Source organism: Anastrepha ludens, chromosome 5, assembly GCF_028408465.1.
Source record: "Anastrepha ludens isolate Willacy chromosome 5, idAnaLude1.1, whole genome shotgun sequence".
In the NCBI taxonomy this organism is placed as follows: domain Eukaryota; kingdom Metazoa; phylum Arthropoda; class Insecta; order Diptera; family Tephritidae; genus Anastrepha; species Anastrepha ludens.
In genome coordinates, this window is record NC_071501.1 from 94,173,373 (window position 1) to 94,245,461 (window position 72,089).

The following is a 72,089-nucleotide window of genomic DNA, read 5'->3' on the forward strand; positions in this document are numbered from 1 at the left end:
AGCTCCTTCTTCGCAGAAATGAAGAGATGTAACGCTTTTGCAAGACTCTACCCCCCAAACCGTGCGGTGGATGAATGGTGGCCACGCTAAGCCATTGAACCTTTGGAACAACATTTTTTGCGTCTTTAGAAGTTTTAGCATAGATTTTGTCGTTTTGATTATTAAAAACTTCTATAACAGTCAAAATTTTCTCATCTGTGAAGAGAATATTTTTATGGCCGTTGACCGCGCGCCACCGAAGAACCTGCTTGTATCTGTCTAGTTTAGTTTTTTTCAAGCGTTTTGCCAAAAGATGGTCACTTGAGCGACGGAAGGCTTTCGTATGAAGATAATCTCTAATTAGTCTTGAGATGTATCAGGTCGATAAATTCATTTCCCTGGACATGATTTTCTGCTTTCTAAGGGGATTTCTGCGAATTTTTTGTCAGACCGCTTTTATGGCTGGTCTAGCTCGAATCACGCAAGAACGACCACTTATTTTTCTGTCTCACTCTCTCTTCAGACGTTTGGGAAAAACAAACATTCTCGAAATATAAACTTTTTTCAGGAATTCGTAAATCTCAATTGCACATTTACCACACTTTTGTAAAGCAATCAGTGCAATGCGAATTTCATTAGCTCCTCAATCCATTGTTAAGAGGCGAAATTTGCCTCGAAACTGAGTATAATTTATGAGTAGACACGGCATACGAACAAAAGCAAAAATAACGGAAAATTTTTGTGCAAATTTGTTTTCGCCATATGCATTGTCACGGAATTTATGGCAAGACTAAGTAAATAACAAATTCAATTTTCTTTAATTTTCTGCATTTTGTTATTCGTCACAAAATATCTTAAAAATCTATAATTTTCATCTCTCGCTGAGTAAACTTTAAGTATTATTTTATTGCATTGGTTTGTATGCTAAATAATCGTATTATTTTTACATAACGTGGCGCAAAAGTAATCATTCAATTTCTTTTTTTAATAACGTTTGAGTAAATAAAAAAAAATGGAGTGATGAAAATTTATATTTTGATCAACATTTTTACTTTGAATAACTTCTTATTAAAAAAAAAAAAAAAAATCGAGTGACTGAAATTTTTATTTTGATCTTTCCGTTTGTATACTCCTCTCTACTTCCCGCCTGTCGAATAAGATTGATGTTATTTGCAAAAATTATAAATATACCAATAGGATGATTAATTTCGTGCCACCTTGTACATGTATGTATAAGTATACTACGTTTCGTTCCCATCAGTCCTCTCGCGCTTATTCGTTGAAGAACACAAGCAGACTATTAATTATTCGGCTGTACGACTTTGTCACTTCCGCTGACTTCTTTACCAAATTCGTCAAACCATTTCTGAAATAGAAGAATTACATATACATACAAATAAAAATATTTTCACTAAAAAACAAAAAATATTCATATTTCATTCATATTTTGAAACTGTTATTTTGTAGTCAAATGAAAGACGATTAAACTAAATGCGATTATTGACCTGTCATAATCTTCCTCTACATATGTACATATTTTTTCCTTCAGTTCACCGCCTACCATCACCATAATTGAAACTCACTTTCAACGAGTCATCGGCCACAATGGCTTTGAGCTTTTCTGTAATATCGTCCAGCAAGCTCTGTAATCCCACTGCTAGGTCTGAGGTGGGCTTCTGAACGGCGTCATCATCCCGTGGAATACGCGCCATTTCGATGTACTAACAAAATAATGTATTGAGAAAATTTAAATAATATTTTTGTTTACTATAGAAAATTTCTATAGAATTTGGAAGCTGAATTTTACCAACCTGCATAAAACACAATACAACGCAGAGTCCAATGATGCATCTGAGCATAGCCGACATGTTGTTGGATGATTAATTCGTTTTGTTTTGCTTTCAATGTACTGTTATTACCCGCTCACTGTACGCTCCGAAAGCTAACTTAAGAGTGATAACCTTAAACAGCTTCTGGGAATATGCAATGCTCCGTCATTCGATGTAAGTTTCAGCGTTGTTGTACTTCTCTGTCTGATATCTCCGATAACCCTAGACCCTTTTGTGGGGACCCCTACTACCCCTTATTTCTGATGCTTACAACGAAGTTGTTTCCTTTTGTATTTTTGTAAATTTTTGTATGGAAATGCAACTGGTTATTGCTGGATGTGATGGTATTTGCAGATTAATAATTCTCAGTTATCTCAGAATATAAATTAGAAAGAAGGGGCATAATTTATTTCTGGCTAAATCTAGTGCAATTATGAGTAAAATTCTACAATATTATCTTGTAATTAACATATAATGTTTCATTTGGGCTATTTACTTCCAAGCTGCATAACGTTTCATTAGGAATGGAGCAAAAATAAAGACGTGAGGTGTAGAGGTCCGCACAAGGGAACGAGCGAGGGGTAGTCAATATGATAACCGACTTTTCGACATTTCGATCACACAGATCTGGCTTGAAATGCTAGGAAAAAAGCCTGCTTTTCATATGAAATATCGCCAAGTCGGAATTTTGCTATGTAATTCCCGTAGAACTTTCAAGAGGCGATATATGCAGTTATTGATTAGATCTCCATTACCATAGTAGTGTTGTAGTACCTACTACCTGGCAATTCTTAAATTCGCGTTTTGAAGTCCTCTTAAAACTGAAGGTCCCTCCATTTGTGGAGCATCCGTCGGCCTTCTGTATCCTCGACCTTCTTATGAGATTTTTCAAATAGCCTTTAGCAATGTAAGTATGAGTACCGTGCAATACACTGAAGACTCCTATCGAGACAATCACTTAAACTAGTTTACAAGTGATCTAAGCCTTTATCCGACGACTTTAGAGTACATCAACTGTTTAATACGCCAATGAAATTCTCGGATGATGTGTGTAAAATTTCGAATTATTTTGTACAAGTCGAGCGTTAACTCTTTTACTGGATACTAAAGGGTTTTCCAATAACAGGTGTTATTGGTGAATGGATTGCGCTATCGAGAGATGATTAACGATTTTTTAAGGCCGGAATTGGATCTTGGTATTGATCTGGACAACGTTTATTTTCAACAAGACGGCGCTACGTGCCACACAAGCAACGAAACCATTGATTTTTTACGGAAAAGTTTCCGGACCGTCTTATTTCTCGAAGAGGTGATCACAATTGGCCACTGAGGTCTGATTTAACACCTTGTGACTTTTTTATTTGGCGCCACGTAAAAGAGAAGGTCTACACCAACAGCCCAGGGTCGGTTCAAGACCTTAAAGATGGAATTCGTGAGGCTATCGAGGACATAGGGCAGCCACTTTGCAACTCGGTTATGGAAAATTTCATGAAAAGGATATTGTCCTGTAAGCGTGGTCGTGGTGGTCATTTGCCTGATGTGCCACTATTAACGGCATACCTCCCTCTTTATAATGAAATAAGCATCCGATCATTCATATTAAAAAACATCATTTTTCTTTGAACATCAAACACCTCTTATTGGAAAACCCTTTGCAAGAAGAATAGTACCTCTTTTACTGTCCACCATTGCAAAATGAGCGGATCAAACAAGTAAGCTCACAAACTTCTTCATTATTTGAGAAGATATCACTCGAATTGAACCTTCTTGGTTACAGAATTTCCCAAATTTCGGCAGTAAAATCGCAATTCCGATAATCCATAGTCCGGGAAAGATAGTACCTACTGTTCAGCAAAACTTCTTGCTGATATTAATTTTAAGCGTTGTCGCTCCTTAGTCGCATTTGCAATTTTCTTAAGAGTGTTGTATAGACTTTTTTCTCTTGCATCGACACATCGTAAGCTATTATAAACCAGAATCCAACCCTTGTGAGTTGAGAAATGAGAAGTTGAGCATACTTGTATCCAATGCAGTTATTAGGACTTGATTACAATTGGAGCTTTTGGGAGGATACTTTTAGTGAACGAACAGCTCAGAAGTAAAGGGTGTTTTTTTTTAGAGGTTAGGTTTTCAAGTTGGCACTACTTTTTTCGTAGATGGTCTTTTTGACAGCTGTCACTTGATTTGTGCTCAGTTTGGTTTGCCATTTCATAATGAATAGACTTACACCTGAACAACGTTTGCAAATCGTGCAAATTTATTACGAATGTCAGAACTCTATGTGATGAAACCAACCGAAAAGGAGCTTCTAATGATGTAGATGTACTACAGAGGACCATGATAGAAGAGATAAATTAAAAACATATTTGGTCAGTAAAAGAATCATGTTTTATGTAAATCTATGTTTTTCAATGGCACTTATTAAATTTGCTTCAAACATTTTTGAAAAGTAAATCCAACTAAAAACTCTCCATAATCAGCCTAAAATTCACAAATGCAGCTAAACCAAATCAAATTAAACGAAAAATACCCCAATTCTTAATGTTAAAAGCGCTGCCACATAGAACATTGAGCTATTTGAAACTTCGCCGTACTCCAAGCGCTTCAAGCAAAGCTACCATTTGTTCTCCTTTCAAATATTTTAGTATTGTTCTATACACTTTTGACAGTTATCGAGCCCAACCAAGCAAATCCAGCCTGCATTGGGCCGGCACCTTAAGGTTAATCTTCGTCGTCGAATCAGCGTAGTGCTTTTTATTTACGATTTTTTCAACATTTAATAATAATAAACCTTAACAAGGAAACAAAAAGAGTCCAATATGATAAGTGAAGGGCAATAAAAATGGAAAAAGAGCAACAGCGTTCCTCGAGTTGACGAAGATCATTCGCTAATGGTTAACGATGCATACTAAATATTTAGCCCACCCTAAGTGATTGAAATTTTCTTATTGTGAAGCAAAGCGAACTATTCATCCTATTCGAGTACTTGCTGATATTGATAGAAGTTAGGAAAACTGTAAAATTTTCTGTTGCCTGTCCGTTTTTAGATACCTTAGATGCGTATTTCGTTATTCTTATCAATGAGTCGAATACGTTAGTTCACACGTATAGTACATACACTTGCACATACATCCATCTATACGAGTACATACCCTGCTGTGAAACATCAATCTGGTCAGAAAAAATAATAATTTACAACTATGATTTCCGGACTGAAATCGAACTAGTTCGGTGATGACTAGATGGGGATCGATTATAAAACGATTTATTCGTGCCTATTTTATTTGACTTCAACTTTTTAAATAACGTTTATTTGGGCATATTATAAACTCTTAAAACGAATACTTATTCAATTATATATTAAATATGTTTTTGTTCGCTTTGCCAACAAAAAGGTATCAAATATTATTGGGAAAGATAAAAAGAAATATTATTTTATTATTTATTGCACTTGAAATCTTTTATTTCTGATAACATAAAGTGAAAAATGATTTTAGTTAATATTTGGAATGAATTGTTTATGTAAAGGGCTTTCCAATAACTGGTGTTACAGGTGAATGGATTGCGCTATCGAGAGATGATTAATAATTTTTTATGGCCGGAATTCGATGGTATTGATCTGGACAACGTTTATTTTCAACAACACGGCGCTACGTGCGATACAAGCAACGAACACCATTGATATTTTACGGGAAAAGTTTCCGGACCGAAGAGGTGATCACAATTGGCCACTCACGGTCGATTCAAGACCTCAAAGATGGAATTCGTGGGGCTATCGAGAACACTGGATAGCCACTTTGCAATTCGGTTATGGAAAATTTATGAAAAGGATATTGTCCTGTAAGCGTGATCGTGGCGGTCATTTGCCTGATGTTATTTTCCACTATTAACGGCATACCTTCCTCTTTATAGTGAAATAAACATCCGATCATTTAAAATGTATTAAAAGTAGCATTTGTCTGTGAATATCAAAGTAACACCTCTTATTTGAAAACCCTTTAATTAGTTATCTTCTCTATTAATACTTAGAAAAGGTAAGACTCCCATTATTAGCAAATTTAAGGTTGCTAATAAAACTGTGCTGTGTTAAAATTTAAGAAAAAATTTTGTACCGTGTATTCATGAATTTATTTAATTATTGTATTTAATTACACTTTTAATCTCAAACTAGTGATTTTGGTCCATAATTGGACTAGTAGTATTTTTGCCTATTTTGAACTAGTTTGAGGCTAGTCTATTTCTGATAGAATTTTTAATTACCATTTATCCGCGCACTAGTGCTTTTTGTCTGTAATTGGACTAGTAATTTTCTTGTATATTTTGAACTAGGCTGAGACTGGTTTATTTTTTGATAGAACTTTTAACTATTTTTTCAACCTCAAACTAGTGCTTTAGGTCAATAATTGGATTAGTATTTTTTCTGTTTATTTAGAACTAGTTCAAGACTGGCATATTTCTGAAAGAATTCTCGAACCAGTAGTTTTGGTACATAATTTGACTAGTCCTTTTTTTGTCTATTATGAACTAGTTTGGTATATAAATATATGAACATTTTTTATTATACTTTCAACCACAAACTAGAGCTTTTGGTCTATAATTGGACTAGTATTTTTTTTGTAAATTTTGAAGTAGTTTGAGACTGGTATATTTCGGATAGAATTTTTTAATTATCCTTTTAAGCTCAAACTAGTGGTTTTGGTCCAGAACTGGACTGATTTTTTTGTGTCTATTTTGAACTAGCTTGAGACTGGTGTATTTCTGAAAAACATTTTTAATTAGCCTTTTAACGTGAAACTAGCGCTTTTGGCCTGTAGTTAGACTATAATTTTTGTTTGTCTATTGAACTATAAACTAGTTTGAATCTATTAGATAGATTTTTTTAAATATCCTTTCAAGTTGAAACTACTGCTTTTGGTCCTTAATTCGACTAGAAGTTTTTTTGTCAATTTTGAACTAGTTTGAGACTGGTATACTTCTGAAAGAATTTTTTAAATATCTTATTAACCTCAAACTAGTGATTTTGGACAGTAAATGGACTAGTATCTTTTTTGTCTATTTTGAACTAGTTTCCGACTAGTACATTTCTGACAGAACTTTTTAAACTAGTATTTTCGGTTCGTAATTGAACTAGTATTTTAGTGTGTCCATTTTAAACTAGTTTGAGACTGGGATATTTCTGATCGAAATCTGACAACTAACATCTTGTAAGACACCGCCATGTAAAAAATACCAAGCAAATATAAGTTGCTTGTATGGAGGTAGGTAGGTAGGTGGGGTGGTTGTCATAAAGACACACTTAGACCTTTCGCAGGTCCATTGTGATACCACTGGAGCTTATCCTTACTATACGGGTTCCTTTTCAAACCATCCGGTAGCTTTAATAAACGAGCAGAGCTTCGTTGCTGCTTGTATGGAAAAACAGAAAAATTTTCTGACAAGTTCGGTTTACTACTCACACAAATTGTGATGTAATTTTCCATTAGTACATTTGACTACAGGGTATATACACCCCTATATGTACGCTTATATGCAAGTATATACAAATATACATTTCTCTCAGATTAAGTGTCGAAGATTATTTGTGAGATTAATATACTATATATGTGCGTACGTCTATCACTTAATAAAGTATGTATGTATGTGCCAAGATAAGTATTTGTTATTGCGAGTAAATATACGGAAAAAGTATATATGTACATACATATGTGAGTGAAAAGAAATTTGTCACGAAATTTGTCAAGAAAGTTTATAGTATTCACACATGATTCAATTATAGAATATACATAATTATATTGAATCATGGTATTCACAGCTATGTACATACATACATACATATGTATGTGTCTGCTATTATTTTCATAGATTATGAGAATCCAAGGAACTTTTGTAGGTTCTTGTATCGAATATATTATATTAACCCTTGTGAAAGATGAAAAATTCGTAAGCGAATAGTAAAATTCGTCAGCCATTTGGTCCACAGTTCATTTTTAAGGTTAAATTCTATTTTTAAAAGTCTTTATCTCTGTTCACTGCTGATATTTCTTATAATACATGAAAAGATTGATTTATTCTCACACGGATTTGTGTGTACACAATAAATAATTTTAAATTTTTTACATTTACATACATACATATGTAGTTGATGCGAAACGTGACTGAAAAAAGAATCGTTGAACGATAGCAGAATCAAGTCGGGGGCTTTTATAGTAAATTCCGCATTAAATCCATGCATACTATTTTGGGAAATAAATTCGTAGGAGCTTGTGGCGATATAAAGCAAAAAAGGCTGATGTTCATACTAATACTAAAAAAATACGAACCTCAAGTCAGATACTAGCGATAATTTAATCATTAGAATCTTATAAAGTACGGTTTTCTTCGAGCAGCAATAATTTTTTTTATTTATTCTCTCTCTTGCGCAATATTTTTCGTCAACTCCGTCCAAGAAGTAAACGTGGCAACAACAAATTTGATGGACAATTTTTTTACCCAAGTATTTTTTTTAAATTAGAGAAGAGAAAAAAAAGGAAAAATGGAATGAATGACAAATAGATCAAATTAGTTTGTCGCGCATTCACAACACAACAACAACTTTCCGTCATTCCATCTTACTGTCATTCAAAATTAAAGAAGAAAAAATCACCACGAACATTCACATTGAGTTGGCAATCGTTATTATTCTTTTGTAGAACCACTCATCACAACTGCGCCGTAATTCGGCCATCCGTAAACACCAGTTTCGAATAACTCGCTGGAGGACTTCGGTCGGTATCTCGTGAATAAATTTATTAATGTTGGCTTCCAATGCCTCAATCGAAGCTCGTTTATTTAAGAAGTATTTAGACTTCACAAACCCCTACAAATAAAAGTCCAAAAGTGGGATATCACACGATCCTAGTGGCCAATTTATTGGTGCAAGACGAGAGATAAGTTGCTCACCGAAACGATGACGTTGTAAATCCATTGTGGACTTATGCGGGATATATGGCAAGTACCACCATCTCTTGGAACCAAATGTTGTGGAGATATTCTTCTTCTTGATTGCTGCGATAACAGGTTAAGCGATTTTGGCCGAGTTTAGCAAAGAGTGCCAGTCGTTACTTTCTCGTGCTAACTGGCGCAAGTTGGAAACATCGAATGAAGCCAAGTTCTTCTCCATCTGATCTTTCCAACGCAGAGGAGGCCTTCTTCTTCCTCACCAGCTGGTATCGCATCGAACACTTTCAGAGCCGGAGCGTTTGTATCCATTCGGACGACAAGATCCAACCAGCGAAGCCGCTGGATCTTTATTTGTTACGCCATGTCTATGCCGTTCATTATTTTCCATCCATTCTTTGCTTTTCGACACTTACCACAGCAAAATGATAACTACGTAGTTCGTTTTTTATAAGTTTCTTAACCTTTAATTCTTTAAAAGCTATTAATGGTTTTTTCCCATATTTACAGTTTTAATATCTTTATTTTTATCCACCTCGTCACCAGTTTTTTTGAAGTTTTCGAGGAACTGGTTGAATTGATCTGTACCGGAGGCCATAAATTTCTGAAAAAAAATTAAAATTTCTTTGATAGCAGAGAAACATATCGATAAATATAAATAAATAATAAATTTGTGTACTCTCTCTTAAGCGGGCATTTAAGGGACTGAAAAATTTGTCCGCTTATGAGAGGTGCCCGCTTATCAGTAAAGTGTAATGATAAATTTGTGAGTTGTATTGTAAATTATTTTGCTTACCTTAAACTCGTCCGTTTCAAAAGTTTCCTTAAAACGGCTTACTTCCTGTTGAAATATTTTATTCATGTTCGGGCCGAGCTCTCCAAATTTAGTGGCAAAATCATTGACGGCGTTGTTATCGCGTGGAATGCGTGCCATTTCAATGAACTGAAAAATAGAGTATTGCATTTTATTTGTTTAGAAGATTAAACAAAAAAAAAACAATTTTAATTTTGCTTTTCATTTTTCACTTTTCAATACTAACCTGCGCAAAGCACAACACAATGAAAAGGCCCAAAAGACACTTCAGAACAGGAGACATGTTGTACTCGTATACTTTTATTTTTATTGGTTTGAACAATTTCGAAACTGATCAGTTGAACTGCCTAACGTAAGCGCTGGGAAGTGAATGATTTAGTGCCAATCTTAGTATAGATCCGCGAATTGATTATGAGCGGCCAGAATTTGCGGGTCAAATGTGGGCAAATACTTAGAAAGTAGTTGTCGTATGTACATATGTCGTATGTGTGCTTAAACAGGGTTTGTAAATGTGCAATATATTTGTAATATATACTTAATATATGTATGTGCTATGCGCATAATGATTACCCAGTGAACCAATATACATATAACACATGAGCTAAAAAGTCCCGCGCCTAACAAAGAAAACAATTTTTTTGTGTGTTCAAAATGAGCTTTATTCATCAACGTAATTCGCAATCATTCCAGCACCACTCTAACACTTCAATACTCGTACCACTTTTGTAGCATAATTTATCTGTTGCCTCAAAATAGACCTCAGTTTCAGCGATAACCTCTTCATCCGAAGGAAGTTTCTTAGGCTGATTGAAAAACGGCCCTTAGAATGAGATCATTTATCCAACATATTTGAAAATGCGCCAATGCGCCCTTGAGAAATCATCAGTTCTGAGAAGCTTAAGGGGACCCGGTAGTCTAGATATTAAAAAAAAATATTTTCTTTTTGTTTTTTCGATATTTCGAAATTATAGTACCTTATGAATATACTGTGAAATTTTCAGGCGGAGATTCCCAATATTATATCACCTACAGACCATGAACTAGGTAGAGAGCGGTCCGCGCGCTTCTGTACCTCAAACTTTACACTCATTTATCTCGAAACGACTTTTTTCGACCTGTTGTTGTCAAAATACAAAAATCTATTCACCCGAATCGTTTGAAATTCGAATATATTGCTTACAACATCAATGGCTATCGCCCGTACTAGAATCATATTATTATTTCAATAATTTCGTATTTTTTTGATTAAAAAACCTGGAAAAACCCGATAGAGAGTCAAATTCAAAACCGCGCCATTTTGTCAAATTTGTTTGTATTTTTTTTTTCTAGTAATTTTTTTTGGTTTTTGTGTTTCAGATAAATAGAAGAGCCAAAATGGACACCACCGTCCAGGTCCAATTTTTCGGGATGGTCAAAATCAGCGCCATTTTTAAAAATATTTGAAATTATCGAAATCATCGTTGAAATTCATGGAAGTGGGGTTGAATATCTCCAAAATATCGATTTATCGCATTTTAACTGATAGTTTGGGCTTATGAAAGGTCTGTGCACGTTTCATTCCGCAAAAGTTAACTGAGGACCAAAAATTCCTCGGAATTCAACATTCGAAAGGCCTCATTAAAGAGGCGAGAAAAGGCGAGAATTTCCTTTACAACATTGTAACTGGTGATGAAACGTGGTGTGTCCAACATGAACCTGAAACTAGGCGTCAAAGTGCGCGGAATGGAATGCCCCAGACAAGCCAACAGGCCAAACCGTCAATGCAATTTTTTATCTTGGCGCTTTGAAGCGTTTATGCATAGCATTCGTTGAATTCGCCTGAATACCGCGAAGGAGGAAGCTGGCGCTTTTTGTATGATAATGCACCATCTCACCGATCCATTCTTCTGACTGATTTTTTGACTAGAAATCGCATTTTAACCATCAATCACTCACCGTAATCGCCTGATATGGCTCCCTGTGATTTCCACCTATTCGGGAAATTGCATTTGGCAATGAAATAAAAACGTTTTGCGTCCGTAGAGGCCATCCAAAAGACTTTTACCCACATCCTGAAAGACATTCGAGTCAATTACCTGAAACACTCTTTCGAAAAGCTTTTAGAACGCGCAAAACAGTGTATCGAGGGCAGAGGGTACTATTTTGAATAAATAAACATGAAGTTATCAGAACATATCTCCTGTCGTTTCTATTTTAATCTTGTTTATTTTGGACTTCACCTTGTAGACATGTGATTTCGCACTGTAATGTTTCGCCATATCTCATATTCAATCATATTTAGGCATTTCGTTTGTAGTAAGATCTTCTCCCCATGCCTTTCTATTTTAGTCACATCAGCATCAATGTTGTCTTCATATATTTCGGTATTGGACGTATTTGCGATTGCGGATATTGTTGTACGCGTGTCGGGGGCTTCATGAAACAGTTGTTGAAAATACAATAGTATTAATTTTTATGGTATCTTGTGCTTCCATTTTCTGTTACGAAGCATTTCCCACATCTTTTTCTGAGCTTCATATAGGGCATACTCCATGTGTTTTGTTAATTCTTCCCAGCATGACTCTAAAGTTTTCTTATTTTATTTCTGAATTGTATCTGTCCCTATTCTCCCGTATTTTCGTTGCTTTATATCGTAAATAAACTATATTTGTTTGTACAGCTAGGGTATTTACTTCATAGGGAACTTGACAGCACAATTATAACCTCATGTATTCTTACGCTCTTGCAATCAGCAGTCGTACTAAGTCGTAATATTAGCGCTGAGTTTTTCTTATATTACCAACAAAATCTTAGTTTGGACCAAGGCGCATTCATTAAAGGTTACACTAGACCAACCACAATGTTCTGTACCTTTCATTGCTAAAGCAAAGTATTGGGAAACTAGAAAACAAATAGTGAATTCGCCTCATTTCATTCTGAGTTGATAGCCCCATGGACACGGCGAAAGAAAAAAAAACAAATCATCTAATTTACCCACATCACCTTTAATAGATACGCCTTGGTTTGGGCCGACCTCTATTGTAACTTTTTTAAAACGTTAGAAAATCAGCTGATTCCTTGTACTGTAACTGCAAAGTGTACAGATTTTTTTTTTTTGTTGACTCACAACTGAATAGAACAACAAAAAACAGCAAACACATTTTTTTAGTGTGAAATGTCACCTTGACCACGAGCATAAACTTCAAAATGTTTGATCGAAACTTTACGAAAATCGAAAATAATGGATTTCTTTTTCCCCGAATTTATATTTCATAGCCCTTTGCTACTCAAAGCGGTTCATCAAAATGTGTAACGGAAGACAATTCCGAAAATTTATTTTTGTGGATCCAGTTAGATCAGCGGTTGTGGCATTGTATCCACAATAACCTTTAACATCGCCTAAGTGAATGTGAATCGCACCCATTTCTTCATGTATTGATTATCATTTCTGGAAGCTCGAAAATACTCGTTGGGTGCAACTATATTTCATTCACCACTGTGTATCTCTCCAAATAATTATGATTTTCAAATATGTACGTATGTACGAGTATGTAAACATTTTCCTTCAAAATTTTTTATTACATTTTAAAATAATTTTTTGTAGCAGACACACGCGTTTCGTACATTTATTTTTATATAATTTTGTAAAAAAAAACTTTTTATAACATTTTTTTATGCATTTTTTGTACACCACCTTTGGTCTTTCTATTCGGTGAAGTACTCGTACTAATAAATTTAGCAATTGTTTGACCCATCTACGCAAATTAAGCGATTCGCAAGCCTCTGAATTGATTCTCTGATAACATCACAAAATGGAAGTAGAAGAGGCATTAAAAGATAGCATAGCTCAATTTTACAAAAGCGTTTACGGCGCCGAGGAAGTGAATTTTGTTGACGTTTTCGAACACGATGTGAGCGAAGAGGATCAGAAGGGGATGTTATCTGTAGTTAGCGATTCCTTATCGCATATTCCGAGTACCTTCAAGGGAAAACTGATAAGCCAATTCTTGAAGGAACATCCCGAACTAAAACAGCGTTTCGAAGAAGATGAAGATGAATCTAAAGAAATAGAAATAGAAACGTCTAGTGCTTTGGATATATTGCAATATCTACCCTTGACCGAATTTGATGAAGAGATCGAAGAAGAATCACAATCGCTTACTGACAGTTTCACAATCTGCGATGCCGATAGACTTGTTGAACTGGTGCAAAAAAAACGACACCCTTACTATGAACTGGCGCGCATGTATGCGATTCAGAAACTGGGCAACGATATAAACAGTTCCGTGCATGCGCACCATAAGTTGAACAAATGCAAAACGGATATCAAAATAGCGGATTATGAACATTTTCACATATTCAGTTGGTTGCAGGATCGATTTGTGGCTCGACGCCAGATGAAAGGTATTGCTTGGGTGGACATATTTCAGAAGTCTTTAACCGAGCCATGCATGGAGGCCTTCAAGTTGCAAGTTGATGTTATTGAGCTGGTGCGTCTATTGAAGCCGATATTATTGAGTTTCTATGCTGAGGATAAGAAATATGTAGCGAATGCGAGGCGGACTATAACGTAAGTTAATGGGCGACGAGAAAGATAGACGACAAGAGGGGTTATTTTTTTTCGATATAAAAGTACTGTTCATATTACAAAAAAAACATATAATTCAAAGGTTCATAATTTGTATCAAGGCGCATTCATTAAAGGTGGCGGCACTAGACCAACAACAATGTTCTGTACGTGTGATTGTAAAAGCAAAGTATTGGGAAGCTAGAAAACAAAAAATGAATTCGCCTTGTTTCATTCTGAGCTGACAGTCACGTGGACATGGCGAAAGAAACAAAAAAAAAACGAATCTGCTGTTTTATCGATACGACCTTTAATAGATTCGGTTTCGTTTGCACAAAATTAAAAAGAAAGTTCTACAAATTTTTTGACTTTTTATCAGAATTTTCAGAAAAATTTTGGGTATGCAGTTGTGTTGCCTATTCAATAGGCCGGGTCGATTTGTGAGGTGGCAAAAAATCGCCCATTGCTCTGTGAAAATCATATTCTAGGGATCAAAATAAGAAACTTTGCCGAAGGAACCATACCTCTAAAACGAATTCTGATGTTCCCCAATTTGGTTCGAACTTTTAGTGTCTTTTGCGGGGAGGCAAAAAAAATCGCCCATTGTTCTGTGAAAATCATATTCTAGGGATCAAAATAAGAAACTTTGCCGAAGGAACCATACCTCTAAAACGAATTCTAATGTCCCCCAATTTGGGTTGAACTTTTTAGTTTCTTTTCTCATATAAAGGCCAAAAATGATGATATTTTGAAATGATTGTATGGGGAACCCCCAGGGGAGTTCCAGGGGGTGTGCCACTGGCATGGGTGGATCGGCCGTCCAAAGTTAGGGGGGGTCGGTCATACATTTGGACTCAATTGGAGCATTGGGATTTTTCGTTCGACCCAAATTGGGGACATCAGAATTCGTTTTAGAGGTATGGTTCCTTCGACAAAGTTTCTTATTTTGATCCCTAGAATACGATTTTCACAGAGCAATGAGCGATTTTTAAATCGACCTTCCCTACTATTCAATGTAGCTCAAAATTCGCGTCGATTTTTAACAATTTTTTTTTATTGTTTTGTTTGTTGCGGGGTTACGTGTTTTCTGCCATATACAAAAATTTCGAGCGTTCGTTATATAGAGGAAATGCGCACTACCGTTAGGGGGAAAAATTGTAAATTATTAATCTAATTTTTTAGCCACTTGAAAATTGCATTTTATTTGGGAAAAGAAATCCATTATTTTCTCGGTGGCTGGTTGTAGTGATTGATGTCTCGCAAAGTATCGAGGAAATAATTTACAGTTTATGGTAGTTGTCAAGGTGACATTTCACACTAAAAAACTGCTTTTGCTGTTTTTTGCTTGTTCCATTCAGTTGTGAGTTACAGGGTGTTGACAATGGAAGTCAACAAAGAGAAAGCTCGGTATTCGGTACATTTTACAGTTTTTCTTTGATAAGGGCGAAAATGCAAGCCAGGCCGCTGAAATTGGGAACGGTGTTTGAGGTGCCGATACTATAATGGCAATTTATGTGCAATTTTGGTTTCGTTGATACGTCGGCATGAATTTTTGATGTTTAAGAAAATGTCGATAATATCGAAAATGTTAATAAAATCATAGAAATAATCGAAGTTCACCGCTATGTTAGTGGTCATAGAATTTTTTTTTATATCCTTATTCACTCTGCTCGGGAGCATAGAGCCTGGACAAGACTCTTCCATTTACACCGTTCTGAGCTGTTGTTTTTGCGTCGTTTCATGTGATGCCGGCATCTGCTAGCTCGACTTTCTCCAAATAATCTTTGGCCGACCGCGACCTCTGCTCCCTTGCGGGTTCCTGTCCAGTGCCATTCTCGTGATGCTATCTGGTGGTTTTCTTAATGTGTGACCTATCCATCGTCACTTTCTGCGTTTGATTTGCCTAAGGATGGTTTCCCCGTTCGTTAATCTCCACAGTGCGTCATTGCTGATGGTGTTCGGCCAGAATCATCTGTAGAATGATGCGGAGGCATTTGTTGACGAAAGATTGTGGTCTCTGTGTAATGGTGTTGGAGTCCCGTCATGCTTCACTTCCGTACAACAGTGCTAACTGCTCACTAACTTGCGAATTCGCCATACTGTGTGCAGTTGCCCGAACGCCGCCCTTGATTTGTTTAAAATTCAATGAGCTGTAAAACTTTATTAAAATTTCATAAGCTATAAAACTGCGTACCACAATTTTTTCTAAAAGTTCTGTGTTTTTTTCTAAAAAATTTGTGAAACTTTTCTAATTAAATTAAAATAAAGTTGGAAGTTTAGATATACATGAGAAGTTAGGAAATGAACAATGCTTGGTAAAAAACATAATTCACATTGAGGAAAATGTCCGAACTGCTGAGAATCTTGAGGTCCTGTAGCTTTGCGCGGCCTGTATTTATGATTTGCGTTCCCTACTGGCTCAAAAAACAAAAAAGCAGTTTTCAGTTAGACGTATTTATCAACATTTTTCAATTGTCTTAAATCTGCATACATTCAAAAAACTGAAGTGGTTTAACCGTTAGATGTTTTTTGAATTTGGTACACTGGAATACATTTTTTTTGTTTTTCTTTTTTCCTTCTTCACTCCTCTCGGGAGCATAGGGCCTCGACAAGTCTTCTCTTGCGTTGGTTTCGTTAATCTGTTTTTATTTATCACAGGGTAGGTGATTAGCCTGCCGTTACCCGTCCTTAGTGGTGGTAATACCCACCTATCGTTGCTTAGGAACAACACCTTCTTACTACTTGGAGCGCCATCTGTGTTTCACATTTTTCTGCAGAAGGAACGCACTAATGGTTGAGGACTTCGCTAAATTTTGTGTCTGCGATATTACCGCGGTGGCCCGCTTCCTCATGCTGGCGCCACTAATGCAATGTGTACCTGTTTGTTTTCTGCTTGAATGGATACGTTTTTGGGTATTGAGGAATAAGATTTTTTTTGTTTTTTTTTTTAGAAAGTAGGTAAATTTGGAAAAGTGCGAGGCCCGTGCTTTACGTGGGATTCGAACCCACAAGCTCTAGGATGGCAGACTAGTGCACTTACGCTAGACTACCGAGGCTACCACGCTGAAAGAAATACCACAATTTTAAACTTTGGTTTATAAAAAAACAAAAAAATATATTTATTTATATGAACTGAGTGGTCCAATCTTTGATTTACACGTTTCTTTATGAGTCTTCTACATGTCACGTATAAGCATACAGTTTTGCTAAATTTTACCTAGAATATCACTCTTACATACATGGATTTTATACAAGGTGGCGCAAAATTAATCACCCTAGCGGAACATTTATAATTTTTGCAAATGGCCTCAGCCATATTCTACTCTTGTGAACTCAAGATTTCCATCATACAAATAAATTTTTTTTATTAATTGTAGTAAAAAGTCGCCCAAAAACAAATTAGGAGGATTAATTTTGCGCCATCTTGCATTCAAACATACATATAAAAAATCTTGTATTTCCACCTCTTATCAGCGCTGCCTACAATCTGCTCAATATGCACAATAAAATTGAGCGAGAGCTGGAAGAGAGCATTGCTCTTTTTTGTGAGAAAATCAATGCGTTAACCAACACTGCTTTGAATCGCGGAACTGAGGGCCGTGATATTGTCAAAAGCTACTTGGAACAGGAAACAATGGCGGCTCGGTGTGAGTGTAAAATGTGCCTTTACGAAAATACTTTTATTCTACACACACACATATATACATATATAAATGCGTATGTATATATGTATTTACATACATTTTTTATTCACTTCCCGCACAGTTCGTGATCCCATAGTGCTTCGTTATCAATTAAATTACGCGCAGGATAGGGTCGCTGATTGGCAGGATTACCTTGAGATGAAAGAAGGAGATCTGAAATTAGAATTGACGAAAGCTCAGAAGAAAAAGTCTATTGAAATGTATCGCTACCGGTGCACGCTGCAGTCTATGTATGTGACAATAGAGGTTTGTTAGGCGACCATCGAAGAAGGAAAGTGTCTTTGCCAAGCATCAATCGCTCAACTGGTTTATTGTTAGCCTAATTTTAGGCGCAAGAGATCAGCATAATTCGCAGTATTTTGCGCAGCAATTGATTTTTAGAGCACTGCTAACTTCTCTCACACGCACGCACACACACACACACAAATATATAAAATATGTAATGTTTATTGCCGTTTATTTAGGACTGCAAAGGTCGATTAGCTACAATGACCGAGGAATACGACCGTCGTTTAAACGAAGCTAACGAAACAAATGCAATACTGAAAATAAATCTTGGTCATATGAAGATGCAGCGAGAGTTTTACGAAACGGAAAGAAAATACATGAAAGCAAAAGTTCGTAAAATGTTGGAGCGTGAGGCAAGCGAAGCTATGGAGATGAAGACGCGTTTGGAGGAAAGGCAATCGCAACTTCCGCCGCTGTCACGAAGTAAGACAGTAAGTCGTATGAACACAATTAATGAAAAACGGCATCCTTCCTAATAAGTAAAAAAAGGAAATGCTTGCACTGTAAATTATGGAAATAAATAGAAAAAAATGTATAGAAATAAATTCAAATATACCAAATGAAAGCAGAAGCGGTTTATTGGTGGTTTATTTTGAAAGCTGCGCGATCTTAAATGGAAATAAAAATAGTCAGGTATGAAGGAAAATGAAATTTTACAAGACAACTGGGGTAATCATCCTTGCAGCTGCGTTTGTGTATAATCTGCTTGCTGATAATTTTATTATTTCAACTAAGTAGAAGCAGAAAGTGTCTCAATCTATGAATAAAAGTGGATGTGTGTGGGTGCATGGATTTGTTTAAAACACTCACCCGATAATTATGGAATTTTTACAGTAGGTTTATGTGATCCCTGGGCACAATATTTTTTATATCCTTTTTCACTCCGCTCGGGAGCATAGAGCCTAGACAAGACTCTTCCATCGTAAATGGTTTTAAATTTTATTTTTGCGCCGTCCCATGTGGTGTTGGCATCTGCTCGCTCGACCTTCTCCAAATTATCTTTGGCCGACCGGGACTCTTGCTCCCTTGCGGGTTCCAGTCCACTGTCATTCTCGTGATGTTATCTGGTGGTTTTCTAAGCGTGTGATCTATCTATCGCCTTAAACTCACTTAAGTCAGCCCACAAAGACGCCTTCGATGCTTCCATTTCTTCCTTTCGGCTTTTAAATGCGCTTCCCGTAGCGGTTTTTTGGCTCGATCAAACAAAAAAGTATCACAGGAAGCCATAGCAGATAAATTCGATGGCTGTTGGATGGTAATCGTTTCATTCTTGGTCAAACATTCATAGATATCGAAGGCACTGTATGGTGTGACATGCAAAATGCACGAGTTGTTTTTCCACAAATCCGTTCTTTTTTGGCGAACTGCTTCACGTAAATGCCTTATAAGGCCTAAATAATAGCTCTTATTATTTCTCTAATCTTCTGACAAAAATTCGTTGTGTACAATACCGTTGTAAAGCATAAAAATCGTGAGCATCGCTTCCATTTTTGACTGAAAACGTGGTGATTTTGTTCTTTGTCTTGGTTTATTCGAAGGTCTCCACTAGCTCGCCTGATGTGAGGATTGAACACCGAACTCATAAGCCAACGCCTCGCATTCAGCAATGATGCGTTTGAGGAATGCCTTGGAAATCTTGTCTTTGGCGATATCAACGTGGCATGAAATTCAGGTCCATTGGGACACATTTTTGCAGCAACACGACGCAATCTCAAATCATTAACTGCAATTTTCTGAACGGATCCATAAGCAATGTTCAAGTCCTCTGCCGTCAGGTTCTCTCTGATGGTTAATTTGCGATTGTTGATCAACTTTTCTTTCATTTTATTGATGTTTTGTACAGTCGACGTCGATGGCCTGCCACAACGTTCATCATCTTCGATGGAGAAAGAATCAGCTATTCTAAAGCGTTCATGCCACTTGTAAATCGGCTGTTTTTTAGAGTACCATTACCGAAACAGCTTCCCAATTTTAACGCAAAATTTAATACAAACTCGTTGTTGAAAGTTCAAATCCTTTTTAAAACTGTAAAAAAATCGAAAACGCGTGCAGATTTAGATTAGCTCAAGACGGCGGAACTTTTACAAATGTCAAGCAATGGCGAAAAACTTTGATAGGAATGTTAATCAAAGATGTGGCCACTTAAAAAAAAAAAAGAACTCACATAGATACAGCGATGCCACTTAGACCACGAAACGGGCCCGTTGTTTCTCCTTCCATATTGGACCCTCCTGAGCTTTTGACAAAGAGTAAAAGGTTGTTGATACCTAAAGTGTATAGATTATCTATATTCGTTAAGAAGTAGGATCTTAAACATCAGTTCCTGCTTCTGGCTAGAGCCGGTCATGTGCAAAAAAGGTTTTGAATTGTTTCCAACTCCTCCTCATTCCTGTAGCTACGACAGAAATCATGCATATAAATCTCCTTGCGTACTTTCCTATGAGACAATGTCCTGGGAGAGCCTTTACTAATGTCCTGATTTGAAGACCACTCAATTTCATAATACTCTTGGACAAACGTAGATTTAACCTTGACCATGTTTGTCTAGCGATTTCACAGGTATTGACGCTAATCCATCTTTGACTGATTGAACTGATTAGTCCGTCCATAACAAGAAGCTCACAAGTTGCGAGAGGTACCCCCATTAAATTACTTACGCTTGGAATACAGGTACCTTCTCTTGCAAGTTGGTCAGCCCTACAGTTCCCTGTTATATCTCTGTGACCTAGAACCCAGCATAAGATAATACGCTATTGTTTGACTATCTCACTAAGAGATCGGCGACAATGTAAGACACTCCTTGATGTTATTTGGAATGCATCCAGAGCCTGTAGGGTAGCTTGGCTGTCTGATAGAATGCAGATATCTGTTCTGTTTTTCTCTAACCAATTTAAGCCTTCATGAATAGCGTTTATTTCCGCTTGAAAAACACCACAGTGATCCGGTAGTTTAAAGGATTCACTGATAAAAAAAGCTCTTCGCAATATAACCCTGAACCTACACCGGTGCTCATCCGGCTAGATCCGTCCGTGTATGTAGATCTTAACGGGTGTGTTGGCTGATGGATCTGCTTCAAGTCATTCCAGTCTAGAAGAGATTTTCATTAAGAAATTCCTTTCGAAGCAGTAGATCTTAACGGGTGTGTTGGCTGATGGGTGATCTTCAAGCCATTCCAGTCTAGAAGGGATATTCATTAAGAAATTTCTTTCGAAGCAGAGAACGGGAGGGTGATAATCACAATAACTGTGTATATCCGTATAGGAGTCTAAGGTAGTTGAATGTGCATGTGTGGCAGTCTACCATTCTGAGCTTGCTCTGAGCCTTGAAGCGGAACAGGTCGCTGAGTATTTGCAGAAGAGATCTAGGGGTGGCAGATGTCATATGATATCTAAAGCCATGGATTCATGATAACCACACAACATTTCCAAATAGAAGAATGGGCCTGACGACAGCAGTGTAAATCCAATAAGCAACCTTAGGTTTAACTTTAGGTTAAGGTCTTATCTACAGATCTAGAGCATTTTGTATTAGGTCTCTTAATGTAGATACAAATTTACGAGAGACAGCAATAACAACATCATCGGTGTAAGCTATCACCTTATCACCGATTTCAGTATTAACAGAAGTTTATTTACAACTGCGTTCCATAAAATCGACCTTGCGGTGTACCTCTACTCACCAATCTCCTAAGCACCAATTCTTCTAGATTCGCTTCAATGATTCTGCTATTTAGCATTTTGTCAATGAAGCCTACCAAGCCCGGTGCTACCCGAAGATCAGTGAGTGCTGCAGTGATTGCCCCCCCCCCCTTTAACATTGTTAAAGGCCCCTTCAATATCAAGAAAAGTAGATAAAGTAAATTCCTGTTTGTGCAATGAACTCTCTGCCGTGTAAATAAGATTATGTAGAGCTGTTTCTACCGATTTCCCTTTCGTAGACATTTCATCTATAGTTAGGCTTAAGTGAAGTTCTATCAACTGCTCTAAAGTTTTCAGTAGCACAGAACTCTTGACTTGAATCGTCTCCTGGCGGTTGTTCCGGGAACTTTTTGATCGAGGTGGCATTAAGCAAGGCAAACGTAGCATTTGGCTTCTCCAACATAAAGGAATTCTCAAATCTGCTCGCTACCACTCACTGGCCAATGTGTCCTCGGATGTCTTAACAACTGAATGGAAATAATATCTCCGTGTGATTCTGAGTGCATTATTTTATGTGAAGTAAATTATTTTAATTTAACTTTATTTTTCTGACGATGACGCAGGGTGTTGCCTCATATTTGTGCCACGCATTATGAATATAACAAAAAGCGAGGGAAGCATGTACAGTTTGTTGCAACCATGCCTTTATCTACTTGCTCGAAATTTCATTATTCAATTTAGTTTAGTGTTCCATGTTTCATTGTAAAAGAATTCAATATACAAAACTTCAATATTTTCAAAACCTCAAAATAATCGTAGGTCATCATCTTTTTTTGTGAGGCGAAGATACAGCATATATTTTTTCATACTTTTTGCTGGTTTTATCAAGGTACTGGCTTTATATGAATATATTTATGGGCATACAAAGATAATCTAATCTAATCTTTTCCAAGGCAGATTCGGCTATTCTAGAATCTAGTCTGCAATTTCATTTACTCTCCATCAACAAATTTGATTTGGACAAATATCCTAATATGATTGCTGCTTCCCAACACAAAATGTCGCCGCTAACTTTTAATCAAAGCTCCGCAGCCCTCGTAGATCCTACACAACGTTTCCGATTCCTTAAATGTGTGGCGATAGCAAAATTATTTGATAGTATGCAGCAGAGATTTTCATTGTTTCTAAATGGACTTGTTTGCTTTGAACCAGAGTCTGAGAATGTAAAAACACCACACAACCTGTTCAGCTGGTCCTCGAAAGATTTCATTAAAAGACGACAAAAGTCGAATATGTTTTGGTTCAACGTATTTACAACGGAATTGTCGCGAGCCTGTTTGGAAATACGAAAACTCCAAGTAGACATGAGCGAAGTAATGAAACTCACAAAATTGGTATATGACGATTACAGAGGACTCGAGGTAAATCTGGCGGAGAGTTTAAAGTAAGTTTGACAAAAGGAACAAAAAAAAAAATACCAGTCTAATGGTTAGACGCGAAACCTTCCGTAAAACAAACTGAGAGAGAATGAGACGAAAACAGCATTAGGAGCGGGATAATTATAGGTTCATTATAATATTGCTATAAAGTTCATAATTTATTTTCTTCATTTTATTATTATTCATCCTCAATGTTTTCAATTTCAACAAATGATACGAGTGGCCTATGATAGCTAAAATATGATACAAATGCTTTGGTTTCGATGTTGTCAACATATCTCTGAAATACCGCGTCAATTGTTGTTTTTTTCTGTCGATATTCACGACACTTTTCTGCATTATTTTTCGGCATAAATCTTAAAAATGAAAATATTTACGGATATAAAAATACGGACGCAATACAGCGCACGCGGTTGCTTTATGAGCGTCGTAACGCGTATATTACACAGACGTACTAACATACACACAAACATTCGTAGGACGCTAGGTCTAAGCAAGTATTAGGTAGTGTAGTATAGGTATACATAATGCTTTCTCGCTCACCGTGGCTCCGTAATACGCAGGCGCGCTCACATACGTACTAGCATACATACAAACATACATACGTATGACGCTTGAACTAAACACCAAAGCAAGTAATAGGCAGTGTAGTATACATACTACAATACTCACTATACTAGGCTGGCTCAGCAGTACGCAACCACACACATATACGTATATCAACATATAACGCTTCGTAGCCAAGAGTGGGGAGGCTACGAAGTACCGCACAAAGAGAAGACGGAGAATAGGGAACGCTGTATAACTGTGTTCTATCTCATTCTCTCGCAGGCTATATACTATAAGATCTATATGTATGTCTCTTTTTAGTGTCGCTTTTTCGTTTCATCGAGTCTCAAATCACTCCCAACGATTCTAAAGAAGTTTTCACTTCAAAAATATTTTTTGTACTGTTACTACGGACGTCGGAGCTGATTATATTTTTGACGTTAGTTCTGGTATTCGGTACCCTTTGCCGTCATTAAATATTGTAAAAAGTTTTTTAAACAGCGGTCGAGCATCAGCGCGGTCCTGTGCTGAAAAAATTCCTCATTAATAACCGTCTATTATCTAAGGGTAACAAAACCGCAGTTCTCGCATTTAGTAGGTATTCTTACCGGACATTGGCCGTTAGGTGTCCATTCGGTGAGACTTGGGATTGCCTCAAGTCTTTTCTGCGGAGACTGTCTGGAGGACGAGATGGAATCATCTCAGCTGCTCTGCTTTCGACGTGCAACGATTTAGGCATCTGTGTTTTTACTTTTTTGCTACACTTGCGGATATTCCGGGTTCAAATATCACATATCTAGTGAAGTTCATTAGTAGGTTCTTCTCCTCTTAATTGGCGCGATAACCGCTTACGTGATTTTGGCCGAGTTTAACAAAGCGCGCCAGTCGTTTCTTTCTCGTGCTAACCGGCGCCAGTTGAACACACCAAGTAAAGCCAAGTCCTTCTCCACCTGGTCTTTCCAGCGCAGAGGAGGCCTTCCTCTTCCTCTGCTACCACCACCTGGTACCACATCAAATACTTTTAGAGCCGGAGCGTTTGTATCCATTCGGACGACATGACCCAGTCAGCGTAACCGCTGGATCTTTATTCGCTGCGCTATGTCTATTTCGTCGTAAAGCTCATACAGCTCATCGTTCCATCGTCTGGGATATTCGCCGTTGCCAACGTGCAAAGGTCCAACAATCTTACGCAGAATCTTTCTCTCGAACACTCCCATCGTCGCTTCATCGGATGTTGCCATCGTCCAAGCTTCTGCGCCTTACGTTAGGACGGCATCAGCAGCTTGAATTGGTTAATATGAGCGTAAATAGCCACTGTTGGTCGTCATCCTCTAATCCAAAGCCTATTCTTCTTTTTCCACCTGTCTGGTTATTTTCCTTCTTCCCTATCAGAAAATTTATAACTTTTGCAAATGGCGTCCTAAGCCAAAGTTTTTTCGCAAAGCAGTCGTCTCTCGGTATACACTTTCAGCTTTAGCTTCGAAAGAACTGCTTTCCGATCTCTTGTTTCGCCTTTTGGTATCCAAATCTTAGCATTAGCAATTATTTTTGTTGAACAGCCCAACAAACGTTGGATAAACTTGTAAATTTTCACCTCTGAGAGCAATTTCTTAATAAAGGAAATTTGCTCCCGCAAAATATTCAGAGCGATCGGTTTCTCGAACAAAAATTGTACCAGTGTATGGTATATAAGATCTTATGGTTCCGCGCAGGAACAAAGGGCCACAAAAAAGTTCTTCTATTCATTTCTTTCGGACGCCAATCACTTAAATTCCTTCCAACTTTTGTTTAGTGATGGTCTGCCTCTGCGTCAGCTTCTTCACCTCCTGGTTTCTTGCTATCTTCGTTTCTAAAGCTCACCCCCAGGTTAGTGTTGGTCTGCCTCTGCGTCGGCTTTCTTGCTACCTTGTTCCTAGTCCTTGCTATCTCCGTTTCCAAAGCTCTTATCCAGGCTAGTGTTGGTCTGCCTCTGCGTCGGCTTCCATGCTACCTTGTTCCTAGTCCTTGCTATCTCCGTTTCCAAAGCTCTTCTCCAGGTTAGTGTTGGTCTGCCTCTGTGTCAACTTTCTTGCATCCTGGTTACATTTGATTGAGTTACAGGAGATGTTCGGATTTCTGCTTAAAAAATAACTAAGTCACCCAAACTTCCTTGTGCGTATTTTCGTTCGTATTGGAGTTTGTAAGTTTCCGTTGGATATGGTTTGGGACCAGAAGATGCAAATGCCAAAATCGTCCAAATGCCTCGCCCATTTTTTTTGTACTGCAATTTTTGATGAGCCAGGCAATGGCAAACCTCCGAGTGTATTTCTGCCATGAAAAAGCTCCTCATAAAAATATCTGCCGTTCGGAGCCGGCTTGAAACTGTAGGTCCCTCCATTGTGGAACAACATCAAGACGCACACCACAAATAGGAGGAGGAGCTCGGCCAAACACCTAACAGAAGTGTACGCGCCAATTATTTATTTTTTTTTTTTTTAATTTTTGATGAGGAGTTGGAGGGTGAGTGCGTGGCATAAAAATTGACAAGACCTTTTGGAAATGGCAACTAGACCGAAAACTAATATAAATTCACTGTTGCGGGACTTAGGCCAACCATCTGGCATTAAAAAGATTTACTAGCAGTTGTTATTTAAATTAAAAAAGATGGAATTGTTTTTATAAACCACTGTTATTTTTTCGAGTTTGGTTGTAATAGGTTTTAGGCTTCGTTGTCGCTAAAAAACTAAACTGAAGAAATCTCTGTTCCATAGAGCCGCGAACGACTTCCTCAGGTTTACTGATAAACTCGAAAATGAATTGGAAGATAGTTTGGAGGCGGAATATCAGTTATCTGCTGCTTATTTTGCAAAAGCCCTCCCGACAGAGGAACAAGAAGAGTGTAATGAAAGAATTAGTGAGCTGGAATATGTCTTGTTTGAAGCCGATGGTAAGCATGATGACGCACACACACACACACACACATGAGCTCATACTTAGTTTACCCTACTCCTCAGTTCATCTTCCTATAAAATTGCGCTACCAACTGCGCTACTATAATCATAATGTCGAGCAATTCGAGGACAAACAATTAATCGAACAGAATGCAATTAAAAAGCAAATCGAACAAATTGAAAAACAAATGCGTACGGAGAGTTATTGCTCACAGTGTACGGTGGATGCGCTCTATGCAGAAACGAATGTAAGTATGTAACAGCAAAAAAAAATGTAAAAATTAAAAAAAAATTTTTTTAAATTTAGAAAAATATAAAGTAAAAAAAATATAAAAAAAATAAAAAAATAAAAAAAGGTGAAAAATAAAAAAATAACAAAAAAGTGAAAAAGTAAAAAAAAACTAAATGAAAATATAAAAAAATTGTAAACCTTATTTGCAACTTCCTAATTTTTTATTTGTAACCTTCATGGCAGAAATTCAGGAGCCGCATCGAGGAGATGGGCGTTCGGTTTGCCAAGGAGCACGACGATTTGGAAAATCAAATAGCTTACAAACGCACGAATATGGATAAAATGCGTACACAGCGAAGTTATCTGGAAGAGCAAATTCATCGTTTTAAGGAAGAGATCGCCCACTTACGTTTGATGGAAATCAAAGAAGCTGAGCAATTGCAGCGTGCGAGGGAGGAGAGAGAGGTAATTGCGTTACACTTTGTTTACAATAAATGTATATACAGGGTGCTTTATCTGCATGTACTTGACACAGGATAGGTTGAACTGGTTGACTTGTAGACACGTATAGAATGGTTCGGTTCATAGTTAACTTTGAATCATTTTGAACAACTTTGATATTTTTTGCTCGACTTGATACTTCCATCGCGTGCGCTGCGAACATTAGCGTGTCATTCTCTTTTTCAAGGAAGACGAAAGCTACTAACTGTCAGTGGTCAATGGTAACGAATTTTTGCAGTCATTAATCGAGGAAACTTATTAGGAGGATTATTGGTTCGCAATAGTGGCTAGGAGAACAAAAGGTAACTCGTTGAAACCTTTTGCAACATTGAAAGTCGTGCAAAAGCAGTAGACCTTTGAAAAAATGAATGCAAGACTAATTATCTGAAAATCATCTGAAAAACATCGAAATGTCGACATTTACCTTTCAGGGAGTTCAATACCTCAAACATTTGGGAGTGTTAATGAAAAATGACAACAGTAGTCGCGACGCAATGCAGGACAGAATATTGAATGGTGGCAAACAAAGCATATTACTCCCACACAAAGCTGCTGAAATCTAAACAGCTAACACGCGAATTTAAACTCCGCCTCTGTCAGTCAATAGTACTGCCGGTGGTTTCGTACGGCCGCGAGTGACAAGCAAAGACGAAAGAAGCATAAGAGTGTTCGAGCGAAAAGTGCTCCGAAGGGTGTTTGGCCCCATACGCTACAACGATGAGTTGCTGAGCTAAGGTCGGGCTGAGCTGTGTCGTTAAACACATTAATTCCCAAAGGCTTCGATGGTTAGGACACACTGTACGCATGGAAGACAGTCGCTCTCGAAAATCCTTTTTAATAACAAACTTCCCAACAACCCGGGCCTGAGGACGCCCTGGCTTGATCAAGTCATAGCCGACCTGAAAGAGCTACGAGTAAGGAGCTGGAAGTAGTCAAAGTACATTGCGCGCAGTGCAGCAATGAAGCTGAACGCTTTAAGTAAGTGGTCAAACACAGACTATGGCCACGGTAAAAGTCTGGATGACACGTTGGCGCTTTCCGGACAGGTGCACTATAGAGTCCCGGCTATACTTGCCACTGCCATTTTCGTCATCCTCCTATCCTCGAGGGAAGAGTGGGAATGGGACGTGGTAAGACAGGGCGAGTCCATCATGTATACACAGATGGCTCAAAGCTCGAGGGCAGGGTGGGCGGAGGTGTATATTAAGAACATCTGGTTATCTCCTTCAGTTTTCGGCTCCTCGACTACTGTAGTGTCTTTCAGGCTGAAATTATAGCAATAATGAACGCCGTGACACTGGTACAACCCTCGAGATAATATCTACATTTTCACTGATACCGAAGCGGCGATAAAATCCCTCACAAAACAATCGACAACGTCCAAGGTAGCCATGAAATGCCGCGCATCTCTTAACGAAATGGCTGAGTTATTTCACCTAATGATAACATGGATTCCTGGCCATTGTGACATTGAAGGGAACTGCAAAGCCGATGAACTAGTGAAAATCGGTACCAAATTGACTCACGAGTACATAGACAATGATACAGGTATGCCCTAGCAAACATGTAAACTTCGTGTCCGCGAGGAAATTGTAAGAGTAGCCGAAAAAAAGATGGCGTAATGAAGCCGCTTGCAAAATCACTCGGCAGCTGTGACCGACTATCAATGCTAAACGCACGGAACTTCTACTAAGAAGAGATAATCACAGTCTTAACACACTGATTTCAGTTATTACAGGCCACTGCCTAATCGGTAGGCACGCCCAGAGAATGGGTGTGCAAACACATGACTTCTGCAGAAATTGTCTAGATGAGGAAAAGGAAGAGACGATCCCTCATCTTCTGTGTCACTGTCCTGCTCTATCCAGACGTAGACTCGCCATTTTGGGCGGACAATTCTTTAATGATTTAGAAGATCTCGGCTCTGTCGAAAGTAATTATCTTATGAAATTTTTGAAAAGTACACTTTGGTTTCAAGAGGGATAAGGGCTTTTTCCGCAAGCGGCATCACAATGGGCCATGAGCCTGAGTTAGTCCTAAAGTGGACAACCGCTTCAACCTAACCTAACCTAACCTAGGAGCTGGAAGTCTATTGCTATGAACCGTAAAGATTGGAAGAGGATTGTGGACGAAGCTAAAGCTCACCCCGATCTGTAATCGCTACATGATGATGATGATAATTGTTTCCTACAGAATGGCACAACATCCATACAGCGCGGCACAGGATGGCGCTTGCATCCTTTTTGCGCTTTTAGCCGAGCTCCTCCTGTTTATCCTGTGCGTTTTCATGTTTTTCTCCAAACCCTTGGCCATAATTTCCTTGGTTGCTCTAAATATTTTACGGGTGCAAATTTCCTTTATTAAAAAATTGCTACCCGAGAGGAGAATTTATAAATTTATTGCGGATTTGCTCGTCTGTTCAGCAAAAATTATTGCTAATTCTAAGAAATGGATAACAAAAGGCGAAACAAGCGTTCGAAGCTAAAGCTAAAAAAAAGTACTGTATTTGGCGCGTGACACATCATTCTATATATCTTAAAACATATTCGAGGTGCGCTAATTGGGTGTTCGGTTGAGCTCTTCCTCCTGTTTGTGGAGTGGGTCTTGATGCTTTTCCACAAATGGAGGAACCAACAATTTTACGCTACCTCCGAACGGCAGATGGTTTTTTATAAAATTCCTTTTCATAAGAGAAATACACTCAGGGGCTTGCCATTGCCTGCCGGCAGGCGACTGCTATTAAAAAAAGCTTTTTTATCGTTTGATGTTTCATGAACCTACTGAATACAATGTCTCCTGTGCGACTGCTATTAAAAAAAGCTTTTTTATCGTTTGATGTTTCATGAACCTACTGAATACAATGTCTCCTGTGCGGCTCATCTCTAAATAAGGGACTGCGATTTCGACTAGCCTCCTGCATAGCCCAGATTGACAGCGCCAAAAATTTTTCTGCTAGGCTGCTTAAAGGTATACACATTTCAGCAATAAACGTCAAAGGCCAGTATTCGCGAGGAAATCGACGCCACAATCCCAGAAATGCTCCAAAAGGTTTAGACAGTTGCAGAAAACAGAGCTGAAATGTGCGTTACTGCAAATATTGTCCAACTTCTGGATATTTCTTATGGTCATTGATCCAATTAATTGTATTATACGAGGGGTGTCTTTTATATTTCGGGACTAGAGAACAAAAACAAATTTTAATCATCGAAAATCACTTTATTGTTTTTCAAAATATTTTCCATGAAGATCTGCACAATTTGCATGCGCTTGCACCAATTGTCGAAGCAATTTTGCCACTCTGAATGAGGTACCTGCAAAACATGCATTCTGAATGCCGCAACCGCTTCTTCAGCTGTCGAAAAACGTTGACCTCTCAGTTTGTTTTTTAAGTACGGGAATAAAAAGAAGCCATTCGGTGCCAAATCAGGACTATACGGCGGATTACCCATTAATTCGATGTTTTGGGTGCAGTTGTTTGAGCTGATGTGTGAGAGCTCGCATTGTCCTGGTGAAGAGTGATCCGTCTTTGGCGATTGGTTTTCCTAATTTCTTGGAAGACAACTGGCAAACAAATGGTTGTGTACCACTCAGAATTTACTGTTCTGCGTTGTTCTAGTGGTACGGTTGCGACATGTCCAGTTTTTCCGAAAAAACAGGCGACCATTTGCTTGTAAGTGCTTCGTGCGCGAACAACTTTTGTTGGATTTGGCTCATCTTGAAACACCCATACAGTCGACTGCTGTTTACTCTCGGGCTCATACGCGTAAATCTATGATTCATCACCTGTCAGGATGTCACACGATGTGTTTCGAAGCCCCACAATCGTATTTTTTGAGCATTTCCTTCGACCAATCGACACGAGCCTTTTTTTGAGCGATTGACAAATTGTGTGGGATCCAATGCGAACAAATTTTTTTGACAGTCAAATATTTATGCAATATTGAATGTATGCTGGTCCCACTAATGCCTAAGATTGTCTCAATCTCACGATAGGTCACATGACGATCTTGCAATATCAGTTCACGCACAGCATCAATGGTTTTCGGAACAACAACTGATTTTGGACGACCTTCACGAAATTCGTCTTGGGGTGAACTATTCAATTCACCATACCATCGATAAACACTGGTCCTTGATGCAGCTTCATCGCCAAAAAATGAATTAAGTTCATTAATGCAATGTTGCTGAGTTAATCCACGTCGAAAGTTGTAAAAAATAATCGCACGAAAATGTTCACGATTTAATTCCATTTTTGGACCGAGATGAATCTTTTAAGTTACTGTAAACAACACAAATAGCGCTGGTATTTCAAAACGTTCTGAGTACGTAAAAGCCAAAAAATGTCAAACTTAGCGATACAGCTGTCAGTTGCCAGATTGCAACACCAGGGTTGCCAAATCCCGACATATAAAAGGCTCCCCTCGTATTCAATAAAATTGTAGCTGGAGCAAATCGAAATTGATGGATTTGTCATTACATTAATCATAGCTTTCAGGTGTCAAGTATAGATGAAACACCCTGTAGCTTGTATCATACTTACATATATCGTAATTTGGTTTGCCAAAATAAAAATTAAATGCTCTATAGATGGAAAACGAAGCTAAATTGCTGGGAAAGAAGAAGAAGGATCAACGAAAGCAGATAAAAAAGAAGAAATAGATATCACTCGCAAATATAATTTCCAGCTTTGGTTCTGTATAATAGGTGTTATACGCTAGCTTTTATAATAAACTATCAAACAAAAAAATAATTTATAAAATATTTTTTTTTATAAATACTAAAAACAAAAAAATGAAAGAAGTGATGGCACAATCGTAATCAAGCCACTCAGCCTCATCAGTTTGCACTTTTGCATGACTAGCAAAACATTTGGATTTGCGAACTGTGATTAATTACATTTTGCTAAATGCACCATTCTTGATAAATTACAGATGCATTTTTAAAACAACTTTACCTAGTAAGTACTTTCGGAACCTATATTTAAAATTCAGCGGTCTCAGATGTTCGAAAAGCCCACTTTTTGCGCGCTTTGCTCCAACTACTCTGTGATGTCCTGACTTAAGCGGTATGTCAGGATGTATTTCATGTCATACTAGTCCTGGACACACCGATACAAACCCTTGAGGGAGTTTGTGCTCATAATCACACCATTTTGAAAATTAAATTTTTGTCCAAAATTTTACTTTTCTTCTACTTTTATTAAAAAATTCTAGAGCTAGCAACCCAGTGTTTTGCTAAGGGAGCCTATTTGTCAAGAGGAAACGAGAAAGCTGTTTAATGAGCAAACCTTTAATAATTGAATTATGGCAACTGCGCAGATTTAAACATTTTGCGTAGCGCTGAGGTGTTGAAATGTGCAAGTTTTATAATTTAAAAATCAACTCAAATGCTTTTGTCAGGCACTTTAAGGATCTAAGCCAATATAGAAATTTTAAAAATTGATATTTTTCTGGTTAAAATATCCTCTAATAACGTAAATAGTACATGGCGCAAAATTAACCACCCTTTCGGAAAATTTATAATTTTTGCCAATGGCGTCCAATTATATTTGACACTTGTGAAGTAGACAGCTGTAGTATAGAAACAGACAAGAAATGGAGGGCGTAAAGATCAAAATAAAAATTTCTTTCTTTCAAAATATTTTTTTTTTTTATTTATTGAGGAAGTTATTCAAAAATAAAGTTAGATGATTAATTTTGCACCAGCCTGTATAATGTAAACCTGTCTTCAAAATAATAGCAGGTTAGGTTAGGTTTACTTCAAAATAATAGCAACGAGACGAACTAACTGTTTTGGCAACTCAAAGTTCGAACCTTTGGACGAAATCCACAAAAATTTTACAAATTAAAAAAAAATAATATAAATTTTATTGAAAATTTGTAGAAAACTTCTGGGTACGCAGTTTTATAGCCCATTCAATTTTAGTGCATTAAAGTGTAAGGCTGAGAGAACTCAAAAATTGCATTGATTTTTCAAAATATTTTTTCGCCGAGGAGTCACTCCTTTCCTTACTCGAATTTTTTTATATGGAAGAAAAAGCTAATCCACTGCAGCAATAAAAAATTGTCAATAATCAACTTTATCTTGTAGTCACTTGCACTAAAATTGAATGGACTGTAGGTTAGGTTAGGTTAGGTTTGGCAGCCGCATCGCACATAGAGACAACGATGCCATTTAGACCACGAAATGGGTCCGTTGTGAACCGCGGGGGCTGAGCTACATTTCCCTCTCCATATTAAATCATCCTGAGCTTTTGACAAAGCGTAAAAGGTTGTTGATACCTAAAACGTATAGATTATCTATATTCGTTAAGAAGTAGGATTTTAAAAATCGGTTCCTACTTCTGGCTAGAGCTGGGCATGTGCAAAAAAGGTGTTGAATTGTTTCCAACTCCTCTTCATTTCTGCAGCTACAACAGAAATCATGCGTGTAAACGCCTAATCTCCTTGCATGATTTCCTATGAGACAATGTCCTGTAAGGGCCCCTACTAAGGTCCTGATTTGAAGTCTATTCAGTTTTATAATACTCTTGGACAGACGTAAATTTAGCCTTGGCCATGTTTGCCTAGCGATTTCACAGGTATTGACGCTAATCCATCTTTGATTTGCAGACCTGATTAATGCGTCCTTAATGAGAAGCTTACAAGTTGCGAGAGGTATCTCCAGAAGATTACTTATGTCTGGCAAACAGGTACCTTCTTCAATGGACTGTAAAACTGCATACCCAGACAAGTTCTAAAAAATATTAGTTAAAAAATTGAACGTTTTGATGAAATTTTGAAAAAATGTTAAAAATTTTCTATAAAGTTCGAAGCTGTACATTATATGGTTTTTGCTATATGTGAACTATACTGGTTTTTTTGCGGTGTGTTTACAATTTTGAAATTTTTGTTCAAATTTTGAAAAAAATTTAAAGTTTTTTAGAAAATTGTTCAAATTTTCAAGAAAATTTTAAACTTTTTTAGAAAATTTGAAACTTTGCGTTTTATGGTTTTTGTTGTAGTTGGAGCTATTTTTATTATATATTTTTTCTGGTGTTTCATAGTTTTGAAATTGTTGAAATTAAAAAAAAAATTGAAAGTTTTGAAAAAAATTTGAAACCTTGTCTTTTATGATTTTTGTTGTAGTTTGAACTATTTTTTCCTATTTTTATTCTAAATTTGTGTATCTTTTTGTGTTGTGTTTTCAATTTTTTAAATTTTGTTGAAAATTTGAAAATATTTTAAAATAAAGAAAAATATTGAAAGTTTGCGTTTTAGGGTTTTTATATATTTTTTTGTGGCGTATTTACAATTTTTTAAATTTTGTTGAAATATTGAAAATCATTAAAATTTTTTATAAAGTTTTTGTTTTTATGGTGTGTTTATAACTTTTAAAGTTTAAATGAAATTAAAAAAAAAAATTAAATTTTGTTTATAGCTTTGAAAGTTTTATTGAAATTTAAAAAAATGTTATGTTTGTTTTTTTTTTAAATTTGAATGGTTTTGTTTTTATGGTTTTTGTTGTAGTTTGAAATATTTCTATTTCTATTCTATATAATTTTTTGTAGTGTGTTTATAATTTTGAAAGTATTGTTAAAGTATTGAAAAAAATTTTAAATTTGTTAAAAAAATTTGAAACTTTGCGTTTTATGTTTTTTGTTGTAGTTGGAACAATATTTTTCTATTTTTATTCTAAATTTGTATTTTTGTGTTGAATCTACAATTTTTAAAATTTTGTTGAAATTTTGAAAATCCTTAAACATCTTTATAAAGTTTTTTCTGTGGTGTGTTTATAATTTTGAAAGTTTTGTTGAAATTTTGAAAAAATTAAATTTTTTGTTTAGAAAATTTGAAAATTTGCGTTATATGGTTTTTCTAAATAGTGGTGTGTTTAAACCTTTAAAAGTTTAGTTGAAATTAAAAAAACAAAAACAATTTTTTGTTTTTAATTTTGAAAGTTTTGTTGAAATTTTGAAAAAATTTTAAAATTTTTGTACAAAATTTGAAACTTTGCGTTTCACGGTTTTTCTTGTAGGGTGAACTATATTTACATTTTTTTGTGGTGTGTTTATAATTGTGCAACGGGGTGTAGGTGAGAAGAAATGATAGAGACGCGAGTTAACAATATTTAGGGGGTACGTGCATGCTTTCTAATATCAGATTGAAGAATACGCACGAAAGTGAATCGCCTAACCTAAAGTCTCCTTTGACTTCGAGCAGCTGTGAGATGCAACCCAGAATTTTGATGGATCATTTTTGATGGCTGAGTGCACAACCAAAGTTTCCACTTTAACGCCACCTTAAAGTCGTCACTTATGCAAGTTGCTATTCCCCATGTCGTCTTTAACAATTTGCCACAGCCACAGTCACGAGTTGTTCCTGAGCTAATATCTTCGCATGAATTCATAGCAACTAAGTGGGAGTACTTCAATGCCTTTGGCCTCTGCCTTCAATCTTAAGCACTAACGGAGCACGCTACTTGTGCTTGTGGACTCCTAAAGGACAACCCTTCCGTTTACATGTCAGTCATTTTCTTTATTTTGCCGCAAAAAGTACCCGACGTATTTCTCCCATCCACTCCTCCCCACCCAGGCAAAGCACGTGCAATTACTTGCCGCCTTATAGCGGCCGCAACATTGTACCACATGCAAGAGTGTGGAATGCGCGCCAACTTGCCACACAACTTTGTTGCAACACCAAGGCCCTCCATGCACTGCGATTACTCGTACATCATTGCTTCAGCTCAATGCTGCTCCTTTGCTTTATTTTGCTGGTATGTCTCGTTGTATTATTAAAGGGCTTGCCCGCATTTACTTGCTGCGCGAACGAACGTTATTGCCTGCCTTTCAATGCCACATCCAGTGGCATGCAGCGCATATACAAAATGCATTCATACTTAATATATGTATGTATGTATGTATGTACGTATGTATGTATGTATGTATGTAAGTATGGATGTATGTATGAATGGGTGTATGTATATATGGATGTATGTTCATGCAGCAAATTGTAAAGACCACGAACACTGCGCAGACACAACACCAACGGACAGACTATGCAGAACACCGCAAAGCAAATTGTTGGACAGACAGTACCAACAGACTGCAAGCAGCAGTCGTCACAAGCAGCAGCCGTGACAGCAGCGACCACATTCAGCCGCATCGGTTGGGCCACAAACGTTGGTCGCTTATGCCACTGCTTTTATTCTGGCTGCCACCGTTCTTGCTCTTATTGTTGCTAGCTGTTGCCTGCTGCCTGCTGGTGCTGTTGCTTGCTGGCTGACTAGCTGACTATAGCTGATTGGCTGGCTGGCTGCCTGCCACTGACACTGATACTGCTGATGTGTCGCAGTCGTTGTCCTCATCATTTCTGATATCCTGTTTGAATTTCTAATCGCTGAAACCTTCCACCCTATTGATGCCTGAAGGCGCTTTGTAGGGATACCACAAAATGTGGCGACGCATCTAAATCGAAGCGACTTTGTTGTTGCTTGTGTGTCAGTGTAGGGCCCGCCGAAGTCCCTAATTTAGCGCAACATGTTGTTAGCTGAAAATTTTTTCAACCCGAAAAACAAGCTCACTCACTCACTCATCGGCAAGCAGGCCGAATTGAATGGAGCAGTTAACAAGTCCGCCGAGCTACATATGCAGGCGAGTAGACAGTCAAAATCAATTCCACGAAGTAAGCAGCAAGGCGGCAAGCAGACGGTTTTATGTGAAGAAAGAGTATTGAAAGGAAGGTGCCGTGCTGGCAATGCAACTCGTGCAGAAGGGCCAATACAGGCTGTATAAGGGCTATGCCACAAGTGTCAGTGGCACTGCCTGCTGTGCTACGTTGCTGGTGTTGTCATTTTCAACATATCGCCACCTCAACCTTCGCAATTCGTGTTTGCCCTTCTTTCGAGTTTACCTGTTCTTGTTTCTAGAGTAAATTGCTGACGACTCACGGCAAATGAAAATTTATACCCAATGCATTGCTTGTAGTGGTTGGAGATTATTTTCAAAATATGTGATAATGAGAAAAAGTGTTGAAGATGATGAGGAGGAATACTTAAGCAACAATACGGCTCAGAAGGCTTTTGAAAATCCATTATTCGGACACAAGTTAGCTCAGAGAAAATAATAATTTTGGGAGACACAGATCTTTGGCGAGAAATTTTTGGTATATTAACTTCGTTTTTATTTTTTCAGACAATCGATACTATAATCTTTAGCAATATTAGTCATGAATCGAAGCTCAGTTTAATAAAAAGTAAAAGTGCGTTTGAATAGTCAATTCCCACAGCCTGCCGTTGAATAAAGTTTCTGTCCACCTGAACTTCGGCATACGCCTAAAGAAACGATTTGGAGAGAGTACCTGATCGCCATTCATTTGGGAGTGGCCTGCGCGATTATTCTGTATGCGGTCCAAGCAGCTCACAACTTCCGGGCTTAGCCCAAGTATCCTTTGGGTGGTTTCCGTACACCCATTCGAGAGTGAGCTAAAGTGAGAAGGCGAGACAACCCAGGATAGCTGGTTGTGTGCTGGGCTTGGGACCGGCCACGTAAATATCCGCCCAGTGAAAACACGAACAAAGCCTCGGATGAAAACTGCCTATATTGATGACGGCCACTGCAAACGAACTAAGGACTACGATTTTGGAATGCCCGGCCCCTTAATGGAAACACCTTCTCCTCTGCCTGGCTGGTTGATACCTCGTGAGAACAAAGGCTGACATCACTGGCAAGAAAAACATAGGGCCCTTCGACATCTACTACAGCTGTCATGTAAAGGTGCGCAAATTCGTTGTTGGATTTTTTGTGGGATAGAGAAATGGTCGGCAAGTACTGTCGTTCTGTCGGGTGGATGAGATTCTTACAATGATCCCCTTCGAAGCGAAATTTTTTGCAACAACTCGCTCATTTCTGCCCACGCCCCGACGGAGCGCTTGGAATGTTCCACTACATATAAATCGTGCTTGGCGACTTCAATACCAAGGTATGCAAGGAGGGAATTTTTGGTCCCGCAGTCGATAAATTCAGCCAGAAGATTCGACACTCGACTCTAAGAGAGCACTGCCCAAAAATCCGGCTGTAGCAACATTTCTCAAGGGACCAACATTTCTCCTTCTTTACTTAGCACCGCCGAAGAAGAAATTGGATTTCCGTTAACCCGGAAGAACAGTTGGTTTGACGAGGAATGTCATGCTGCAGCAGAAAGAAAGGATCGTGACTATAGAGCCGTGCTGCGATCGGGCACAACGGGAGCCATGTGGATTCGCTACGGGGAGCTAAGAAAGAAAGAGAGACGTATTATCAGAAAGAAAAAACGAGAGACTGAAATACGTGAGTGTGAGGAGATTGAGATGCTGGTCTCTAGGAACAACTCCCGAAAGTTTTAAAAGAAAGTATGGCGGTTTACAGAAGGTTTCAAGGCCGGGGTGTAAGAATATAGACGGCGATCTGGTGACTGACGTCCACAACGTACTTAAATTATGGAGGGAGCACTTATCGGACTTATTAACTAGTTACAGCTGCGCATGCCATAGAGAATGTGAAGTTCACGTCACCCCAATCGTTGATGACGGGGCTGTGGTTCCTCTCCCCGACCATGACGAGGTGAGAATAGCGATAACGCAGTTAAAAAACACCAAATGAAAATCCTCTGCGTAAAGTCACGTCACAAAAAAATTTATTCTAAAAATATATATCGCCCTAAAATTGGGAAAAATATTGCAGAGCCCCCCTTTGTTAAAAAAATGCTGAAACAAACCATAAATTGAAAGAGAAGTTAGAATTTTAATTGCCAGGATACGAGTATATCAATACTTTTACTCATTCGAGCCCGATTTTCTCCATATTAGTAACTCTCAGCTGCATTAATCTGCAAAACGTGCGTTGGGTGCAAATAAGTGCAAACTCATTTCTTACTTCGTTCGAAGGCATTCCCTTTTTTTGCTCACTTTTCCCTATACATACCTACATATGAAGGTGTGTGCAGTGAATATTAAGGGTCTGTGTTGCATTTACCACGGCATAACATAATCGCCGACTGCCACTGCCATCAATGTTGCGTGCCACTTGTTGCCGCATGCTGTGGGCCTGGTAGAAATTGTTCCGTTAAAATCTGTGCTCACCGATGATGTCATCGCAACACTTTTAATCGCCGCTAAATCGTCCACGGCCACAGCAGCAGCATTGTTGCATGCGACATGCCGCTGTGAGAAGTGCCACTGTGTCACTGTGATGCAACGCGCTGATGTTGCGCACACATTGTACAGCCGTCGAATGTTGCATGCAACATTTTCATAACATGCCGTGTAATAGGCGCGCCTAGAGTGCCAAGAGTTGGCCTTCGCTGTGTTCTTTGCGAAAGAATTAGAAATAAATATGTAACTCTTTATGGGTGGTGGTAGTTGGGCACCAAGAAGCGCAGTAAGAATAAATATTTACATGCAACACTTTGTTGCAAAAAATCATTAGAAAGCTAAGCTGTTAGATGTTGAGCACTTGTTTAGTGCGAGTGTGTGCGTTTACGTGTATGTTGTGCACAATTTGTGGCAGCCACAATGCTTTATTTGCGGCAAGTCTACAGTGGTGAGGTGTTGTGAAGGGTTCGCCATGAATTGGTGGCAGAAATTCCGCTGGTTAAATGGTTGTGCATGTATTAGTTTGTTTATGGTTTGTTGTGCACTCTGTGCTTGTATGTGTGAATTAGTTTAATGTTGATGTTTTTCACCTTTTGAAATTTAAAAATACGAAATTATCCATCTGCTTAAACCTTCCGATGCCAATTTTCTTTTTTTTTTGAATTCACTTGAAATTTGTTTCTTTTGTGGCATTTCTAATCATTGTAAGGGGTGGTTAAATTTCAAGGGCCGATATTGAATGCGAACAACACCTAAACGTCAAGTTTTTTTCTGCATTTCATTTGACATTTTTCTTAATTTGAACCATAGAAAGATACATAAGCGGGCAATGCGTTAAAGTTATTCAGGCTTATTATGAAAACGGGCGTTCAAATCAAAATGCATATCGCGCACTTCATCTTCAGTGACGAGGCACATTTTCCCCTCAGTGGATTCGTCAATAAGCGGAATTGCCGCATTTGGGCGAACGACAATCCAAGAGTGATTGCCGAAAAACCAATGCACCCACAATGAGTGACTGTTTGGTGCGGTTCATGGGCCGACAGCATCATTGGGCCGTATTTTTTTCAAAATGAGGCCGGTCAGGCAGTAACTGTGAATAGTGTTCGCTATCGTGAGAAGATAATGAACCTTTTATGGCTCAAATTGGAAGATATGGATGTGGACGACATGTGGTTTCAACAGGACGGTGCCACTTGTCACACAGCTAACGAAACAATGGGTTAGGTTAGGTTAGGTTGATATGGTTGCCCAGGGAATGGGCACACTTGGACGAAGAAGAATTCGTCCTTTGTGATGCCATTGTGGAGGGGTGAAGCGGGAGAGAAAGACCGATGGGATACAGGGAGAGGGCGGGGAGAGGTGGTGCTGGGATAGTTGGGGAGCGTGCGGATTACGAACGATGACTATGTTTGCGTCAACCGTTTTATGCTGCTGATGAAATTCATCAGATTTTTAATGTCAGCGCCAGCTATATCAGCAGGCGTGACAAAGAAGTAGGAGCCAAGATGCCTAGATCTTAGCCCCGCCAGAGCAGGGCAGCTAAGGAGAAGGTGCTGAGATGATTCCACCTCATCCTCCATACATCCAGCGCAAAAAGGACTCGAGGTGATTTCAAGTCTCACAGCATGCATTCCTCGCGCATTGTGTCCTGTGAGAAAAACGAAACAATGGGTCTTTTGCGCGAAAAATTTGATGGCCGAATAATCTCACGTCGCGGCGATGTCAATTGGCCACCAAGATGATGTGATTTGACACCGTTTTACTTCTTTCTTTGGGGTTATTTGAAATAAAAGGTGTACGTCGATAAGTCAGCAACAATTCAAGAGCTAAAGGATGAGATAGTTCGGCACATTAACGGCATAGAACCTCAAAAATGTCTCAGCGTCATCGAAAATTTGGACCATACGTAATTGAGCCATGCCAGTATTATCATAATAAAGAGAAATGACAATAATTAAAAGAAAAAATCTATTTTATTCAAAATCAACACCGGCCCTTAAAACTTAACCACCCTTTATATTTATTTGTTTGAAGAGTCTGGATAAAATTTCAAATCGCCACGCCCACGTATTTTATATAGATTTTCTAAAATTTGCTCCAAAAATACTTCTTTAGCTGGAATTTTCACTTTATTGTTTGCTGAAAACCATTTTATTACAAATTTATAATTTTTTCTCATAATTATTGACAAAAAATGTGTATTTGAAAATGTGTGGCTAAATTCTGGAAAAATTTTACACCAAGACTGTTGCAGCCTATTAAAAATAACTTTGCTACTAGATCCACAAATGAGTTATGATTGGATCACAGACACTTCATAACGGTTCATCAAACAAAAATCAGAAGCACGTGATTTTTTAAGAGCTATAGGAAAGTTTTTCAAAACACACATAAAATTAGAAAAATGCATGACATTTTTATTTAAATCGATAGTACAGTCCATATAATTTAATATTTGAAGATTATTTCATGCAAATGTTGACCGCGACTGCGCTTCAAATGGTCCATCCGCTTAGTCCAATTTTGGCATACTCTTTCCAATGTTTCGGCCGGTATCTCACATATAAATGCTTTAAAGTTGTCTTCCAATGCGTTAATTTAAGCAGGTTTTTCTGAATAGACATGAGCTTAACATAGCCCCACAAAAAATAATCTACAGGCGTTATATCGCACGATCTAGGTGGCCAATTGGCAGCTCCCGAACGTGAAAAAAATGTTCACCGAACTCGCCTCCCAACAAGTCCATTGTTACGCGTGCTGTGTGGCATGTGGCGCCGTCTTGCTAAAACCACATGTCATGCAAGTCAAGCTCTTGCATTTTGGGCAAAAAAAAGTTGGATATCATTTCACGGTAGCGCTTACCATTCACAGTTACGTTACGATTCGCAGCATCTTTGAAGAAGTTCGGTCTACTGATACCTCCAGCTCATAAACCGCACCAAACTGTGACCTTTTCTGGATACAATTGCTCTTGCAATTCTCCTGGCTGATCTTCACTCCAAAATCGACAATTCTGCTTATTTACGTAACCCATTGATCCAAAAATGAGCTTCGTCGCTGAACACAATTTTTCGATAAAAAAGTGGATCTTCGGCCAACTTTCCATGAGCCCATTCACCAAAAATTCTGCGTTGTGGGAGGTCGTTCGGCTTCAATTCTTGCACCAGCTGTATTTTGAAAGGCTTCACACCTTTCGCAAAATTTTCCACGTTGTTCAGTAACAGAGGCCCATCTGCTGCGAACGGCGACGAATCGATAACTGATCGTCATCATTCAAAACTGGCTGATACAGCTGCGATATTTTCTTGAGTTCGCACTCTACGTAAGCGTGTTGGTGATGGTGGTTTGATGTCCCATAATGTAAATTTTGTTCTAAATTTAGTCACAATAGCTCGAATAGCCGCTTGAGTGGGTCGATTAAACTGACCATAAAATGGAAGAAGCGCGCGATAAACTTTCTTAACAGAACACGCATTTTTATAATAAAATTCAATGATTTGCAATCATTGTTCGTTTGTAAGACGATTCATGGTTAAATTATACACCAAACTGAAGAACGCTTTTACCAGAACGCTGTCTAAACTCTTACTTCTTTGGATGTCTTGCGAACCAAGAATCGCCACCCATAATATTATATAATATTTCATGATTTATTAGAGAGGCGAACTGGTTTCTCTACTTCGGGAGTTAGAGAAGGAAATTTGAGTTGAAATTACTGGCATCATAATGGACCCCCAGACCAAAGTGGACCACTCTGCACCTTTATGAAGAGTGCAGAGCACCATAACCTAACATAGCCTACATCAGTAATAGTTTGCCGTACAATTCGCTTCTACTTTTGGTAAGAAAGTGCCAGCTTGAGCCATCTTTTTTCGTTGCTTATCCAAATTCAATCGTGGTTGCACTTCGAAGCCTGACTAGTTTCGAAATAGTCGCTCAAAATCGGCCCTCCTTTTGATAAGGAAATGCCATCTTGAGCCATTTTTTTCATCTCGCTGCCGGACTAGTTTCGTTATGGTCGCCTAAAATTGGTTGTTGTGCCAGAAAAGATCAGCTTCTTGTTCGTGCACATCAAAAATGAAATGCGAGATAAACGTTTTTCGATGCCTGATGAAGCAGTTAAAGCATTTAAATCACATCGTTTGGAGTTACTTTAATCGACGAGCCTTGCTTGAAGATTTTGTTCAAATGCCTGTAAAAATGTATTGATCTGCAGTGGCCATATTTTGAAAAGCAATGACGAAAATATTCGATTATATGTTAAAAACTAGTTCTAGTTATTTGCTTACCTGGCTATCTCGAAACTTAATGGGGTAGTCTAGTGAAGAGGCATGAATTTCACCCGGTTTTTGAAGCGCTGTACAAAGGAAACTATTTTGTACCAAACATGTTTTTATCCTTTGTTTATTGATTAGTATTTATTACATTAAAAACTAACTAAAAAAAAAAATTTTAATTGACAAAATTATGCGCAGTCAAAGTAGAGGGTCCAAAAAAAAGAGAGTATCCTAGCGTGCATGATTCCAACCCTCCTGGCGATCTGAAAAATAAAAACCAAACGGATTCTTAGTTATTATAAATGCCACCATCGAATGAGCCTTGGACAAGTTAAAAAAAAATTAAATTCATAATATGGCGGCTGTGTGAAAATTTTTTTTTTTTTGCATATTTTTTCAACAACTCCTATTTTTTAAGTACTAAATGAAAAGTTATAGTTTCGAGCTAAGGTTAACCGATGAAGGAATGTATAAAGAAAATACTCCCCAAATTTGAAGTATATCGGTCTATTAGATCTCGAAATATCCTTACCGCCAGCAGTTCATAGTTTTCAGACAAGGGGGATCGGAACCGATGTCATGTCACCAAAAAGGCTATAACTCATAAAATAATAAGCATTTAAAAATAACCTCTTAACGACATATTCTTAAATGTCTAAACTTAAAAAATATTCAAACAAAAATTCGGTTTTTTTTTCAAAATTCTACACTTGAATACCCCCTTAAGTAGCAGCCCTCGCACACAATTATCGTTCACTGAGCATAAAATTTACGCTAATTACCAAATTAGTGTAGACTAGATAAGGCGCTTATCAGCCAACTAAAAACTTCAAGAACCACCCCGTCCAACATTTTTTATCGACTTGTCACACGCACACTCGTTTCACCTATTTTTGGGAAGTCGAAGATTGAAAAAAACTACTAAAAACGGTAGTCTTTATCTCGTAAATCTGTGGCATACATCCCTATGCATACCCATGGAAATAACAACGTGTGCGCGTAACGATCCAGTAGCTGCGATATCAACACCAGTAGCTGTAGTAGCGTAATGTTGTTACAATAACATCATCCACAACAACATCCGCGCAGCATTAACGCCTGCTAACTAACATAATAACAAGGAAAACAACAACAAATGCCAACCCTCAATCGCCAGCCAACCAACCGCCGGTAGGCTAACAGACAAACTACTTGACGCTGCGTCTCACTGTCAGTCATTGACTGTTCCATCGACTGTCAGTCGTGCAGTCTAATTGCCGGTTTTACGCTCTCGCCAATAGCCAACCAGCCAGCCATTTAACAATTATCGCACTTTCATCCTCAATCAGCGCATTCGATGAACGGCAGCAGCAGTAGCGACAACAACAACAACAACTTTAATATTAAATAAAGCAACGCAGCATAAGAACCAAACAACCACTGCGAACGAACCCCTTCTCATGCGCATTGCCATTTCTCGCTATGCCAACTAAAGTTTGGGCGGGCAACAGACAACCAAGCAGGCAGGCAGGCAACAAAAAAAAAAAAATAAAAACAACTACAACTACAACACAACATTCATGTTTGTCTCTTTGGTTGTTTGTATTGTGCGGCCCTTGCGATATGCCCTTCTACACATTTCCACAGCATTATTACCTTCCGCTGTGCCCACCGCTCGGTAATGTTTGCGCCACCGTAGGACAGACGAATGGATAGTTGGTCGGTATGTCGCTAAGTCTGATGCTCGTCTCGACTGTCCCACTGTCTGTCTGGTGCAAATAATTTTCTGCTGTCTTGTTGTTGTTATTTATTGTTCACTCTTCCTGGTCGCGGTCGTTTGCTTTCTGTTCTTTTCGTATTTCATTCTATTCTGCATCTGGGCTCTGCTGGTGGTGTTGCTGTTGCTGCTGCTGCTGCTTCTGGTTTATTTTGCTTTGCTCCTCATTGTTGTTGCGCCGCCGACTGTTCTGGCAATGTTGCCTCTGTGCGCTGTTGGTCTTTGGTCTGCGGCTGTGACTGTGGCTGTGACGGTGGCTGATACTTTGGCTGTGGTAGCGGCAATGATTGCGGCTGAATTGCATCGCATTGTTCTCATGACCAACTGTCTACTTCTGTTCGCCTGTTGGCGGACACCTCAGAAAATGTCGAAATTTCACATAGAATTCCCACGGCCTGAATTTTCCCACAGTGTTTTTAAAGCAGCAGCAGCGGCAAGCAGCAAGCGGCAGCAGCGGCAGCCAACCCAATCGTTGTTTCTTCTGTCTGCCAGTTTGTCTGTCCGCTGACTGCATGGCAAACTGCTGCTAGTGGCATTGTTTTAGTTATGTGTTGTTTTTGTTATTGGCAAGGCTGCTTCTTTCTCCGTTTTTTTTTTTTTTATTGTTTATGCTTTGCTGTCTGTCCATCTCATTTCTACAACATCATCTTCCTGGCTGATGGAGCTGACTGGCAGTCTGTCCGTCTGTTCGATTATTTCGCCAGTCGGCTGTTGAAAGGTCGAACGCTCAGCATAGGTGAATCGCGATGCAGCGCAGTGCGGCGGTATAAAGGACGGATGGCTGGTCTGACGGTTTGTTAGTGTAAAAAAAAAAAAATACTTATGTTGGTGAAAAGAATCGCTAAAGCAGCAAGAGCTCAGCGTCGCGCATAAAAATGTGCAAAGAATGAAATAAAAATCGTCACCTACAACAACAATAAGAACTTACATATGTATGTGGCATGTATGTGTGTGTAAGTGCGCTCGAGTATGTTGCGTGTTGTCGCAGGCAGCATAAAAAGCATAAGCAGCAGCCATGGAGACAAATGCGGCAGAAGCGACAACTACCAACAACAACGTATCATTTTTATTGCTGGCAGGGTCGTCTGTTGTGCCCGTCAAGGCTTTTGCAGTTATTGTAGCTGTTTTGTTTTTTGTTTTTGTTTTTGTTTTTTACTTATTGTTCAATGCATAGTCTGTTTACGCTCGCTCGTTGCTGTTACCCTCACAGCTGTTCTTATTGCCAAAGACTTTGTTGCTTGTTGTTTGTTGTTTGTAACAACTGTTGAGTTTCTTGTTGTTGCTGGTGTTTTTACATATTATCAACAGCATTGCCATTTTGCATTTTTATTGCTAGAATTCCTCTTACGGCAGATTGGTTCTCTGCATTTGTAGGTCATTTCGCCAGCTTTTAAATTTAAAATCCTATCTCGGACGCCTTCTGCCTTCCAAAGGGTTAAAATATTTCATAACTAGAGCCAGAAACCCAACGATGAATGGTATGTGCCCATAAAATTTCAATTCAGTAGATCTATGGTCTAGGCCAGCGGTCGCCAACGTTTTGAGTTGGAAGAGTTAAAAATTACAATATACAAAATTTCAAAGTTTTTCAAGAGCCACAAAATTTTTTCTTGTCTTTCTTAATGACAAATCGCTGTCTAGTTGTGGCTGCGCTTGTGTTAATAATGAATTTCAACAGTGAACTAATATCCAGGTCTTATGTAACCGCAGGCTCAGCTAAACAATGAGAGTCAGAAAGGCTAAATTTTTGCACGTCAAAGCCTGCTCAGCTGAAGAGTAAGTGCTGAGATGATTCCTGCTGCTGGATACTCTAAATGACTCTAAGCAAAGCTTAGTCGTTGTTGTGGTTGTTGCTGTTGTTGTAGCAGCATAAACATTCCCAACACACCTGGAGAATGCTGCCAAAGTGACAGTCCTTGGCCGAGTATAAATCTCTGTCTTTTCGCTAACGTATAACCGACTACCGTGTGAGCAATGTAATGCCTAGCCTCACCGCGTTGTTGCTTGATGAATAATGCTCGTTTAGGAAATTTCACTATGGTTAGAAGTTGAAACTTTGTTAGTTATACGAGCTCTTTCGAATGCTCCTTGCTCACGCGTGGCCAGAAACTTGCTAAAGCAAAGTCAGAAAGTCTGGCGAATATTAGATCTTTAACCAGCTTTCAGCGAATTTCAAAGAATCAGCGGACGCAACTGTCAAGACAGTGGTTTGTTTACGAGAAAACTGAAATTGGGCTGATGATAAACGGAACAAATTCACACAATCTGCGCTCAAGTTGCTTCGTGGCTGTTCCTGGAGACGTGGCAGCTGGCAATTACTTGCTTAACTCCTTGTTTCTTAGCTGAAGGCCAAACCTGGTAATACGTATATCATTATTGGGGTTTTTGAATTCTTGCCCAACGTTCGGCGAGTTAAGATGAGCTCTGCCTTTCCAGGATCAGACCAAAGGTGGTTTAAGAAACACTACTTCTCCTCGTTTTGTATGGGGAAAAAAACCCTGTGGTGCTGTTTAAAACTTCAATTGTATATAATTTTTATACGTAAATATGAATATATACATAAATACAAATAAAATGTTTTGTGTTTACAATTATTCGTTTGAAATATAAAATATATTATTTGTTTGGTTTTTTTTTGTAAAGTAAGATAAAATAGAAAAAACTCCATCAAGGACTATTTCATTGCACAACACTGTATGTATATAAAAAATATTAAAATTTTTCATTGGAACTACTGACTGCTCAAATTTGCAGCAACGTGTTATGGCCGGCTTGTTGTTTTTATTTTATGCTACTCATGCTGATATCTTCTATTGTTATTGCTGCCTTGGATGGCATGCATTTTTAAGTTGGTGTTATTTTTTGTTGCATACATTTTGTTTTTGATACATACTTACATATTTTTTCAATTTTGTATTTTTTTACAGCTTAAGAATGCGATTTGTAGTTATTGCTGTTTTTCTCTGATGTTGCTGGCCTCTGTAGCAACAAACAATATTTGTTGTTTTTTTGTTTGTGGCTGCCTGGCAGGCACTTGTCGCGTCGTAGTCTGAAACTGTTACACATACATTTTCGAACTCGATATTTTTGTTGTGTTTTTTCTCTTACTGCAATTTTTGTAGTTTATGTTGTCTTAACTTTAACTGCCTTGAGGCCATGCGATTTTTTTTTATTATTCCAGCGATGCTTTGCTCTTTGTGCGTTTGGCGTTTTTCGTGCTTAATGATGTTCCAAAAAGTTTGTTTTCTTTGGTTGCTGTTTCTTTGAAGTTCCTCTAGCACTTGCTGGGTTTACTGCTGTAGGTTGAAATTAATACTGGAAGCTTCACTTCAAACATTCGTCAATTAGTGCCATCTGTGTTCGTCCGTATTGGACTTACATATATACATACAAGGTGGCGCAAAATTAGTCTTTATTTTTGTTTTTCATTAACTTTTTTTTAATAAATAAAAAGAAAAATAATTTCGAGTTGTTTCAAGGATGATCGATTCTCAAGGTTTGCTCTTTAACTATGGTGAAACAGAAAATGGTGTGGGGAACTTCGGCCGCCACGCCACTTGGGGGATTCGGCAGCCGAATTCTGCACGATCATTTCACATCTGTTCACACACTCGTCAAATCAGTCGTTGTTCAGGTGGCAACGAAATGCCATTGGTTGACTTTTTTCGTATAACATCAACACAATCTCAGTTTTTTTTTTGTGTCGTCAGCCCATCAGCGGATTCTGTCAAATTGCCATTTGTTCAGCATATGACCACCATTGGAGCTATTGAGGTCCTGATTTGTCTGCCTTCCTTAGAGAAGCCGGATAACATTGATTATTTTCACTGTAAGTGTTCTTCATTTGCAGAGCAGGACAGCCAATTTTGAATTCCGATGTCATAAGAACGAGTAAAACTCCCGGGAGGATATTTTCAGATTTACCAAAGAATCTGGAAAACTCTCACAGGTTTAGCTACCTTTATGTCTCTATTCTACCCTATCTTTTTCCTTCTGTTACTTCTCTCCTTTTCTCCTTGACTATCTACCCTTTCACATTCCAGAGCTTTGAATACAATGAGCTTTTTAGCCTGAGTGTTTTAGCAGTTACCAAATCTCTCCGTGCTTCTTGGCTCGAGTTTTTCAAATTTCAATTTCAAGCTTCTTTTTAATTTTACTATATTTTAAAGAAAACCGCGGCTAAAGGCCTTCGAAGATTTAAGGAGGTCGAAAAAGATCCTTTTCCAATTGAATTTTGAAATTTTTGGGCATGGTTTGACCGATTAAAGGTGAATATTTATTAGTCGAAAAAGGAACGCTCTGAGCAACAAAAAAGCTTTGAAGGGGCTGAGTTCGAGGCATTGCTTCATGAGCATACATCCCGAGCACAAGAGAGACTAGCAAATTAATTGGCAGTTACACATCAAGCTTTTTGGAAGCTATTGAAATTACTAGCAGTGACTCAAAAGCAGGAAAATCGGGTACGAAGAGACGTTGGAGGGCGTTATCAAACACTCGAATTTACATACGCTAAGAAAGAAAGGAGATTTTGCTTTGGATTGTGAAAGACTCAATCGGAGCTTTCGCTAAAAAATTTGTAGAGTTATTAGCTGCCAGGACTATAAGAAGAGCTAATTCCTTGGTGTTTTTTCAATACCGATGAAACTCGGGAGTAAATGGTGTTTTGTTATGAATAAAAGGAGCAATTAATGGGTAAACAAATTATCAACCTTTTGCAAATATTCAATCTGTTTGAATTTGCCGAAAACGCAATTCATAGCTAGAACTAAAGAAAGATATAAAAAAGATATCACATATTGAGTACTCGTTCTATGGAGAAAATGCACAGGGCCACGAGGAAAAAAAATTTTCAAAAATCAACGAGAATTTCGAGCTACTTGAAAAGTGCACTTTGCACACTCAAATTCAATGGGCTATAAAAAGAGAACAATGTTGATAATAAGTTTTATATTTTTTTTTAATTTTTAGTTTTAAACTCCTATTTATATGATATTTGTAGGAGAATGAATTATATTTTCATAAGAAGTTATTAAAATTAATGAAGAACCATTTTTTTTTGTTCACTCCACTCGGGAGCATAGGGCCTCGACAAAATTTAGTCTTGCGTTGGTTTCGTTAATCTGTTTTGATTTCTGACAGGGTAGGTGATTAGCCTGCCGCTAAGAAACATATAAAGTCTCAAAACTTGTCAATAATGCCTGGTGCTATAGTTATTTAACAAATTCCATGTATGTATGTTACTAGGATATTGTACTTATATAAGTAAAAGGTATTTCAAAAGTCTCGCCAAGATGTTGTTTTAAAATAAAATATGTAAAACATTATATTCTTTCGAGTTTCACTGTTTTTTTCACTACAGCTGCGATATTCTCAACAGAACCTATAGTTTTTGACCTGCCAGAACCATTACCTTGACATTTTTTTACCAACCTTTGAATTGACGACTCATTCGGATGATTATTTCCACCAAAAAATTATGAATTTCGCGATATGTTGTTTTTAAAGGACGGCCATTTCCGTAATAAATTTCAACAATTTTAGTGTCTTGTATCGTATAGGTATTCAAAGTCAAGCTGTGCATCTGTCTATTCGAAAAATGTCAAAAATGACATAAAAAAAGGTACATTCTAGAAATAATTTACGATCTAGCTATCACTTTTGTAAAGAGGAAAGTAATAAATTTTGTATTCTTTTCGATTTCGATTAGCAGCTGATAGGGTTTCAATAATATATTAGTCAGCAAGTCTTCTTCCACTATATTACACAAATTCCATTTACTGCTTTTTTTGAACGCCTTTCTGTACTTTAGAAGAATCGAAGAAATTCAATTTTGTGACTTACTTCATGGCAGTAGAATTATTATTTTTTGAATGAAATGTAACAAAAATTCAAGGCAGTGTACAATTTCGCAGGTTGTACTTAAACGAAAGCTACTTCAAAGAAAGCTCCCAGCCTTCGGCGAAATGACACGGCAACGAATCATGGCATCAGCCATTGGAAAATTCCAACTTGCCAAAAATTGTTACATTGCCAAAATTTGCTGCATCAAATGCTTGTGTACTGCCATCTTCTGCACCCTGTGAAAATACGATCTCTTCGTACTAGTCTGCTGCGTATTTCTGCACTATTTGAGTCCGGTATTCTTCATCTAAAGTAAATGTTTCAAGCCACAGTAATATTTTACTTAGTCTTTTCAAGTGTTCCAGGACTCAGATAGATAAATCTTCTACACGAGCAACTTCTGGTGTAAGGAAACAGTAAACCTATTTGAATACTTAACAATTTAGACTTCCCGAAATGTTCCTAGAGCACATTTTGGGCCCAATTTCCTTTTTCCTTTGAATGCAGTCTTTTCCTTTTGGTTTTTTTTTTCAATCTTTTTTCTAACATTTTTGAGCACCGCCTTGCCAAGGCTGACAGATTACCAGGTTTGGCCCTCCGCTTTAGTGAAAAAGGAAATGTAGCTAGTAACCTCGAATGTCACGTCACCGGGGACTTGCAAGCAGAACTCTGCCCGCTAATTTCACACGAATTCACACAATATCTCGTTGTTCAGCCGTCAACGAAGCAATATGGGTGAAGTCGCTGTCATGACCCGGTTACGTCAGCTAAGCAGCTGGTCCCTTCAAGATCGCTGAGAACGGTTTCGCGGTACGATGTTGGTCGCATCTCCGAAGTCTTTTCTTAATGGCAATCTACGTATTATACAATAGTATTACATTTTCCAATGTTTGAATATTCACCATACACCCAGCCGCTTAAAAAAGTCCCTTCCGGCTTCTTCCTTCTTACTTTTATTTCTACAATGATGCTTTAATTATTTCCATAATTGCTTTTCCTTTTTGTTGCTTACTTTTTAGAATTGTCTACATTTGCGTATGTATAAAACGCTCTACTCTCGGTAGATGGTTTCGCATTTATTGCTTTCTTTCAGTCTGCCTACAACAAATAGCCACAGGAGCCATGCAAGAGCGCCACGATAGCCATAGTAATCGCTTGTCTATTCAAGCAGTTACATACACGCACACACAGGCACATACAAACAAAAGTATAAATAATTTCAGTTGGCTGCTTCTCTATCACATGATTTCTCCGTTTGAGTGCTTTGACTGCGCTCGGCCTGGTCGGTCAAACGTCGCTACCTCGTAACCAACCACCGCTCGCTTGTATTCGTTTTCAAAGCGTGCTTCTTTTTTCTTGTATTCTTAATGGTTTTTATTTTATTATTTAACTTTTGCTTTCTTCACAATTATTCACGCCAATCAATCGGCGATGCACACATGTCCAGCTCTATGCACATCACCCGATCAACGCATCACATCACATCAACGCATCAACGTATCAACACATCATTTGATGCCCGTAGGCGGTACAGCATCAAAGCATTGTTTCGGCCAGTCGGTCTGTCTGCCTGTAGTTATAAGTTGCCATTGCTGACTCTCTGTCGCTTTACGCTTTGCTCTCAAAGCAAGTTCATTGTTCCTGAATGGGGCGTGCGGCCGTAAGTTGCAACACTTGCACTCATCACTTCAATGCCGAAGCGCTGGGAGCCATTGCATGCTGTTGGTGCTGTGCATTGCAATTACAAAAAACTTACCGCTTCTTTCAGTGTTATTTGTTTTATGGTTGTTGCATGGTAAACAGCAACAACAAACCACCAGCAACAATGAATACAATCAACTAGTCAACAGTAATGAAAATGAAGAAGGAAATAAATAACATCTAACAGCGGATAAAATCGGCCTTGTGGCCTTTTCTAGTGTCTCGTTATTGTTGAACAATGTTTATGTTTTGTACAGTTGTTGCTGTTTTATGTGTATGTGTGCATAGAAGAATACACTGATGCCGCATGTTGCATGTTAGAGTTGCACCAAGTTGCAGACATTTTCAGCTGCCATTCGATTGTTCACGGCGTTTGCGATGTTGACTGAAAAATGGTATTGTTGTTGTTGCATTGTTGGCACACAAAAGATGGCCTTTGATTGAATTGTTTTTGCTTTTTTTTGTGCCACCGTCGCGTTGGATTAATGAACCATAGCAAATGAAAGCAATGGGTGTAGTGAATTTCATTTGCACATTACCAAGTGACCCCACAAAATACATACACACACTCACACATACTGCGTTAAATAAATATAGTATACGAATTTTTATTAACTAACTTAGTTCTAATAATATTTTTATGAAAATATAGTCCATTATTCTACAAAAAACCACTTCAATTCAGTGGAAATTAAAAAAAAAATTTTATTTCCATCAAAATGTCACACTTTTTGATCAGAATTTCTAGAAAATTTTCGAGTATACAATTTTATAGTGCATTGAATTTTGTTATAGCAAAGTGCAAGTTTCAAATCGCTGAAAAATCGCGTTGCCTTTGACATTTTTTTTTTTGCTGCAATGTTGACTATTTTCTTTCAAATGGAAGAAATGCTCAAAACCGTAGCGAAAAAAAATTGTCAAAAACCAATGAAAACTCTGAGCCACCTAAAACTTGCACTTTGTTGTACTGAAATTGAATGGAAAACAAAATTGCGTACCCCGAATTTTTCTAAAAACTCTGAATCATTTAAAAAATGCCATACAAATCAACACAATTTCAAACGGAATGGAAACAGAACTTTTTTTGTTTTTTAATTTCATAAAAATGTCAAACTTTTTAAACAGAATTTTTAGAAAATATTCGAGTACACAATTTTATTATACCTTGAATTTTGTTATAATAAAGTGTATGTTTCAAGTACCTCAAAAATTTTGTTGATTTTTTTAATTTTTTTTTTTGCACAAGATGCTTAGAATTTACTTTCATATAAAGCCATCATCTTTTAAGTGCAAGAAAATGAACACCTCAGCGAAAACAAAAAATTCTCAGAAATCAATGAGAATTCTAAACCATTCAAAACTTGCATACTAATATTGAATTGGCTATAAAACGGCGTACCCAGAATTTTTCTAAAAATTCTGAATAAAAACTCGAAAATTGGTATATATTTCGTTTTGTTTTAATTTGTAAAATTTTTGTGAATTTCGCACTAAGTTTAAGGCTTTGGGTTATATGGTTCTTGTTATATAATGCAGCATACTTTTTTAAAAATACTAGCTACTAGCTCCCCGCTCGCGTAGGAGTAGTTTTGAGGGATTTAGGATGTGTATATAAAAGAATTAGAAACAATGATTTAATAGGAAATAATTTTTTATTAATAACCATAATATTACAATACCCGGCATCCGTTGCTATGCCTCGTTGAATAGAATCAAAACAACCAATCAGAAAAATATCAGCAAAATTATTTTTATTAATTTTCTGTCTCAAACAGTTTTTGAACTTTGCATTTGGGTCGTAGTAGAACAGCTTATGCGGATTATGTAGTCTAGAGTGTGCTATAAATAGTGGGAAATAGGAAAAACTAAGATTTTTTAGATTCAATTTAAGCAAATAAGTGACGAATGAGAGTGGTGGCGCGGTCTGGGAGCTGTGGGAAGGGAGTTCCATCATAAAAACATAAATATAACCTTCATTGGGTGAAAATATGAATGTATAAAAATTTTTACGTCATTTGCTGTTGTCGTTTCGTAGTGATGCGCAGACAACGTACAGACATTCACCTTTATAGTATAGAATAAAAAAACAAAATTAAGTACAAAAAAATAGTCAAAACTTAGTGAAAACGACAAGTTTATATTTTGCGCCCAATAATGGACGCACAGCAAAATAATAATGAAAATAGCTTCATTCTTTTTCAAAATATTCTCTGTGGAAGTCAATATACTTCTGCATTCGCTTCAACCATTTTTTAAAGTACTTTTGCCACTCAAAAGTCGATACTTCCAAAGCGAGCTGCATGAAGTCGGCAACAGCTTCTTCAGCCGTTGAAAAACGATGACCTCGCATTTTATATGATTTTATTTAATTTTTTTTTTATTTAATTTTATTTTTATTTTATTTGTTATTTTTTTATATTTTATTTTTATTTTATTTATTTTTTATTTTAGAAAGCTTACACAATAAAAAATTATGAAAATAAGCTAAAGCAAACGCAGTGCTGGCAGCAGAGGCTTTCGTCTGAGCTTCGCATTTTATGCTTAATGTTCGCGAACAAAAAGAAAGAGATTTAAGGCGGATGACATCTTAATTCGCTCTTTTGAGTGCTCAAAAGCTCTCTAGTTTGAGCCTTTACGTGGGAGCTCGCATTCTTTTGAGGAAGGTGCTTTTTGGTGCTTAGTTTACCTTAATTCTCCGAAATCTTCTGGTTACCAAATAGTTGTGTACCACTCAGAATTGGCTGCTTTAAGTTTCTTTAGTAGTAGAGTTGCGACATGACCAGATTTTCCATTTTTCGTGATCCATCATCAGTTCGCATCCCAAATTTCGCGGTATCTGTTTGCGAGCAGCTGCAAAAGGCATCTGTCATTAAGTATTTGGTCATTGTACCCGTAGAGCACACCAGATCTACCTTAGGCTTGTAACTTATGGATGTACTCTACATTGTTTGAGCTACAGATATAAAAATATGAATTTAAAACCGCAAGGAATACAGTTTCCAAGTAGTACCCACAGAAATGTAGAAAATTCACGCAAATTTCGGCAGCACGCACGTCGGGTTTGAAGGTGCATAATTTGTGTTTATAGGGAAATAAATCTACAACTGAGATGTCCTATGTTCCAATCGGGACAAAAGGGATTGATGATGATGGAAGCTCAACAAGAGGTGTTGCTGCTGATACTATTTTTGTGTTCGCTCTAGTAATATACTGGCGATTTGAAGGCGTATATATGAGGTCTCGATCGCAGTAGTTGACATTTGTCGGAAGCGTAAAGATCCTTTGTTATCTGACGTCAAAAATGTCTACGTCCGTCGCGAAAAAAAAACATTTGTCATGTTTCATTATTACCTTTTAAAGAAAAGTGCAGCTTAAACGGTCGTATATCGATCAATATTTACGGTAATCACGCTCCATCAAATACAACTTGTAAATAATGGTTTCGGCGTTTCCAAAGCGGCAATTTCGAGGTGAGTGATAAAGATCGCGAAGGGACTCCCAAAAAATTCGAAGACACTCAATTACAACAATTACTGGATGAAGATGCATGTCGAACCCTTGCTGATATGTCTAAAGAGCTGAGTGTTGACCATCAACCGTCGGTAAAAGTTTGCGCGAGAAAGGAATGGTCCAAAAAGCAGGTAACTGGGTGCCACTTCCATAGAAGGAGAGTGATACCGAGCGACGTTTGGTGACGTGTGAGATGCTTCTTGAACGGCAAAAAGAAAAGGTTCTCTGCATCGCATCGTCACTGGCAATGAAAAATGGTTCTATTATGATGACCCTAAGCGCCGAAAATGTAGGATAGCGCCAGGTAAACCAGGTTATCGACAGCGAAAAAAGATCTTCATGCTTCACAGATTATGTTGTACATCTGGTGGGATCAGAAGGATGCCATCTATTATAAACTCCTTAAGTCATTTGAAACCATCACTGGCGATCGTTACCGACTGCAGCTAATGCGTTTGAATCGAGCTCTTAAAGAAAAGCGTTCGGAATGGAACGATAGGCATGGCATACTGATTTTGCAGCATGACAACGCCAGGCCACACGTTGCTAAATCGGTCCGGTAATATTTAGAGGAACGAATTGGGAAATCTTGCCCCACCCGCCGTATTCCCCAGACATTGCTCCTTCGGATTACCACTTCTTCCGATGAATCCAGTTAGCCCTTATTGGAGAGCGATTCACGTCTAAAGAGAGCATCTCGAATTTTTCGTCAGAGGAATCCGTATGCTGCCTGAAAGATGGAGTAAAGTTGTAGCTTCCATTGTCATATACTTAATGTATTATTTAATTGTTTAAATCATTCGTAACTTTGGCAAAGAAAGGACGGAAACTTAGTCCCATACCCAATATATCGAATCACTTTAACCTCCATTTCAGAACGGAGTTAACTAGCTTTTCCTAGGCTAACAGAAAATGCTATGTTAATAATGCTGATGGAAATGTTAACAATTTTTACAAGATGTTGTTATGTGCAGTCAGAGCACTAACTATATAAACAGGAAAGGTATGTATGCATGTATAATTTGCCCTTATACCCTTATAAGGGTGCTTGGTCGAGCTCTTCCTCCTATTTGTGGTGTGCGCTTTGATGTTGTTTCACAAACAGGAAAGGTAGCATTAATTTAGGGTGGAGCAGGAAATTACATTTTCTTTTATTTCTAACAAAAAAAAAATAATAATTGCTGCAATAAATGGGGTAAATAATCTCATGGAATGGAAAGAAAACATTTAAAAAAGGAGAGCAAAATTCTGAAATTTACAGATAAACCTTTCTATGTCAATTCTAGCAAATATCCGGCTTGCAATGCTCTGCCGGTAAGGCAAACTATATGTGGAATAGTAATGAAGTAATGAGCAACACAATAACAAATCAGCCAAGGTGAATCTATACAAGGTGAAGTCACTAGAGCAACAACAAAGGCATACTCGTAGCTATATGATTTGCTGGTTTGAATGTAAAAATTTTAATCAGAATGTAAGCAAACAAATGACAAAGCAGCAAAAATAAAGCAGATCTTTTTAATTTATTTATTTTTATTTATTTGTTTTAAAACTTTAAAAAATGTTATCAGCTGCTCTAGTAACAACACCTTGTATGAATGCGTCTTGAAATCAGAGAAAATACATTTTATAATATTTTCTTTGTCTGTTTTTTCCTGTTCATCACGCTTAGTAGAGTCTGCGACATAGCTTACATGCATTTCAGTGTGAAAATATCGATTTTTTATGTATATTTTTTTTCAAAATTTTATTATTGTAGTAATGGAAATTCATTTTCACGTTTGATTCATTAATATATATATACAATATATAATTGGCGCGTATTCCCTTTTCGAGTGTTTGGCCGAGCTCCTCCTCTTATTTGTGGTGTGCGTCTTGATGTTATTCCACAAATGAAGGGACCTACAGTTTCAAGCCGACTCCGAACGACAGATATTTTTATGACGAGCTTTTTCATGGCAGAAATACACTCGGAGGTTTGCCATTGCCTGCCGAGGGGCGACCGCTATTAGAAAAATGTTTTTCTTAACTTTGGAGATTCGAACCGAGATTCGAACCGACGGTCACTCTGTGAATTGCGAACGGTAGTCACGCACCAACCCATTCGGCTACGGCGGCCGAAAACTTTTACAATGCCAAAATTGGCTGCATCAAATGCTTGTGGATTGCGATCGTCTGCACCCTGTGAAAATACGATCTCTTCGTACTCGCCTGCTGCGTATTTCTGCCCTATTTCCGTCCGGTATTCTTGATCTAAAGTAGATATTTTAAGGCACAGTGATATTTTACCTAGTCTTTTCAAGTGTTCCAGGACTCAGATAGATAAATCTTATACATGAGCGACTTCTGGTGTAAGGAAACTGTAAACCTATTTCAATACTTAACAATTTAGACTTCCCGAAATGTGACTAGTGCACATTTTGGATCCCATTTCCTTTTTCCTTTCAATGCAGTCTTTTCCTTTTGGTTTTTTTCAATCTCTTTTCTATAACTTTTGATTGGCATCCTACCAAGGCTGACAGATTACCAGGTTTGGCCATCCGGTAATTAATAGCCACTTTTGATTCATTAAAGTGATATTAAATATTTCACTGTTTGTTAGCAGAAAGACTGTACTCCAACTGGTTCACTAGTCTTTGATTTGTTATAGTTTGAAAATTAATTTTATGTCTTTCCACCACATTTTGGCTTAAAGACACACCATTTTTGTGAGTTTTTGGAATTTATAATAAAAATGAACCTTTCAGGAGAGATAAGCTTGAAGAAAAAAAATCCTATGCAAATCGGAGCATTATCTGCATAGTTATTAGCGAAGATAAAATGGGATTTTTGTTACTATTAGGTTGGGGAACAAGTTCGTAGCGTTTTTACCGAAGACTTTTTTTTAAACAAAAAACAATAATTATATCAATAGGTGAATCAATTATTTATTCGCCGTTGCTGTTTACAACTTCTTCCCACCTCTCGACCAATTTGTTGATGTCGCATTGAATGAGCATTTTGGCGGAACACGCCTGGTTTGGTGTCAAAGAAGTTGTTGAGCCAGTTTTTAAGGAGCTCTTTATTAGCGAAGGTAACACCCTTCATATGGTTTGAAAGAGAGCGGAAAATATGGTAATCGGTCGGTGCACGGTCCGGAGAATCCGGCGAATGCTGAAGGTCCTCCCATTCGAGCTCTTGGAGTGCGGATTCGACGACTTGTGAAGCGTGGGGCCTGTCGTTATTGTGAATGAGTATGGTTTGACCATATCGATCAGGTCTTTACAGTTGAATAGCCTCGAATAGAGCTCCTTGTTGGTCGTGACGTTCTTTTCGAGCAAATGGCCATTGAACCATGCCCTCCCAGTCCCACCAAACACATATCGCGATTTTCTTTGAATGAAGATCCTCTATCTTATGGAGTTACCCACTCCTTTCTTTGCTTCATATTGATGTATAGGCACCTTTTCCCATCTCCCGTGACGATTCGGTACAAAAAGCGCTGTTTATGACCGCGTGTTGCTCGATGGCGAGCGAGATGCTGAGAAACAATTTGAAGGCGACTTTCTTTGCATTTTTCGCTGAGATCGTGAGGCTACCAGAATCCCAATTTCTCGCTAAAATCCATTGTGTAAAGGTGATTGATAATCGTTTTATTATCGCAGCTCATTTTTTCCGCCAATTCACAACTGGTTTGGCGACCGTTCTCTTTCAAAAGTGATTTGAGACGTTCTTCATCGAATTTAGAAGGTCTTCCGCTGCGGAACGTGTTATCAACGTCAAAGCCGCCATTTTTGAACTTCGCAAACCATTTTCGTGCTATAGATACACCTACACACTACTAATTATTACCCCTATGATTTTCTTTTACATATGAGGTGTGTTCAAAAAATATCGCGAATTTTGTGTTTTTTCAACAATAATTTATTTATTCATTGATATCTATTTTGTCCCCTTCAAAGTAATCCCCATGAGATATTTTACACTCGTGCGAACGGTTTTTCCAATCTTCGAAGCACTTCAAAAAATCAAATTTTTCTCTGGTTCAGCTCCTCCTTCAATTCCGTCTTTATCTCGTCAATCGTAGCGTAGCGTGGTCGTTTCATGGGCCTCTTCAGTTTCGGGAACAAGAAAAAGTCACAGGGGGCCAGATCTGGGGAATACGGTGGCTGTGGCATCATTAGGGTGTTGTTTTTGGCCAAAAAGTTGCGCACAAGCAACGATGTGTGAGCAGGGGCGTTATTGTGATGCATGAGCCAATCCGAGCGTTTCTGGCGGATTGCTTCGCGAAAATTCTGCATAACTTGCAGATAATATTCCTTATTGACCATTTTACCCTGTGGCACGAACTCATGATGCACAACGCCCCTGCAATCGAAGAAAACGGTGAGCAAAACTTTTACATTCGACCGAACTTGGCGTGCTTTTTTCGGTCTTGGTTCGTGCGGCAGCTTCCATTGAGATGATTGTGCTTTGGTTTCCACCTCATAACCATAAACCCACGATTCGTCACCAGTTATGACCCTCTGGAGCGAATATGGGTCGTCGCGGACAGAGTCCAACATCTCATTAGCAATGTTCATGCGATGCTGCTTTTGGTCGAAATTGAGGAGTTTTGGTACGAATTTTGCGGCGACCCGCCTCATGCCCAAATTATTGAAAAAAATCGAATGGCACGAGCCAATCGATAAGTCTAGGTCCTCAGCAACTTCTCTAACGGTGATTCGACGATTGGCCAATACCATTTTCTTCACTTCATCACTTCAATTTTTTCGTCTGTTGTTGAAGTGCTCGGGCGTCCGGCACGCTATTCGTCGTTCACATCTTCTCGGCCTTCTGAGAACATTTTGTACCACCGATAAACGTAGCTTCTCCGTATAACACAGTCAACATTCGGAATGCATCCGCGCACTTAATTTCGTTTTTTACACAAAATTTGATACAGGTTCTTTGATCCATCTTTTTGAATAGGTAAAAATCGAAGGCGAGGCGAAACAGGTGCAAGCAAAGCAGCTGTCAACAATTAACTGATTCAATTCAATTCAAAATGGCCGAACTCGTCGGCATGAGTGAGAGGCACGAGTACCAACATATCGCCACAGAAAAATCGAAATTCGAATATACGTAACCTGCGAAAATTCAAAACTCACGATACTTTTTGAACACACCTCGTACACCCCGTTGCGAAATTATAGGCACACTATTATTTTTCGTAAAAATATAGTTCCTACAACAAAACCATATAACGCAAAGTTTTGAAGTTTGTGCAACATTCTTGAAAATTTTAAAAAATCTTTTTTAAATTAAAAATTTTTTTTAATTAAAAAAAAAATTTCTGATATAAAACTTTCAACTTAATTTTAGTTTATTTATTATTTTATTTATTTAATTTGAATCTTTGTTGTTTTTTTGAAAATTGAAGAATTCGTTTTTTTTTTAATTACATAATTTTAATGAAAATTAAAAAAATCTTCTTTTCTTTAAATTGTGTTTTTTTTTAGATTTTTTAATTTTCTTGAAGAATTAACCCAATCGAGACCCTAGTACTTTTATATATTTTTACACATTCCTTTCAAGCTTTGAAGTTTTTCTCTCAACTAAAAATTTATTTTGTTAAAAAAAAAAACGATTTTTGGAGGTACACTCAAATCAATTCAGCTCACGTGAATCTCAATATTTTTCTGAAATATTTAAGTGAAAATCTTCAAATATTTTAAATTTTATAATTTCGGTGGCGAAATCGTGTGGATGTGTTTTTTATGCATAAACTGATGCACCCTAATTTGCATCGCATTTTTTTCACGTATGCTGCTTATAGCTATCCAATTGGCATATCAGCGGACAGCGGACCAGACTTGTTTTTAATAAAAGATTGAAAGCGAAAAGGCACGTTTCAGCCTTTTATATTTTTTAATCATTCTTTTTTTTACCCCTTTTTAATTACCATAATTAAGAGTAATTAAATAATGAAAATGCAACCAACCCTCTTTTGTCAAAACTTCTACCCTCAATTTGGCCTTCATATCACATTTCGCGGAGGGTCGTTGCCTTGCGTGAAAATAAAAGCCCACACATGTCGAAAAACGCTAAACAATAGAAGAACTTGGAACACTTGAAGAAAATACACACAAACGAGCATCCACACAATAAGCTACAATGGCAAGCAGAGGGTAAAGAGAGCAAAAAACAATCAACTGAATCTACGCAGTTTAGTTAATCACTCAAAAAATGTATTCTGTGAGCTTCAGTAATCATTCCAAAATGCGCCAAAATACTGCGCTTGCTTCACTTCACACGCCACTCAGCCTGATATGTAGTTGCAAATATATACCGTTATGTTGTGTGCATATGTTGCGCAACAGACAAGTGTGCTAAATTAGGACTGCAACACTTTTACACTCCACTTTCCAGCTTCGATCCAGGCAGTTAACCTCATTTTGTGTCACCTTTTCAAAGTTCATGCAACAGGATAACAGAAATTGATAAACGTGTTTTTTGCTTTTGCTTTTGCATATTGACTTACCCAAATATGTAATTACATACATGTGTCTGAGTGTAAGTATTGTGCGAGTATGTGCCAAAGTAAAGTGAAACAAAAAGGCTCCCGTTTACGAAATATGGGGCAAACGTAAGCATAAGGAGATGGGACGAAGCGAAACGTGCCGCGCTCGTACGAATTGAAGTATGGTGAAGTGTAACAAAGGCAATGCCACCCTGAAAGTTATATGCAGCAAAGAGTAGTACAAATTTGGGTTACCATAAGCGCGACGTGTGTCTTAAGGCTCTGTCTGCGCTGACGTGCGCGCAATCTTCAAGGAGCAAATGGCTGGTGGAGAAGCAGGTTAGTGAACGATTTCTACTTTCGCCCTACTAAAGTGAAATGTGTGTGCATACATACATACATGTACATTAACACCTTTACATCTTTATATACATATATGCGCTTCATATCCAATACCACTACTCCATTCACTTCTTGACCATGAACTTATCAACTTGACGCCAATGAACGTTCGTTCGTTCACTCGCTTTTGCACACACTCGATGACATTGTACGGCCAGGGGCGAATGCCCGGGCCAACTCGGCAAACTATAAGTAGTGTTTGTTGGTGTGTGACTCGCCAGAAAAATCCTTGAAATCCACGACAAACCAGGAGTGCAGTTTCTATTGAATAAGAACAGCGCGCATACTTGAACGTTTTTGTTTTGGCGGTCAACGGGCTGGCTTGCGAAAGTCACAAAAGCTGCTGTGCTGGGTTGGGCTCTCGTTACACTACACCATTGCATTGTTGTTGGTAGTGAGTTGCTGCTGCGTGCAGAGACTCGTCTGCACTAACTCGTAAATATAAAATTAAGTTGGTTGTTAGAAAAATGCAAGGCTTGCGTTTGGCCAACTGGTGGCTGGTGACTGGCGACTGGTGCTTACCTACCTTCAGCGAAGCTGTGTTCTTGGTGCTGTAGCAACAAACTCTGGCGTGCAAATGTTGCGCTGGCTGGTTTGTTGATATGCTTTGCTTCGTGCACTTCAATGTGGGTTAGGCTGGCGCTTTTCTGGTTCTGATGTACGCTTCTGCCGCTTTGGATTTGGCACTCGCAGTTGTGGCTTTTGCGTTGCCGTTTGGGTTGGTGATGCAGCATCGCTGGCTGTACGTATTCGACTTGCTGCTTCAAGGCCATTATTGACGCAACGTTGACTCGGAGACGTCATTGTCATTGAACTTTGGCCTTTAGATGTTTATGTCTACGACTAAAACTCACGCCTGCCAAGATGCGTCAGACAACGTTAGGCACCTACATTTAGGCGTTCATTGCCACTGCGGATTTATTGACAAAGGTCTTTTATTTTTTCTGTCTCTAACTCTAAGCCTTGTGTAAATGCCATTGAACTGATTTGTAACAATTTTTTGTAGTGAAATCTATTTTTTGGATGTCCAAATGAGAGGTTTGAGAGTAAGTATAATATACAATTTCAATTTTTTTTTGCATTAGAAAGGGTTTTACAAGGTGGCGCAAAATTAATCTTGCCATAAAGGGAAATTTATAATTTTTGCAAATGGCATCTGTATACAAACAGACAAGCAGCGAAGCGCGTAAAGGCCAAAATGAAAATCAAAATCAGTTTTTTTTGTTTTCATTAAAAAATGTATTTAAAAAAAAAACTGGATGATTAATTTTGCGCTATCTATATGCGCGCATGGCGTAGGAGCTAGGACGATGACAACATCCGATGAGGCGCCCCGTGGAGTGTTTGAGAGAAAGATTCTGCGGGGAGATTTCCATAACTCAAAAAAAGTTATTCAAAATTTTGCGACACATGGTTTTTTATGCGTGGATTTGCTTGCCCTAACCAGTACTAATTCTTACCCCTATTATTTTCTTTCATATACACCTCGTTCCAAATTATAAACACACCCCTTTTTTCATAAAAATATAGTTCCTACTACAACAAAAACCATATAATGCAGTTTCGAACTTTGTGTAAAAAATTTTGGAAATTAAAAAAAAAAAATTCTAATTTACAATTTTTAAATTTTTTGTTTTTTATATTAAAATTTCTTTTTAATTTCAGAAATTTTAAAAATTTCATCAAAACTTTCAACTTAATTTTAAATTATTTAATTTATTTATTATTTAAATTTAAATTTTTTTGTTTTTTTTAATTTAAAAAACATTTTATTTTTAATTTTCAGAAATTTTAAAAATATCATCAAAACTTTCAACTTAATTTTAAATTATTTAATTTATTTATTATTTAAATTTATAACTTTTTGTTTTTTTAAATTCTTCTTCTTCTTAATTGGCGCTATAACCGCTTACGCGATTTTGGGCAAGTTTAACAAAGCGCGGAGGCCTTCCTCTTCCTCTGCTACCACCAGCTGGTACCGCATCGAATACTTTCAGAGCCGGAGCGTTTGTATCCATTCGGACGACATGACCCAGCCAACGTAGCCGCTGGATCTTTATTCGCTGCGCTATGTTTATGTCGTCGTAAAGCTCATACAGCTCATTTTTTAAATTAAAACACCTTTTTATTTCATTTTCAGAAATATTTTAAATTTCATCAAAACTTTCAACTTAATTTTAAATTATTTACTTTATTTATTATTTAAATTTAAATTTTTTTGTTTTTTTTTTTATTAAAAAAACTTTTTTTTAAACCTTTTTTTTCTTAATTTTCAGAAATTTTAAAAATTTCGTCAAAACTTTCAACTTAATTTTAAATTATTTAATTTATTTATTATTTAAATTTATAATTTTTGTTTTTTTCAAATTAAAACACTTTTTTATTTAATTTTCAGAAATTTTTAAAATTTCATCAAAACTCTCAACTTAATTTTAGATTCTTTTATTTATTTATATTATATTATTATTTAAATTAATAATTTTTTGTTTTTTTTTTAATTAAAAAAACTTTTTATTTTAAATTTTCAGAAATTTTAAAAATATTATCAAGACTTTCAATTTAATTTTAAATTATTTATTGGAGGTTGAATTAGTTTTAAAGGTTTTTTTCGAAGATTTGGGGCTTTATTGAAAAAAAACGGTACAAAATATTTTATTCGAAGTATTGGCCATCGCTAGCTACAACTTTCGCCCATCTTTCGGGCAATTTCCGGATGCCGTTTCTCCAAAATTCTGGCCGCTGCTTGGCTATCCATGACTCAACCCATATTTTGGTAGCCTCGTACGAGGAAAACCTCTGGTCCGCCAAATCGAGACTCATATGCCGGAACAAATGATGATCGGAGGGAGCTATGTCTGGACTATACGGCGGGTGGGGTAACACTTCCCAGCCAAGCGTTCCAAGGTATTTTTTGACAGGTTGAGCAACATGCGGCCGAGCGTTGTCATGTTGCAAAATAACCTTGTCGTGCCTTTTTACCGTTTCCGGCCGTTTTTCTTTCAATGCCCGGCTTAAACGCATCAATTGCAGTCGGTAACGATCCCCCGTGATTGTTTCGCCCGGTTGGAGCAGCTCAAAATATACGACGCCGACCTGATCCCACCAAATGCAGAGCATGATTTTCTTGCCGTGAATATTCTGTTTGGCCGTCGACGTTGATGCGTGGCCGGGCAAACTCCATGTTTTTTTGCGTTTTGGGTTATCGTAGTGGATCCATTTTTCGTCGCCAGTTACCACCCGATGCAAAAAACCCTTCCGATTTTGTCGCTCGATCAGCAATTCGCACGTAAAAAGTCGCCGTTCGACGTCTTCAGCGGCTTCAACTCGTACGGGACCCAATGTCCTTGCTTTTGGATCATTCCCATTGCTTTTAGACGCTTGCAAACGGTTGATTTATCAAGGCCCAATGATTCAGCAAGCTCTTCTTGGGTTTGGCACGAGTCCTCGTTTACCAATTCCCCCAATTCCGCGTCCTCGAACTTTTTGGGCTGGCCAAGACGCTCCTTGTCTTCGGTGTGAAAATCACCACTTTTGAATCGTCGAAACCAGTACTCACATGTTGAAATCGACGGAGTATGGTCTGGGTAGGCCTCCTGCAGCAATTCACGGGCTTGGGCTGTATTTTTTTTCAAATTGAAGCAGAAAAGCAAAGCTTCCCGCAAATTGCGTTTCGACGGCACGAAAGTTGACATACTCGGAGCACGAAAACACTGCGTTGTTTATACTTCAGCGAAATGACAGATACTGATAAACAAAGCCTAGGGATGAGGTTTTGTCATGAATATATATTCAGTATTGCCAACGCGATAAAGTGATAAATAGCGCCATCTGTGTGTCACCTTTAAAACTAATTCAACCTCCATAATTTATTTATTATTTAAATTTACATTTTTTTGTTTTTTGTTTATTAAAAAAACTTTTTTTTAAACTTTTTTTTTCAATTTTCAGAAATTGTAAAAATTTCATCAACACTTTCAACTTAATTTTAAATTATTTAATTTATTTATTATTTAAATTTATAATTTTTTGTTTTTTTTTAAATTAAAACACCTTTTTAGTTAATTTTCAGAAATTTTAAAGATTTCCTCAAAACTTTCAACTTAATTTTAAATTATTTAAGTTAGTTATTATTTAATATATTTAATTTGAAAATAAAAACAATTTTTTTTTGAAAGTTAAAAGTTTTCGTTTTTTAATTTTCATAATTTTAATGAAAAGACATTTTTTTTTAATTTTCCCAACTTAAAAAATCTTTTTTTGTTGAATTTTCAAAAATTCAAAAATCTTTTTTTTTTAAGATTTTAAATTTTCAAAATTTTTTTCAAAATTTCATCAAAACTTTTAACTTTTTAACTAACATTTTCAGAATTTTTCCGGGTAGATATGCCCTTTTATACCCCATTGAATTTTAGTCTAATGAAGAGGCAAGTGTGAAGTAACTATAAAATACCGTTGATTCAATTTTCAATAGTCAATTTTTTTCCCCCATTGGTGTCACGACATTTCTTCTGTACAAAATTCATGATCGAATTTTTGATATGATATCTCATGACGAGGGACTAGTTACCTTCTTAAAAAGATTTAAGTCGTTTAAGCAACTTAGTTAGGGGATGAAAATCTAATGCAGGTATAACAAAGGGTCTTAGGGCCACCGAGTGCCTTGCTAACCTAACCCAACCTGATGACTACCCGGAAAACCTTCTTTGTCAGATCAGTTGATTTCCATGTTGACAACACCACTATTCATGAAATGCAGTGTCATCAAGGGAAATCCGGCATACTGAAATTGTAATAAAACTAACGGATGTGTATTCAGAAGTAATTGCGAATTTGCATATCTCTCGATACAATGGATGAACACACGACATAGTTTAAAATTATTCAATGCAACCCTGCAATAAAACCAAGGAATACTGGAATGGCACCAACGACCTTAATCACTCTAACCCTAGACAAGAAGGGCCCTAGATTACTCTCTGCAGCACTTACAGACCACTTTGCCTGTTATAAATATTTCACCACAATAGGATTATCCAGCACTAGTTTATGTAGCTACTGCTGTGATGAAGAGGACTTCATGGAATACTTAGGCCTTAGGTCACAGGAGACAATACTAAATAATTAAAACTAAGCATTTAAGAGTAAACAATAGATCAATCTGGTCGCAGTCCATAAAGGCCTTAAGCTAACTCGCACAACCATTACCATTACCAGCCCTGCAATAACTTGCTCCCGCCGTGACGTGAAACGTCTATATGGACCAGCCAACACTTATTTGTCCATTGTGGTAATTTTTTCTATAATAGTGGCCTTAAGAGCGCCCTTAGTGCTATGGAAATTTTCCTTAATCTCTGCTTCAACCATGTCCCACGATTGAATAAAAAAAAAATGGATTACGGGTTCGAAGGTGGACATAAATCTAGAGCGTTCTACGGTAGCGAAGGTTGCTGTAGACCCAGGCTTAAGCCTTATTTGACTGGAGAGCAAGTGAAACAAGACTTTACGGAGTGTTGCTGAATTTATTCTTTAAAATTTATATTTTCTTATAGTCAAACCACTTAAGTGCCTATTTTGGGCTTTTCATGTGCGAAGCGACTACAGTGCCGCTCTTTTTATTGATATTGTTGTTGTTGTTGTGTCATCATTATACACTACTCATCGATTTTTCAAAAATTTAGCTCAGCTAACAACTCTTGATCGGATATAAAGCCGGACCACTCCAATAACGTACAACCAACTGTCGTAGAAACGCCTTCTCGCAGCTCTTCTGACAATCAGGAAGCAATGCACCAAAACATGCCGGTTCATCAGCAGTTTTAGGTCTCACACTACAGTTCGTGTAAGTTTCAGTGTTCCATAAGGCATTTCGAAGTACCTACAGTGGTGGTTAAAATAATATAAACGCAAAGTTTTGAATTTTTTTTTTATTTGTCTCATAATTTTTTTTTTGGAATTATTTTTAAAATAATAGAAACGCAAAGTTTTGAAATTTTTTTTTATTTTTCTTATTAATTTTTCTTTTGGAATTAATTTTTTTCTTTGTTTCAAAAAGATAGTTCGTGCTATAACAAAATACGTATAACTAAAATTTTTAAACTATATACAAAATTAAAAAAAATAAGAGTTTGAAACAAAAATTCTAGGTTTGTATGTTTTTAAACCAGTCAACTTCGTTGAGTAGGTCAGTTGAGTTATTGTCAAGAAATTATATATAAAATAGGTTATTATGGTCTCTAACTGGTATAGAAAGAAAAAAATAAGGAATTGCGGTGTACACTTCGGTTAGGTGTTTAGCTGAGCTTTGTGACGTGCCCCTTGATATTGTGCCACAAATGGAGGGACCTACAGTTTTAAGCTGACTCCGAATAGCAGATTTTCTTATGACGAGCTTTTTCATGGCAGATATAAGGCAGGAAGATTCGAACCTACGCAGTTCTATCTATTCTGCCTTTATAAACAGTGATCTCCAAATGCCAACAACAGTTGCTACTTTTTTATCATTTATAATTTTTGATCCCTTTATTTAATAGCATTTTGCGACAGTGAAAAGGGCCCTTTTTATACCCTATAATCTGAAAGTACCGTGAATGTTTAAATAAAACAAAAATAGTTAAATTGCAGGCAAATTTATTTTATCTCCTTCAAAATATAACCCGTCTAAATCAACACACATGTGCCAACGTTTAACCCAGTCCTTCATGCTCCCCTGGTAGGCGGACGAAGGGATGGCCTTCAGCATTTCGTCGCATTATCTTTGATCTCCTCTGCCGTTTGAAATCTCCTTCCGCGAAGTGGTAACTTCAACTTGGGAAACAAAAAGAAGTCGCACGGGGCCATATCAGGTGAATACGGTGCTTTCTCGATGGTATGTATTTACTTGGTGTTTGGTCAAATAATCCAGCACAATTTGGCCTCGGTGCGACGGCGCGTTATCATCATGCAAAATCCAAGAATTGTTTGCCCACATTTACGGCCGTTTGCGACGTACAGCATCTCTCAAACGCCTGAAAATGGATAAATAGATAATATTCTTTATTGACTGTCTGGCCCGATGGAAGGTACTCATGGTGCACTACGCCTTGGCAATAGAAGAAAACAGTCAACATCACCTTCCCGGTACTTTTTGATCATAGGGTACTATTAAGATAAATTTGATGGCTTCCATAAAATTTGGCGCCCTAAACAAAAAATTATTAAAGCATTTGAAAACTATGCAATGTAAATATTAAAATTAAATAGTAGAAAAATAATTATAATCATATAATAAAAATGACTAATTACATTGCTTTCCGTACATTGTGGTGTCAGACACTATTTTTATATTTTCACTTGAGAAATGCTTCATGCAGATGCGGCTCGGGTTCGGATTGAGTTCAACCTCCCTACGGCAGAAAGGGCAAAGGAGAAAGAAAGGAGCCAGACAGGTGGAAACAAGTGAGAAGGGGCTTTGGATTAGAGATATTTACGTTCGTATTAGCAGCTTCTGCAGAAAAGACTTGAAGCCATCCCAAGTCTCACCGCATGGACATACAATGTCCGGTTAAAATACCTACCAAATGCAAGAGCTACGGTTTTGTTAGCCTTATAAGTTCCCTCGAGTGCTCCCGATCTACCCGTGGCAGAAGGATCTCGCTACTTTGCACGGTTGCGCGCTAAGCCAGCGCTCGCTGAATTGACGCGAGGCCCATCTCAAGGAGGGATGAGTAGACCACAGATTCTCAAAGAAAGCCCAGTCCTCTCATTTTGCGATGAAACCGTCTCCAGGGTCCTCGGTCTAGCCAGTTCATCAGCTCAGTAGTTCTCCTCTATGTCGTTGTGACCGGGAATGCAAATGAGCCTAATATCGAAGTATTCGGATGCAAACGAGAGAGAAGACAGGCATTCCACAGCTAATTTCGGATGCACAAATAACGAGCCCAAGACCTTAATTTCCGCTTGGCTGTCGGGGTGGACATTTACATCATTTACAGTAATTACACATGTAAGCAACCAATCCACTGCTTACCTAATTGCGGCTACCTCCGCTTGGAAAACACAACAGTGGTCCAGCCTCTCCATCATTATTCAGATTCAAATACCTTGCGTATCGTGAAGAAATCGTTATCTTCTCTACCTTTTTTCGGAAATTCATTGAAATTGGTTGGCAAGCCGTAACGAAAGAGTAAACCAAAAATGAAGAAAAAATAGTGAACAAACTTTGAATAGTAACTAAAAAACAACTTATAACAATGAAGGCAAACAAAAAAATGACCTGTTACAACAATAACAAATTAAAAAAAAAATTATTATGTCAAAAAGTAGTCGAAGAGTCTAAATTGTCTGCAGAGGCACCTCTCCACCTACATGAGTAGCTGCGGCAGCTTTTGAAGCAGTTGAATCTTCTAAACACTGGGAAGGTAGCATTAACCGCTTGAAGTTTAACCTCGAAGAAAGTAAGTTCTTTGAGAAAATGTGTACGAGCTTGTGAATACTTTTTTTTTAATTAAATATCTTTTTTGTTTAACTATTTTGTGAGCGAACTCTCTCGGAGACGAACTTCCTGGGCGCTGATGAACTTTCTCTTATAAGAACAAAAACCCACGACAGTCGGTTCTAAACGAGGGTGAGGCTCAGCGTATTAAACAG

At 37.7% G+C, this 72,089-nt stretch overlaps 3 protein-coding genes across 5 annotated transcripts; 2 read left to right on the plus strand and 1 right to left on the minus strand.

Moving 5' to 3' along the window:
- Positions 1 to 9,184: 9,184 nt before the first annotated feature.
- LOC128863918 (uncharacterized) lies at positions 9,185 to 9,980 on the minus strand. Its single transcript, XM_054103339.1, has 3 exons — positions 9,785 to 9,980; positions 9,541 to 9,687; positions 9,185 to 9,348 (listed from the first exon to the last, which is right to left on the minus strand). The coding sequence occupies exons 1-3, from the start codon at positions 9,839 to 9,841 to the stop codon at positions 9,229 to 9,231; spliced, it is 324 nt and encodes a 107-aa protein (XP_053959314.1). The 5' UTR covers positions 9,842 to 9,980; the 3' UTR covers positions 9,185 to 9,228.
- A 3,167-nt stretch (positions 9,981 to 13,147) lies between these two features.
- Positions 13,148 to 18,658, plus strand: LOC128863739 (uncharacterized). The gene is made up of 4 exons (XM_054103049.1): positions 13,148 to 14,107; positions 17,579 to 17,751; positions 17,870 to 18,054; positions 18,273 to 18,658. The coding sequence occupies exons 1-4, from the start codon at positions 13,350 to 13,352 to the stop codon at positions 18,570 to 18,572; spliced, it is 1,416 nt and encodes a 471-aa protein (XP_053959024.1). The 5' UTR covers positions 13,148 to 13,349; the 3' UTR covers positions 18,573 to 18,658.
- Positions 18,659 to 22,505: 3,847 nt separating this feature from the next.
- On the plus strand, positions 22,506 to 32,119 carry LOC128863903 (uncharacterized). 3 transcript variants are annotated; one of them, XM_054103315.1, is made up of 6 exons: positions 22,506 to 22,623; positions 22,688 to 23,178; positions 26,473 to 26,648; positions 26,716 to 26,900; positions 27,128 to 27,349; positions 31,973 to 32,119. In XM_054103315.1, the coding sequence occupies exons 2-6, from the start codon at positions 22,769 to 22,771 to the stop codon at positions 32,042 to 32,044; spliced, it is 1,065 nt and encodes a 354-aa protein (XP_053959290.1). In that variant the 5' UTR covers positions 22,506 to 22,623; positions 22,688 to 22,768; the 3' UTR covers positions 32,045 to 32,119. The 3 variants fall into 3 exon arrangements, with proteins under 3 accessions (XP_053959290.1, XP_053959289.1, XP_053959291.1); XM_054103314.1 differs by having other exon boundaries at positions 22,692 to 23,178; XM_054103316.1 differs by lacking the exon at positions 22,506 to 22,623 and having other exon boundaries at positions 23,035 to 23,155.
- The last annotated feature ends 39,970 nt before the right edge of the window (positions 32,120 to 72,089 follow it).

Coding starts and splice junctions, on each gene's coding strand:
- LOC128863918 (XM_054103339.1), bottom strand. CDS start 9,841: ATGTCTCCTGTTCTGAAGTGTCTTTTGGGCCTTTTCATTGTGTTGTGC. Junction 9,688..9,784: donor TTGTGTTGTGCTTTGCGCAG/GTTAGTATTGAA, acceptor TCTATTTTTCAG/TTCATTGAAATGGCACGCAT. Junction 9,349..9,540: donor TTGAAACGGACGAGTTTAAG/GTAAGCAAAATA, acceptor ATTTTTTTTCAG/AAATTTATGGCCTCCGGTAC.
- LOC128863739 (XM_054103049.1), top strand. CDS start 13,350: ATGGAAGTAGAAGAGGCATTAAAAGATAGCATAGCTCAATTTTACAAA. Junction 14,108..17,578: donor AATGCGAGGCGGACTATAAC/GTAAGTTAATGG, acceptor ACCTCTTATCAG/CGCTGCCTACAATCTGCTCA. Junction 17,752..17,869: donor GGAAACAATGGCGGCTCGGT/GTGAGTGTAAAA, acceptor CTTCCCGCACAG/TTCGTGATCCCATAGTGCTT.
- LOC128863903 (XM_054103315.1), top strand. CDS start 22,769: ATGATTGCTGCTTCCCAACACAAAATGTCGCCGCTAACTTTTAATCAA. Junction 23,179..26,472: donor AATCTGGCGGAGAGTTTAAA/GTAAGTTTGACA, acceptor TCTGTTCCATAG/AGCCGCGAACGACTTCCTCA. Junction 27,350..31,972: donor GTGCGAGGGAGGAGAGAGAG/GTAATTGCGTTA, acceptor AATGCTCTATAG/ATGGAAAACGAAGCTAAATT.